General features: G+C 42.5%; 1 pseudogene; it reads left to right on the top strand.

The window, feature by feature from the left end:
- The first annotated feature begins 63,416 nt into the window (after positions 1-63,416).
- Positions 63,417-63,534, top strand: LOC124790365 (annotated as a pseudogene).
- Positions 63,535-72,089: the final 8,555 nt, after the last annotated feature.

The raw sequence follows: 72,089 nt of genomic DNA, 5'->3' as shown, positions 1-72,089 counted from the left end.
GTACTGCGTCTACATCCTTAACGTCTCCATACTTATTTGGCAGGGTAGTCATCCTGGCTGTTAACACATTCCTCACAATAAGAGACCAGTTTCTTGACACACTCGGTGTAGACTTCGTTTGATTTCGTTGATGGAGGTGCAATCTCGCCTCTGCTTGCAGTGCTTCATCACTATCAAAGTAAAGTCCAAGAAGGTGTCTTCAAATTTTGGAAACAGATGAAAATCGAATGGGGCAAAGTCGTCACTGTATGAAAGCTGATCGATGGAAGTGAACCCAGAGCGTCGAAATGTCGTTAGTATCACACCGCTCAGCTGTTCTCTAACATTTTCATGCTGAAGGAGAACACGTTCCATGCGTGGATGAACTCTTCGAATTCTAAACTCAATTACATCACGCTGTTTCTTATGCACCGACGTAGTTACGTTCCACTCCATCATGTTTTACGCTAAAATTTGAGCCCTCTAGCGACAGAAATCTGCAAATGTGTTGACAGGAAGACGAAAGACGTAGAATTTTTATAACGTTTGTGTTATTTAAAAAGCTTTAAGAGTTCTCACAAAAAATAGTTTGGAGGAATTCCTTTGCAGCACACCCTTGTATTCATTGGGAACACAGGACAAGGCGAAAGTTTGTCGTAATGTTAAACAAATACGACGTTCAAGCGATTCGCAATGAATCCATTAGCCGAAAGCTTCTTACAGAGAAACCTGTACACTTCAATGTAAAGGTAAACAGCACCACCGACCTCTGAACAAGGAACACTCAACTTCAGCAATGCCAGCCAGTATTCAGAAAAGACTGTAGAATAACTACTGCTGCCGTATTTTCGAAGGAATCACTGAAAGTAGATGAAACAAACAATAAACAAACGCCAAGCGATTTAGGTTTCTAAGGAGAATTCTACTTGTGAGATATGTTTCTCCTTGTATAATTCACAGCAGTTAATACTTCTGTGACTAATTTATAGTTGTTCCGTTCGTATTTTACATCGTGCCTGCACTGCATAATGTGACCAACAAACCGGAATTAATGAAGTGATACAGTGCGAGAATACTAGCGGTATAAGTGCTGGATACTTTTCTCTATAAGCTATTTTTCACTAACAGGCCAACCGTTCTCTCACAATGCAAGCGTTAGTTATCCACTGACGACTTATTTAAGGATTAATACATGGTAAATTGATCTTATAACATCCGTCCTGCATATGTGTTATACGCCTATGAATCTCGACTGATCACAAGGAAGAACAAGCTGATTCACTCGTACAAGAATTAAGAGCCTTATGTTTCGATTATCTGATAAGTTTATAATCCTGAAAGGTGCGAGAATTACTTCTACTCTGTAAGACAAAGACTTTGGCGACATATCTGTACCAGACACCGAAAATAATTTCGAAAGTCTGTGTTATCGTCTTTCAACACATCACATAAATGTGTAGCTAGGTAAGAAAGATGTTCACATATCTACTAGTACCCCAAGATATTCAATAATATTGAAACTGTTTTTGATTTTTCATTTGAGATTCCATTCTATCTGGTTGTGAAAGATTGCGTGGAAACCTTCTGTGAATATCATCCGTCGACCTCAGTACGTACACAATTTCCTTGGCTATGTTGAGAGGAACGTAAATATTTTACTACTATCTTTTTGATCTGTTTTGTGCTGTGCCGCAGCAAACGGCGGGGCTGGAAAGTGGCAGAGAGTTGTAGTGGCGAAAATCCTCAACAAATTTGGCATACAACCATTAATATAACTCCTGAAATCCGGGCTCGGCCGAAAGAAGATTATTAGGAATAATGCAGCGCTAAATTTACAGATATCAGTTCACCGCCTACCACATTGAAACATATAATATTCTGTCCTTTAAAGTATCTTCAGCATCACAATAATACGGGATAAAACGATAAAACATCAACAAGAGAGAAAATGTAAAAGGACAACAAGAAAAACCACAAGAATATAAACTTAGTTCCAGAAACAATAACTTAATATGTTACCCACCAAACGCCGAATCTATTATACTACACAACCTTAACAAGAGAACAGAGAATAATAAATGAAACGCAGCAAAAGGGATACCCATTGCTGACCACAGGCCACAAATTGTGAGAGAGAAATTCATTCTATTCAAGCAGTTAAAGAGATCAAACAGTCACAAAACACAATAAGCAAAAAAGACAAATTCTGGAAATTTAACAATTTAGGACCTACAGCTGTCTCACCGTTCTGACGATGTGTGCTCTTACCAAATTTAAAATGGCCCAAGTAACACAGTCATCTACACAACACAGGTTTACACTGAAAGGAACTGCCACAACCTTCTGTAACTCTTGTAGCCGAAGAATTGTGATCTAGGGCGCCGGCAGTGTAGCTCAGCGCGTTTGGTTAGAGAGGGGCTGACCCTCTGTAGTAAGAAAACTGAGTAAAAGAATCAACGATCAACTTGAACGGATGTCGTATGACGTCTGGCCAGACAAAACGCAACGAACATTATGGAACAAAAAAAAAAAATAGAAAAAGGGTAGCGCCTTTCATTAATAATCAAGACGTCCTCGGACCCGTGTTTAAGCCCCGTCAGAGCTTAAATTTTGACTAAACACCATGTGCAATGGTGACAGAAGACTTCCGGCAGAAGAAGTTACCTTCATTCTGCCAACGGCTTTGTCAAAGAGGGTGGAGTTGTCGACAGGTGGGAAACTGCCCCGTCAGGCGAAAGAATCAGCTGTGAACAACGGCAAGAGGATGCCGAAGGTAAAATAAACAACTGCACTAAAGACACGACATGTGGCCTGTAGCTGAAAAAGTGCCATGATGACCTCTCCATTGGCAAAAGATGCAGACTACGCCCCATTCAGATCTGCGGGAAGGGATTGCCAAGAAGGAGGTGCCCATGAAAACAGGACTGAATATCCAACGAAGTATTAACTTTCTACGACTCGAGGGGTGGTATATCAGAAGTTTAAACGTGATAGGGAAGCGAGGAATTCCGCATAGGGAAATGGTGAGGCTCAGTCTAGATATAGTGGGTGTCAGTGAAGTGAAATGGAGTATGGTGGAGATTTCTGGTCAGATGAGTATAAGTTAATACCAACAGTAGCAGAATATGTTACAATGGGTGTAGGCGTGGTTATGAATAAGAAGGTAGGACAGAGAATGAGTTACTGTGAACAGTTCAGTTTTGGGGTTGTTGTCATCAGAATCGACAGCAAACCAATACTGACAACGGTAGTTTATGTACGTATCCCGAAGTAGCAAGCTGAAGATAAAGGAAGAGAGAAAGTAAGTGAGAATATTGAATGAGAAATGTAGTACGAGGAAGGGAAATTAAAATCTAATAGTAATGGAGCACTCTAACGTGGTTGTAATGGAAAGAGTAGAGGAAAGGGATATTGGAGAATAGGGGCTTGGTACTAGGAACGGGAGAGGAGAAAAACTACTTGAGTTCTGCATTAAATATCAGCTGGAAATAGAGAACACCCTGTTCAAGAATGAGAAGAGGCATAGGTACGCCTTGAAAAGGCTCCTTGAAAAGGCCGAAATCAAATACTGGGTTCCGAGGTGCACCCAGGAGTAGATGTAGAATCAGATTACAATTTAGATAAGATGAACAGGCTGTAGTTTAAAAGACTAGTCAGAAAGAATCAATCTGCAAAGAAGTGGGATATGGAAGCACTAAGGAATGAAGAGTTATGCTTGAAGCTCTCTACGGCGTTAGATCCTGTGATTAGAAAAAGCTCAGCGTGCAGTTCAGTTAAAGGGGAATGGAAATCTCTACAAAGAGCAATCACAGAAGTTGAGAAGAAAGCGATAGTAGAAAGAAGATAACTGCAAAAAAAAAATATGGGTAACAGAGGAAGTACTTAAGTTGATCTATGAAATAAGGAAGTAAAAAGTTTTCAGAATACTCATAAATAAAGAAATTAAAGTCACTGAAGAATAAATTTGAATACTAAGAGCGCGGAAGCTAAATCGAAATGACATGATGAAAAATGTAAAGCAGGGACGGATAACAGTTCATCAGTATTTCTAAAATCATTGGGGGAAGTGCAGCAAAACGAATATTCACGCTGGTGTATAGAATGTGTGAGCCTGGCGATATGTCATCGTACTTATAGGAAAATGTCATCCACATGATTCCTGAGACTGTAAAGGTTGACAAGTGTGAGAACTGTAACACAATCAGCTTAATAGCTCATACACCCAAATTGCTGACAAAAGAAATGTACAGAAGAATGGAAAATGGAGTTGTGATCGATGCGCATCAGTTTGGCTTAAAGGAAAAGTAAAGTCACCCGACATTCAGTTTTGAATATGTGGTTGATGGTGGAATCAATGCTAAAGAAATATGAAGAGATGTTCATAGGATTTGTCGACCCGGAAAAAGTTTGTTGAAAGGTGGGGGTAAACTGCAGGGAAAGATGGGTAATATACAATACATACAATAGTCAAGGAGGAACAGTAAGAGTAGGAGACTTAAGAACGAAGTGCTCAGATTAACAAGGGTGTAAGACAGAGTAGTAGTCTTTCACCATGCTGTTGAATGTGTAGATCGAAGTAGTAATGACGCAAATACGAGTAAAACAAAGATTCAGAAATGGAATTTGAATTCAGGGATGAAAGGATAACATTCGCTAAACACATTGCTATTCTGAGTGAAAGTGAAGAAGAATTACGTGATATGCTGAATGGAATGAACAGTCTAATTACTACAGAATATGGGTTGAGAGTGAATCGAAAAAAAGTGAAAGTGATGAGAGGTTGCAGAAAAGAGAACAGCGAAAGACGTAACATCAAAGTTGGTGATCGTGAAGTAGATCAGGTTAAGGAATTCTGCTACCCAGGCAGCAAAATAACGCACGACGGTCGGAGCTAGGAGCGTATCTAACGCAGACTAACACTTGCAAAGCGGACATTTGGACCAAAAAAAGTCAACTAGTATCAGACATAGGCCTTAATATTAGCAGTAAATGTCTGAGAATGTACGTTTTGAGCACAGCACAGCATTGCATGGTAGTGAAACAGGGACTGTTCGACAACCAGAAATGATGAGAATGGAAGCAGTTGAGATGTAGTGTTACAGAGGAGTGTTGAAAATTAGGTGGACTGATACGGTGAGGAAAGGAATGTATGGAAAACACCGTCAAGAAGAAGTGGCCGGAGGGTAGGACATCCGTTAAGACGACTAAATAACTTCCATAGTGCTAGAGAAAGCTGTAGGGGGTAAAAGCTGTAGAGGAAGACAGTGACTGGAATATATCGAGCAAACAATTGAAACACAGTTTGTAATTCCTACTCTGGGATGAAGAGGTTGGCACAGTAGAGGAATCTGTCGTGAGCTGAATCGGACCAGTCAGGCGCCTGATGCCTCATAAATAAATGAAAAAAAGGAGCCAAAGCCACTCTTCACCTGATACTAACTTGTATCCTGGCGGTTGCATGCTGCTTGTATCCACAGAGCCAAGAACCATCCACTCGTCCAGACTAGAACCAACGCCCTGTGTTGACCACAAGTCACCACAGTTCGAGATCCCAGTCTCCACGAGGCTGACTCCCCTGCTTTCCTACATGAACTCCTACTCTGGCCCATACAGCTGGCCACTCTCTTTGATAACTGTCAGTTGATGGATCTTTTTGCAGTCGTCTCCAAACCGCGCGACCGCTACGGTCGCAGGTTCGAATCCTGCCTCGGGCATGGATGTGTGTGATGTCCTTAGGTTAGTTAGGTTTAAGTAGTTCTAAGTTCTAGGGGACTGATGACCTCAGATGTTAAGTCCCATAGTGCTCAGATCCATTTGAACCTTCTTATTTGTCGTCTCCATACTGGCACATCTTTCCTAAGGCTCCACTCTGCTTATGAAAGCAGCCATCCCATCCACCTGTAACGATACAACATGCTGCTATCGCCACGAGCCATCCCACCCACCAGCCGGCGCCACAAGTGAAGTTTTGTGCAGTGCGCTCACCCGCCAACCCCCCCCTTCCCCCCCCTCCCACGCCACCACTGAGCACTAGCTGCCATCTCATGTTGCTGGTCGACTGCCGTACACCACATAGCTCCTCAATGTGTCCCCACGCTGCCACGCACCTCGCTTTGGCGCTGAAAGTGGCTGTTTTGCTGCTGGTGGCGGGCGATCTCTGTCATGGTGGACCGGAGTATCAGTACTGGCGGCAACTGTCAGGCAGGGTGGGAATCCGATGGTGTGTTGAATCTCTTGAACTCTTCACTTTTTAGTTTTTTCTTGTGCCTCGAGGGACAAGTTTTATTTTAAGCGACGTAACAAATATATCAATAACCCGAATGTAGGTTTGAACACAACATTGCTTCGCTATCGATGATCTTGTGTTATTTTGTATGCTGTTGCCTTCTCAGACCTTTGTACAGGTTAACTCAGCCAGTAATAATGGGTACATACAGTTAATGTAGACCCAGAACACCAAGGTACCACGGCATTATTCACGTCGGAAAACATTCCCAAAGGTGGTAAGTGATACGTTAAAATCCCTGGACGAAAGGGGATCGAACGCGAGATATTTGGATCCGTAGTCTGGTTCGCTACCAGCACACTAAAGAAATAATTTTTGCCATCAAAAGGCTTGGTGAAAATAGCTTTAATTTAGCGGAGCAGTCCGTAGCTCAATGGCCAGCGCACCTGACTTTTATGTGGGAAACCCTGTTTCGAATCCCGGGAGTGCCACGGATTTTTCCTTGAGGGGAAGTCTGGGATTGCGTCCAGCTATTTCCGTGGTGCTAGATACTTGATCGAGCAGTAGCGGCTCCAGGTCACGAAAACTGACAATGACCGGAGAGTGCTGTGCTAACTGCACGCACCTCCACGCTGCAACCAACGACGCCGTTGACGAAGGATGACACGGGGGTCTGTAAGTGGGATGGACCCGCCAGGGTATGTGGGCGAAGTTCACGGTTTTAACTAGCGTTGATGAAGTCCATTTATGGGGATGGTAAGGTGAGGTACAGGTGGAGAAAGGAGAACCATTAAAGGCACGCAGTAAAAATGAAGATAGCTCAGCGAAAATCAATGTTCTACGAGGTGCATTCAAGTTCTAAGGCTTCCGATTTTTTTTCTCCGGACTGAAAAGAGATAGAAACATGCGCATTGGTTTAAAATGAGGCCGCGTTCATTGTGGCGAGAATGTTTTAAATACTTAAAATGTCGACGTTTTCCTTACTTGAACAGCGTGCAATCATTCGTTTTCTGAATTTGCGTGGTGTGAAACCAATTGAAATTCATCGACAGTTGAAGGAGACATGTGGTGATGGAGTTATGGATGTGTCGAAAGTGCGTTGGTGGGTGCGACGGTTTAATGAAGACAGAACACCGTGTGACAACAAACCGAAACAACGTCGGGGTCGCACAAGCCGGTGTGACGACATGATCGAGAAAGTGGAGAGAATTGTTTTGGGGGATCGCCGAATGACTGTTGAACAGATCGCCTCCAGAGTTGCCATTTCTGTGGGTTCTGTGCACACAATCCTGCATGACGACCTGAAAATGCGAAAAGTGTCATCCAGGTGGGTGCCACGAATGCTGACGGACGACCACATGGCTGCCCGTGTGGCATGTTGCCAAGCAATGTTGACGCACAACGACAGCATGATGGGACTTTCTTTTCGTCGGTTGTGACAATGGATGAGACATGGATGCCATTTTTCAATCCAGAAACAAAGCGCTAGTCAGCTCAATGGAAGCACACAGATTCACCGCCACAAAAAAAATTTCGGGTAACCGCCAGTGCTGAAAAAATGATGGTATCCATATTCTGGGACAGCGAGGGCGTAATCCTTACCCATTGCGTTCCAAAGGGCACTACGGTAACAGGTACATCCTACGAAAATGTTTTGAAGAACAAATTCCTTCCTGCACTGTAACAAATACGTCCGGAAAGGGCAGCGCGTGTGCTGTTTCACCAAGACAACGCACCCGCACATCGAGCTAACGTTACGCAACAGTTTCTTCGTGATAACAACTCATGCTCCCTACTCACCTGATATGGCTCCTAGTGACTTTTGGCTTTTTCCAACAATGAAAGACACTCTCCATGGCCGCACATTCACCAACCGTGCTGCTATTGCCTCAGCGATTTTCCAGTGGTCAAAACAGACTCCTAAAGAAGCCTTTGCCGCTGCCATGGGTTCATGGCGTCAGCGTTGCGAAAAATGTGTGCGTCTGCAGGGCGATTACATCGAGAAGTAACGCCAGTTTCATCGATTTCGGGTGAGTAGTCAACTAGAAAAAAAATCGGAGGCCTTAGAACTTGAATGCACCTCGTAGATTCTGGCTCCGGCATGACAACAGTGTTAATCTGCCAGGAAGATTAAAAATAAAGTACACTCCAGCTCATTGTGAAATTACGTTTAGATGATATTTTTCTGGTTGATCTTTTCTTTTCGCTGGCCTCAAAAGCATACCATTTTAGCATAATGAAATGATGATGAGAGCGACTAACAGAGCTAACATCTCTTTAAACAGGTTTTGATGTTGATGAGCAAGAGTGAGCACACCGTCATTGTTGTTTATTTAATTACAACATTTATGCCATATTCAAGTGACTGACTTTATGACACAAACTCAATAACATGAAAACGACACAAAAGGCGGAAACCTAGGTCGCAATTAGGTAAACAATACAGTAAATTTCGGTGTGTTCATTTAAAAATTATGTCTCTAGGATTAGTAACTGGAAGTAAATTTGTACCAAGTTCGGGAGCAGTCTAAATGATCGTTTCTACCATTACTAGCTTCGGAGCCTAGAGTTCACTCCCATCGAGGTCGTTGATAACTGCGACACAAGCCGCACTACATATGTAACATTTCTGTACTGTCTACTGAGAATAATCGCAGCTGTGTGTACACTTTGAGAGTATTCGAGAATTTAGTTCACGGGTTTTAGTTTTCGTTAACACTACAAGCATTATCAGGGAGATCCCGTCATAAAAAGACTTTTGCTGACGGGTAATGCTACAGATTTTTTTTTTTTTTTTTTTTGCCACGAATTCCTTTCCTGTGCTAACCTCTTCATCTCAGAGTAGCACTTGCAACCTACGTCCTCAATTATTTGCTTGACGTATTCCAATCTCTGTCTTCCTCTACAGTTTTTGCCCTCTACAGCTCCCTCTAGTACCATGGAAGTCATTCCCTCACGTCTTGGCTGATGTCCTATCATCCTGCCCTTCTCCTTATCAGTGTTTTCCACATATTCCTTTCCTCTCCGATTCTGCGTAGAACCTCCTCATTCCGTACCTTATCAGTCCACCTAATTTTCAACATTCGTCTATAGCACCACATCTCAAATGCTTCGATTCTCTTCTGTTCCGGTTTTCCCACAGTCCATGTTTCACTACCATACAATGCTGTACTCCAGACGTACATCCTCAGAATTTTCTTCCTCAAATTAAGGTCGGTATTTGATATTAGTAGACTTCTCTTGGCCAGAAATGCCTTTTTTGCCATAGCGAGTCTGCTTTTGATGTCTTCCTTGCTCCGTCCGTCATTGGTTATTTTACTGCCTAGGTAGCAGAATTCCTTAACTTCTTTGACTTCGTGACCATCAATCCTGATGTTAAGTTTCTCGTTGTTCTCATTTCTACTACTTCTCATTACCTTCGTCTTTCTCCGATTTACTCTCAAGCCATACTATGTACTCATTAGACTGTTCACTCCGTTCAGCAGATCATTTAATTCTTCTTCACTTTCACTCAGGATAGCAATGTCATCAGCGAATCGTATCATTGATATCCTTTCACCTTGTAAGTTAACTCCACTCCTGAACATTTCTTTTATTTCCATCATTGTTCCTCGATGTACAGCTTGAAGAGTAGGGGCGAAAAGCTACAGCCTTGTCTTACACCCTTCTTAATACGAGCACTTTGTTCTTGATCGTCCACTCTTATTATTCCCTCTTGGTTGTTGTACATATTGTATATGATCAGTCTCTCCTTATAGCTTACCCCTACTTTTTTCAGAATCTCTAACAGCTTGCACCATTTTATATTGTCGAACGCTTTTTCCAGGTCGACAAATCCTATGAAAGTGTCTTGATTTTTCTTTAGCCTTGCTTCCATTATTAGCCGTAACGTCAGAATTGCCTCTCTCGTCCCTTTACTTTTCCTAAAGCCAAACTGATCGTCACCTAGCGCATTCTCAATTTTCTTTTCCATTAATCTGTATAGTATTCTTGTAAGCAGCTTCGATGCATGAGCTGTTAAGCTGATTGTGCGATAATTCTCGCACTTGTCAGCTCTTGCCGTCTTCGGAAATGTGTGCATGATGCTTTTCCGAAAGTCAGATGGTATATCGCCAGACTCATATATTCTACACACCAACGTGAATAGTCGTTTTGTTGCCACTTCCCCCAATGATTTTAGAAATTCTGATGGAATGTTATCTATCCCTTCTGCCTTATTTGACCGTAAGTCCTCCAAAGCTCTTTTAAATTCCGATTCTAATACTGGATCCCCTATCTCTTCTAAATCGACTCCTGTTTCTTCTTCTATCACATCAGACAAATCTTCACCCTCATAGAGGCTTTCAATGTATTTTTTCAACCTATCTGCTCTCTCCTCTGCATTTAGCAGTGGAATTCCCGTTGCACTCTTAATGTTACCACCGTTGCTTTTAATGTCACCAAAGGTTGTTTTGACTTTCCTGTATGCTGAGTCTGTCCTTCCGACAATTATATCTTTTTCGATGTTTTCACATTTTTCCTGCAGCCATTTCGTCTTAGCTTCCCTGCACTTCCTATTTATTTCATTCCTCAGCAACTTGTATTTCTGTATTCCTGATTTTCCTGGAACATGTTTGTACTTCCTCCTTTCATCAATCAACTGAAGTATTTCTTCTGTTACCCATGGTTTCTTCGCAGCTACCTTGTTTGTACCTATGTTTTCCTTCCCAACTTCCGCGATGGCCCTTTTTAGAGATGTCCATTCCTCTTCAACTGTACTGCCTACTGCGCTATTCCTTATTGCTGTATCTATAGCGTTAGAGAACTTCAAACGTATTCGTCATTCCTTAGTACTTCCGTATCCCACTTCTTTGCGTATTGATTCTTCCTGACTAATGTCTTGAACTTCAGCCTACTCTTCATCACTACTATATTGTGATCTGAGTCTATATCAGCTCCTGGGTACGCCTTACAATCCAGTATCTGATTTCGGAATCTCTGTCTGACCATGATGTAATCTAATTGAAATCTTCCCGTATCTCCCGGCCTTTTCCACGTATACCTCCTCCTCTTGTGATTCTTGAAGAGGGTATTCGCTATTACTAGCTGAAAGTTGTTACAGAACTCAATTAGTCTTTCTCCTCTTTCATTCCTTGTCCCAAGCCCATATTCTCTTGTATCCTTTTCTTCTACTCCTTCCGCTACAACTGCATTCCAGTCGCCCATGACTATTAGATTTTCGTCCCCCTTTACATACTGCATTACACTTTCAATATCCTCATACACTTTCTCTTTCTGTTCATCTTCAGCTTGCGACGTCGGCATGTATACCTGAACTATCGTTGTCGGTGTTGGTCTGCTGTCGATTCTGATTAGAACAACCAGGTCACTGAACTGTTCACAGTAACACACCCTGTGCCCTACCGTCCTATTCATAACGAATCCTACACCTGTTACACCATTTTCTGCTGCTGTTGATATTACCCGATACTCATCTTACCAGAAATCCTTGTCTTCCTTCCACTTCACTTCACTGAACCCTACTATATCTAGATTGATCCTTTGCATTTCCCTTTTCAGATTTTCTAGTTTCCCTACCACGTTCAAGCTTCTGACATTCCAGGGTCCGACTCGTAGAAACTTATCCTTTAGTTGATTATTCAATTTTTTTCTCATGGGAACCTCCCCCTTGGCAGTCCCCTCCCTGAGATCCGAATGGGGGACTATTCCGGAATCTTTTGCCAATGGAGAGATCATCATGACACTTCTTCAATTACAGGCCACATGTCCTGTGGATACACGTTACGTGTCTTTAATGCAGTGGTTTCCATTGCCTTCTGCATCCTCATGTCGTTGATCATTGCTGATTCTTACGCCTTTAGGGGCAATTTCCCACTCCTAGGACAAGAGAGTGCCCAGAACCTCTATCCGTTCCTCCGCCCTCTTTGACAATGCCGTTGGCAGAATGACGCTGACTTCTTATGCCGGAAGTCTTCGGCCGGCAATGCTGATTATTTATCAAATTTTAGGCAGTGGCGGGAATCGAACCCGGGACAGAAGAGATGAACGCTGTTAACGCCAAGACTAGTCGTAGAAAATACTATTTGAGTGGAGGAAAGCCTCATATGGATCGCAGACCATAGATAGAATCCTGGGTGAAAAGATTCTGCGTGACGCCTTCGTTAGGCCTGAAGAAGTTTTTGCTGGATTTAACCTAAAGTGTCGTCGGTCACGAGACACTAACCTTTTCATGGCGTGTGACATTTATGTCAGTGGTGATATTCCCACCCTTGTCCTTTTCTGTAATCACTATGAAAACACTTTGTAGATATCTCTTTGTACAATAGTCAAAACGAACAGAAACTGCTAGCTGAACGGTGGCAGTTTCTCAGTTTTTCCATTAGCTCAGAGAATATTTCAACTTTTTTGTGAACTCACATTGTTTTGTCATGTTTTATGAGCCCTCGTTCAGGCCAGTTTGAATATAATGGTACAAACTCTTTCGTAACGCCTTTTTTAAGTCACTGTTCTCAGTATGAAGTTTTGGGCGAGTTGGTTTGCAAGAACGGTTGGCTGGTGCAAAGCCTTGTGGCTTCCTTGTTTCGAGAGAGTGAGTCATTACTACTATGAATCTTTTCTTGTTCCGGTTCTGAACTGGATAGTTGGAGAGACAAGGACGTCATATTTGTCTGGCAGAGCTCCACGCTGTTGACGAAACGTTACAATGTTCAAGGATTAATGTAGCATCAATCCAATTTACTTTCAGTAACGAAATATAGCTTTGCCTGTGAGGTTAGCTGGTAATGTGTGTTGGTGTCATTCCGCATGTAGGTAATCGAAAGCGTATGTCCGCGAGGTATAATTGATGCTGATAGGTCGCTAATTGGGAATTGCTGAATATAGCATTACATGTTATTATTTTCTCTTCTTGATATTTCAAAATTGAAAGGTGTCACCAGTCCTGAAGTGTTGAGATTAATTTTCTCAATGATCTGTAATAACATATTACATGAATGATGTCACATCTGGTTATCAGCCCCGTACTTTGGATTGTAGGCTGAAAAATCGTTACGGGATTGTTAAGTAACTTTTGAACGCTTGTGGTGAAATTCAGAACCCAATATTTTATATTACCGAGAAACTCGTCAGTCTTTGCCTAAAGTTAGTATGAATATCTCATTCTGGTTGGCAGCTATCTTGTTCTATCTCATATATAGTAATTTCCAGAGTCGTAGTTACATAGCCATAGCGTGGGCTTTTCACTGCTTTAAATACAGTTTTAGAGTGTGATCGCGTTGCTGACTTTATCCTCTTGTACATTATGTACTTTAATACTCATATCTTCAGAGTTTCATGCTTCATTTGTCACTATCCCGTAGTTTTAGAGTGTGATCGCGTTGCTGACTTTATCCTCTTGTACATTATGTACTTTAATACTCATATCTTCAGAGTTTCATGCTTCATTTGTCACTATCCCGTAGCTTAGTCTATGTTGCTTTTCAAACACACACACAAACACACACACACACACACACACACACTTGTCAGCGTGATTGTTTCCACTTTCGAATGTATTCCCCTGGCGTCTTGGCCTGTGTATGGAACATCAGGAGATGGCTGAACAATTTCTAAATAGCGCTATTGCTTGTGCATATACGGCAGACCGCCGTGCATTAGTTGGGCATCTATACTTTGGCATGGCGTACCTGACAGTCTATTTTGTTAATCCGTTTCTAATCCAGAGTGAAAAAAATTACTGTCTGTCCGCCTCTACACTTTCTTTGGCGCGATTTCGGCGACACCGGTACAAATCCACCAAGTTTGTTCTCATTGTAGACCCTGAATGAGAACTGACGAATTCTGATAGCTTGTAAGCGCGAGATGTACAAAACCTTTCTTCGACTGTCTAGTACGTAAAAAGCTCGGAACTCGACCAAGAGTGTGACAGTTCTGGAGGGGACGCTGACAGCCCGGCTGGAAGGATCTATTGATTTGTTACGATGCAGACCGATGGCCAGTGTGGCGCAGTTAGACTCAATAAAATATTATTCAAGATTACTCCATTTATTGCTAAGCATATAAGTCGTTGCAGCGTCTTCTCCTAGGTCTGCGACGCTGAATCCAACAGCGGACGCAGGGCTGCCAAGGGCGCTGCGTCAGCTCGGGGTGGCATCTTGGTGCGGTGGTTAGCCACTCGCCGGCGAGGTGGGAGCGCCCCGTCGGTAGCCATGCTCGGAGATGTCGGTCACTACGATGTGCATGTTTGATTCACACGATCTTTCAGGGAGTACTCAATCGCTCCTAGATCAGAGCCCGTGTCATCCCACCAGCCAATTAAATTCCCCATAGGAATATCACTTAATATCCCACTACACCATTACAGCCTCCTTGTCCGTACTGTTCACTGTGCAGTCTCACTTCCCTATAAAACTGGACTCCAGACATATAGTCATTCTGGAAATACAAACACTTCCAAGCCACTTGACGTTCTACAGCGACGAGCTAAAATATTATACAACCGTAAAAGACTTTCTAACACTTAAATCTATATATGTTAACAAGTTTGTCTTCGTCAGGTATGCTTTCCTTTCCATTGCCAACCTGCAATTTATGCCCTCTCTAATTAGGCCATTATCGTGTATAGGTAAACTCATGTACTCCTTCAAAGGCCTCGTTCCTTAAGCTGAATCCTTCAGCATCACTTCATTTAATTCATCTCTATTCCATCATCATTATCTTCATTTGCTGATAGTCACCCTCTCTCTTCTTTTCTAGACACTGCCAATTCCATTCAACTGCTCTTTCAAGTCCTTCCCTGTCTCTGAAAGAATTACAAACCTCAAGGTTTTTTTCTTCTCCTTGAACTATAATTCTTACCTCAAATTTTCCCTTGGTTTACTTTATAGCTTGCTCAATGTATAAATTGAATAACATCAGGCATAAGCTACAATCCTGAGTCACTACCTTCTCAATCACTGCTTCCCTTTACGCCCCTCTATTATTATAGCTGGCGTCTGATTTCTTTTCAAGTTGTAAATAGCCATTCGCTCCGTTTAATTTACCTATGTTACTTTCTGAATTTCCAAGAGAGTATTCCACTAAGTATTGTAAAAAGCATTCTGAATGTCTGCAGATGCTATAAACGTAAGTTTCTCTATCCTTAACCTATCTTCTAAGAGAAGAGGTAGAGTCAGTGTAGCATCGTGTGTTCCCACATATCTCCTTAATCCAAATTTATCTTCCCAAAGGTAGGCTTTTATCAGTTTTTTCCCTCTTCTGTGAGATATTCCTGTTATTATTTTCAGCCACTACTTATTAAACTGATAGTTCTCTAATTTTCATATTTGGAAGCACCAGTTTCATTTGGAATTTCAGTTACTACATTCTTCTCGGTGTCTGACGGTTTTTCGTTTGTCCCACACAACTTGCACACCAGATGCGATAGTTTTGGCATGACTGGCTCTCCCAAGTCTATCAGCAGTTCTGTTGAAAATATTTCTACTCCATGCGCTTTGTTTCAACTTAGATCATTCACTGTCATGTCAGATTCTTCTCGCACTAACATATCTCGCACCTCATCCTCATCTCCGTGCTCTTCCTTTTCTATTGTAACCCTCGCCTTCTTTGTATGGACCCTCTATTTAATCCTTCTACCTTTCAGCTTTCCCTTTTGTGTTTGTAATACTTGATATTCATATTGATGTGTCGACAGAAGTGCCGACACAGTGTGGTTTGAGGAGACCGAAATACACGCTATAAGCTCTCGCAGGATGGCGTGAGGTCTGAAACAGGACACGTAATGAATGCTATAAAGAAAAGTACGTAGCTTCTAGAATACTTAACTTTAATCCATCCTTGGTACATCGCTATTGACGATACAAGTGAGACTCTACAGTTTCAGACAATATACTGCTAATGGCACCTTTCTAGGTCGTAGCCATTGACTTAGCTGATGGCTATTATAACTATCTGCTCTGCAAATGAGCGAGGCTTCGTCGGTGTGCATCGCTAGCTACGTCGTCCGTACAACTGGGCGAGTGCTAGTACGTCTCTCTAGACCTGCCGTGTGGTGGCGCTCGGTCTGCTATCACTGAAAGTGGCGACACGCGGGTCCGACATGCACTAATGGACCGCGGCCGATTTAAAGCTACCACCTAGCAAGTGTGGTGTCTGGCGGTGACACCACATATATAGCTACTTCTCTTTTCTCAACAGGCAACCTTTCGTGTAACCAGTGTCTCTCCTTCCCCTAGTTATATGTGCGTCTAAATCCTTACTTTTGAGCTTTAGACGTTTCTGCATTCCATCTCTCACCTTCGGTCAATGTGATTTCCTATACGTTTATATTTCTTTTCCTGCTTCAATGGCCGCAATTTAATATTATCTCCTTTCATTAGTTAATTTCTACTAGGTCTTGTCTTTATACCCATTTGAATCTGTGTTGCTTCCACTATTTCACTTCTCGAGAATACCCATTGGTCTTTTTCTGTATTCCTTGCTCTAATTGTACTCACTCGTTGCCTAATGCTCCCTCTGAAATTCTGCACAACCTCTGGTGATTTTAACTTTGCCATGTCCCATCTTCTAAATTTCCTAAATTTTTGCAATTTCTTCAGCTTTAATCTACGGTTCATAACAACTCAATTCTCCTCAGAATCCACATCTGATTGTGTTATACAATATAAAATGTGGTGTCGTATATAATCAATGTGAAACCTTCTGGTGCCTCCAGGTATTTTCCTAGTATACCATCGACTATCATGATTCTTAAACTAAATATTAGCGATGATTAAATTACGGTGTGTGAGAAATTCACGCAGGCGGTTTCGCTTTTCATTCATTTCCCAAGTACATATTCACCCACCATTTTTTTCTTCTCGTCATATTCCTACTATCGAATTCCATCTCCCTATCACAATTAAGTTTTCATCTCCGTTAACTATCCGAATAATTTATTTTATCTCATCATATATTTTTTCATACTTTTCATGATCTGCAGAGCTAGATGAGATATACATTTGATTTTATATTTGTAACCCTGCGTTCACCTGATCATAATTCCTGTTCCGCCTGCCAACGAACTTCTCTAATTACCACTATAACTTCAACCTATCCTTTTCCCTTTTTAAATATTCTAATCCATATGCAGTGGTCGGAATACATCCAGCAATTAAGTACGTAGGTTGCAAGTGCTACTTTGAAGTAAAGAGTTTGGTATAGGAGAGGAATTCATGGCGAACCATATGAAACCAACCATAAGATAAATTACTTAAAAAAGAAAAAGAATCTGGCAATTAAGGGATCTAACGCTCCACGCTGTACGACGCCTAGTTTTTTTGTCCTGAAATCCTTCTGAGTGGTCCCTTCCCAGAGATCGGAAGAAGGGACTAATTTAACCGTACAGTAGAGTTACATCCCATCGACAACAATATCGGTTGTAGTTTCCACTTACTTGCAGCCGCTCACAGTACAAGCACAGCAATTCCATTTTAATTGATGTTACAAGGACGGATCAGTCACTCATCCGGAGTGTCGCCCCTTCAACTACTGGAAAGCCTGCTGTGAGAAACGTGCATGTGCAGCCTGAAAACAGATATCCCTCAGTAGTGGTTGCACCTATGATACTGCTGTCTGTATCACTGAGGCACCCAACAACGGCTAGGTCCGTGGTTCATGGGGAATAATGTGTGCAAATGGAATGGATTTTAAATCGACCGCTGTAAGGGATGGGCGACCAGAAGCCATATCCTTCATAATATTCACAAACTTCTTAGTATTCACCATATGAATGTAGTAACTGAATGCCACTATCAATTTAGCACAAACATCCGAGGTAACAGAAAACTGTCTCTCGGGTATGGTTTCGTAATGGTGTCTCATTTGCACGACTGTATGTAAACAGTATTTCAAACGGCCGGCGCTATTTTACAAAGACCTAGCATCACAATAAGAAATAAAAAATAATATTCATTAAGGGTATGTTACAAGATGGTACTTAACTTCAGTACAGTTTGAGGCTCTACAGCATCCAAAACACTATTTCGAACATAACATAAAGTCCAACAGCTCGTAATACATTCCTGAGATACTGACATGATGGGTTCTCTAAACATACTGATCTGAAATCAACATGATAGTAGAATTCTGGGAATGATGACGAAGTTCTCAATACGATTACTGACATCCAAGTATATTTAATTTCATTCTACTTCGTTTATACCTTCAAATTCGAAGAACTGCTACAACAAGTGTATAGCGTGCTGAATACTGAGCATTATGTCGAGTGCCGAAACAGTCTTGTATTTTGGGCTATTGAATGTTGATTACTGCTGCCTTACTTCTACCAGACGATGACGTGATTATATTACGAACTTCTATATGTAGCCTGTTTTTTCTGTTTCGTCCTAATAAAAGCCAGGGCGAAATCTGTAACCTGCTTGTCTTAAATGGAAATTTATAAAACAGATTCGTTTCCATCTGTAACCTGCTTGTCTTAAATGGAAATTTATAAAACAGGCTCGTTTCCGATCCCGAAAATCACTTCGGAAATCTTCATTTGAAACACCAAAATAACAGTATTGTTCCTCGGCACTCTGCAAAAACGATATCTCTATGATGTTTCTGGCAATGAGATATTTCCATAATGCACGACGACGATGTAACAGCTGGATATGAAATTTAAGGTAGCGAGATTTCGTCACAGTAAAACCAAAGGAACATCCTCCAGCAAGAGTGGGCTGACGGGGAACTGCACGTCCAGAAAGCAGGGTAGTTGTACTGAAGGAGAATAGTGAGACACCACAAAACAAATCTCAGTTAATGTAGGCTCATCGTAAGTTCTCTCCGGAAGAGCTATGTGTTATCTCACAGAATAAGGTCCACTGAAATAACATTTCTTAACTCTCCAGATCACGACCACTATCAGCTCTGAACACGGTCACAAGCTTCTTTTTCTAGCATCCGTTGCTAAAACCAGTTCCGTATAAAATTATAAAGTTAACGCAGATAATATCATTTCAATCAACATCAAGTAAAAGTTACACACATGAGCACAAGCCCTGGGGTATTAGAAACCCTACACGTTTGTTGTTATACTGTTCTTACACAAGGGTGCTAATGAAATAGTGGTAACCGATTCCTGTGAATGATTCCGCACATTTAAGGTATTAAAAATTCATTATCTGATTGTCATGTTTAAGCAGGAAATAAGCACCATACGTGTTCAATGAGGGCTGCTGATCGCTAATCCGCCACAGTCAAATGAAATACTGTTCACCAGCTGTGTAAGAGGAAAGTTTCAGATGCCTAGCGGCGCGAGTCTCGCCGCCATTACACTAAACTTGCAGAGTAAACTCTTTCGGAAGCGCTTCACATATGATTTTGAGAATTTCTGGAGAAACACTAGTACCATCGGATTTCGAGCCCCCTACAAACCCCGTCCCAACAAATATTACACATCTCCAGTCTTTCCCCCATTTTGGGGAGTTAATTTTGTTTTAACAGGTAGGCACTGTGATGGTAAGTTATTTGGTTTCCAAACATTAAGCATAGTCGTGCTAGATACTTACGTTCACCACCAGGACGAGTTGCATCCCCACCAAGACATGGAAAACATACAACATATACTGAAAATTGTTATTGACAGTCGTCCCGTATTTCTGCCTATACGTACTACGTTTTGCAGTCATGAAATGAGTGAACCGGCATGAGACTTTGACGAGAGCTAATTCTTATTGACACAGATATAGAGACCATGAATTATTTGACAGATTGTTGTCACTCTGTCTCATTCGTGTGACATCAGAGCAAACTTTCATTTGTTGATCACTCCATCTGTATCGAGCGTAAATCAAACGCGAGGAATATATTGATATGTTACGAAATAGCAAGCAAAAAGGTGCATAAAAGAAATGTGATTACGTTATCGTTTTCGGCCACGTAAAGCCCTTCTGTAGAATGTAATACCTATCGTATTATTTGCAAGTGTCAGTAATAAGATGCCGTGGTCATGCGTTCACAGTGTTATTAGTTGATTAGCTCTTGCTCTGGCTTTGTGTCTGCACTTGTTGTTTCGCTCCGTTATACTATTTTTGTACAGACGTTAAGAACCACATGACCGCTGCAATTTGCTGTATGCATCTTATTTATCTCAGTGGCAAATAATGCGATTGGAATAACCTTCTTAAGGAGGCTACCAAGTGCCAGAAACCGGTAAAGAAATTAAATTCATTTTATGCAGCAGGTTACTTATTATTTCGTTACATACAACACAATTGTTGATTTTGGATAAATTACTAAATAGTATGGTCTGTCGGAGATCTACAAAAGATGGAGCGACAACACGTCGTGTATTTTACTGCGAAGCTCCTAGCAGTGTTACTATATATGAGAGACAATCAGGCGACTTCTAGTTAGCAGGACTGTCAAGCCTCTCCACCAGTACATAGTGAGAAGCTGTGTTGTGTGCCTTTCGTTTTCATCATCAGAGCAGACTTATTTTTGTTGTTAATAAACTTGTTGAGACTTGATCACTGTTTCCCTGTGTCCCCGTGAGGGACACGTCATAATACACTCCTGGAAATTGAAATAAGAACACCGTGAATTCATTGTCCCAGGAAGGGGAAACTTTATTGACACATTCCTGGGGTCAGATACATCACATGATCACACTGACAGAACCACAGGCACATAGACACAGGCAACAGAGCATGCACAATGTCGGCACTAGTACAGTGTATATCCACCTTTCGCAGCAATGCAGGCTGCTATTCTCCCATGGAGACGATCGTAGAGATGCTGGATGTAGTCCTGTGGAACGGCTTGCCATGCCATTTCCACCTGGCGCCGCAGTTGAACCAGCGTTCGTGCTGGACGTGCAGACCGCGTGAGACGACGCTTCATCCAGTCCCAAACATGCTCAATGGGGGACAGATCCGGAGATCTTGCTGGCCAGGGTAGTTGACTTACACCTTCTAGAGCACGTTGGGTGGCACGGGATACATGCGGACGTGCATTGTCCTGTTGGAACAGCAAGTTCCCTTTCCGGTCTAGGAATGGTAGAACGATGGGTTCGATGACGGTTTGGATGTACCGTGCACTATTCAGTGTTCCCTCGACGATCACCAGTGGTGTACGGCCAGTGTAGGAGATCGCTCCCCACACCATGATGCCGGGTGTTGGCCCTGTGTGCCTCGGTCGTATGCAGTCCTGATTGTGGCGCTCACCTGCACGGCGCCAAACACGCATACGACCATCATTGGCACCAAGGCAGAAGTGACTCTCATCGCTGAAGACGACACGTCTCCATTCGTCCCTCCATTCACGCCTGTCGCGACACCACTGGAGGCGGGCTGCACGATGTTGGGGCGTGAGCGGAAGACGGCCTAACGGTGTGCGGGACCGTAGCCCAGCTTCATGGAGACGGTTGCGAATGGTCCTCGCCGACACCCCAGGAGCAACAGTGTCCCTAATTTGCTGGGAAGTGGCGGTGCGGTCCCCTACGGCACTGCGTAGGATCCTACGGTCTTGGCGTGCATCCGTGCGTCGCTGCGGTCCGGTCCCAGGTCGACGCACGTGCACCTTCCGGCGACCACTGGCGACAACATCGATGTACTGTGGAGACCTCACGCCCCACGTGTTGAGCAATTCGGCGGTACGTCCACCCGGCCTCCCGCATGCCCACTATACGCCCTCGCTCAAAGTCCGTCAACTGCACATACGGTTCACGTCCACGCTGTCGCGGCATGCTACCAGTGTTAAAGACTGCGATGGAGCTCCGTATGCCACGGCAAACTGGTTGACACTGACGGCGGCGGTGCACAAATGCTGCGCAGCTAGCGCCATTCGACGGGCAACACCGCGGTTCCTGGTGTGTCCGCTGTGCCGTGCGTGTGATCATTTCTTGTACAGCCCTCTCGCAGTGTCCGGAGCAAGTATGGTGGGTCTGACACACCGGTGTCAATGTGTTCTTTTTTCCATTTCCAGGAGTGTACTTCTGAAGCCATTACGTGACGTCACAGTGAAGTAAAGTTTTTTAATCTTTCCTCTGACAAAAGTAGGTCCACTTCCAGTCCATTGGATTCTGTGGAGTCCATAACTCTCAGAATAGCAAGAAATGGATCCAGCTCTTCTAATGGCGATGACCATTTTGCAACTTCCAACGCTTTGTCGTCCTCTGTTTCAGTGCTTTTTGAATATGTTTGAGAACATATTTGTTAATAAGCAAGTGCCAAGCATCATGTAGAAAATCACTCATGAAACGTAATTACACATGTGGATAAAGATCAGAATTTCCTGGAGATAATTTAGATTTCCGCTCGGGCTAAGAGTCACAGTATTAGTACCATGTACTTCCTACTTGGTCCATCGTGAGCTTCAATCTCTGTATCGAGATTCAAATTGCTCAGAGATGATTTCTTTTTATAATTTACGACACCTTTTAGAACGTGCGTGGCTCAGTATTGCATCATTTAGCTGTTCTCGTAACTATACTCTATTCTTCACTGTTACCTTGAAACATATCAACCGCAGCAGCTCATGTTGTAAAAATACAAACCATTATGGCAGACTCATCTGTGCAACTTATTATACTCAGGTGACGACATGCTGGCCATTTGGGTCAAGTGGTACATACTGACAAGTGAAATGATGTTATTCATGAAAGTAATGCAGCTGCTATGTAAATTGGGAAAACAAAGGTATACAGTTCCGAAAACATTTTATTTCTTACTCCTTCCACTAACATGTATAAATGAAGATTCAACAGTATCTTTATTGTTGCTCTACGAGTCATCCGATCTCCCTCCTGTACATAGTATTCCAACACAATCACAATCGGTTGTAATACGTCTTCATACTATTCTTAAAATTCAACTTCCTAGTTGTCATTTATCAACGCAAACGTGTGCTCATCGCTGAGATCCTGACAACGAGGGTTGACGCACTACTTCACAGCTCCTGTATGTCGTATTTATATGACGTTTCATCACAACAAACACGATGCACTTATAGCTTTGGATCCGCTTTGCAGCAGCAGACCCGACACAGGCTGCCAGCAAAGTGTAGTAGTCGGCACTGCTTAGATTATAGTATAGGACGTAAATGTCACGTTGTTGGTTCTAGTTATGTCTCCTTATATTTTCAAAAACTAGGCTTTGACATTTAATTCAAAATGAACTAAGTTAATAAATATTAAAAACCATGAATCCTTTCCCGCCTCCTAAAACAGTTTGGGGAAAATTGCAATATACAGACAACTGTACAGCAGCTAATGAACAAATGACAGATTACAGTATTGCACTAAATATTTGCCAGTAATTATCCTCCAGTTCAGTTCGCTGACTGTTCTTGGGGACAAGGGACCAGGTCATCAGATAAGATTATTGAACCATTTCAGTGCTTTTTATAATCACAAATGTGGTTGTCTAATGAATACATGGTGTAGGGGTATCACACCTAGGTCTGGAAAAATTTAGCTTCATTTCGATCACGTCTTATACTGCGAATGTTATCAGTCGTGCCCTGCATAGTCATGCATGTGAAGTGTCTTTTTCTGAACCAAGAGCACAAGAATCTTATTTTTCTCAGTGCTTTTCCGTCCATAATGGGGGTCTCTGAGCACTATGGGACTTAACTTCTAAGGTCATCAGTCTCCTAGGTCTTAGAACTACTTAAACCTAACTATTCTAAGGACATCACTCACATCCATGCCCGAGGCAGGATTCGAATCTGCGACCGTAGCGTTCCCGATGTTCCGGACTGTAGCACCTAGAACCGCTCGGTCACCCCGGCCGGCTTCGTCCATAATCGACTTAATCGTCACATACTTACCCAGCGTCATATAAACCGTACGTTGGTCCACTTTCACCACATTCATATTAAATGTTGTTTATCGGTTTTGTAAGGAAGGATGCTAACGACTTGCATACCTGTTTTGTAGAGCACGAAATATCTCCTTCTCAAGTATCTCCTTTTCCCTCTAATGGTCGCAGTTTGAATGACATCGTAAATCATGATCAGTAATTCCTTCAGGAAAGTTTCGATATTTCCAGGTCTGTAGCCACAATGTCCAATCCATGCTTCGGGTACATACGAGCGACGAACGATAATTGGTGTGTAAAACGAAATGACCAAATTAACTACGGCGTGATGTGTCACTGTCAAGTAACATAGTCAGATAAAACTTGGACCATAGAAAGAAAGCACTACTACAGTATGCAGATACGTAGATGACTTAGCGAAATAGGCAATAAGATGAGCAGAAACGACACTTTTGTTGAAATACCATAATTACACGGAAATCGCCGCGATTTATGATGGTCCCCTGGACATCAGAAAAGGTGGGATATAGTTCTTAATATGGTAAGTGATTACCAGGAACGGTAAAGCATGATCTGCAACGTGATCACTGGCTGGTCACGCGCGTGCTAAGGAGTTCTTATGTTAGAGATTGCTATTGCTCTTCCAGAGCAGTTGACAACTGCTGGACGTTCATTGGAGGACGTAGACGTGCTGCAATGCGTCTCCCGAAAGCGCCCCACACGTGCCAAACTGGATTTAGGACGGGCTAATGGTCAGGCCACTTGATTCGCCGAATAGTCTCTCGTTTCCAGAGCTGCTCCACCTGAGATGTTCGATGTGGTCACAGATATTGATTCACAAAAAATGGAGTTAGCACTGAAAGCACTCCTGGAAAGTGGCACATGAGAAACGATCACAACATCTCAATCATGATACTCGCTTAGTGTTCAAAAATTTGGAAGTCAATACAACCACACAGTATTTAGCTTGAACACGCCGTAACCCTGGACCAGCAAAACGATGACGTTCGATAAAGTTCCTATGCCTTTTACGCATCATGAAATGAGGGTACGTCCTGAATCACTATTCAGTCCGAGTCTGCCCACGTGTGACAGGTGCAGCTGACCCAGCTCCTCGCTGGTCCAGTTCTCATCTCCAGTCACCATTGCAAATAGTGCTGCCTATGTGCGGTTGTCAACGGTACACAATGATCTGCCCTTTGGGCATAGAGACCAACACCTTGCAGTGCCGTGCCGTTGCGGAGCATGAGGTTCAATATCTTGACTTTGCACCTTCTGTTTTACGAGGATCCTTCTCACCTGTTCCACAAATGTAGCGGTAGTCTGCTGCTGTCCGAGGTCGACCATCTCCGCTCCTCTGGACAGCTGTGCCTGTCATTAGGAATGCCCCCCTTGCTCGAGAACCAGTGCTGAGATCAATACCAACCACCTGGGCTCCACTCCTTCTTCCACTACCGCGATGATTCTTCATCCATATGTCCGTGAACCATATTGTAATGAACACCACCGTAGAGCAACTCAACTGCTCGCTGATTAACACACACTGTCATTTCCTGTACTGAATGGGTTTTACCAGGAGGAGGTGTAGGAGAGCACATCGGCTGTGGTGTGGAGAGGGTAAAGAAGAGTAGCACGAAAGCAACACTATTCACAGTTAAAAATTTTAACAGAAAATTTATTTAACAATTTTCTAGCTTACTTTCATGTAGCAACCTCTAGTATATGCATGTACGAGGATTTATGATAGTGAAATATTGAGTGGGAAAAAAAGAAACTATTTCAGATGTCATTCAGCTTGAAAAATCTCAGATATATTTAAAATAATTATCTCGACAAAAAAGGGCAAAATAATTATCTTAAAGAAGGTAAATATTTTCTTAAATAATCTGTATCATACATAGTTTTAACAAATCCCAATAAAATATTCAGAGTAACGGTATTTAAAGCTTGATGAGGATGTTTGCTTTACGTATCTTGCAACTATTATTGCAATCAACATGTTGAACATCTAGCAACTCACTGAATTCGTGCCAAAACTTAAGGCTAACAAATACTGACGTTAAGAAAATAACTGATTATATTTATGACATCAAGAATTCCAACACAAATATGACCGTAATTTTAGAAACAATCATTTCTCAGGATTCAAAGCTCGCTCAAGTCGTAAAACCAACATTCACTAACTGCCTAGTAAAATTTTCAGAGATTACTATGGTATTAACTGAATTTCGTGCACTCGCATTGAACGTAGGAAAATACTTCTAGCCCCACATTCAAATAAAATTCAATTTCGAAGTGGCAAGCAAATTAAGCGAGGCACTTTAAAAGAACCCTTTAAATATAATAAGTTTAAGAGAACTGTTATGTCCATACCTTAATCCAGAATGATCCAAGACCAAGACGCCAACCCATTCTCCATTGTCACAGCAGTATTACAAATATGGTTATTGAATTGGCCAGTTCCCTTCCTCTATCAACTGATCGGCCGAGAGCATTTGGACTGTCATAAACAACTTGTATTTCTCGGCCAACAAAATGGAGGAAAATGTGACCAATCACAGAATCCCAGGATTAATGCACTGAAACAGACATTACTAATAAGCAGTAGTTGCCCGCACCGAAGATATATATTGTTTAAAAGGGTGCTTGGCATATCAGCATTGACAAAAGGATAAACCCCGTTATCAGAAATGTACCAAGTTACTGCCAGTTTGCACTAATACGGTTCAGTGTATGTAATTACAGCAAGCACGACAAGGCAAGAGAGCGTTTGCAGTTGTCAACCATATCAGTTTATTCCTGAAATTCAGTTGACCAAGCTGTACCACAAAGTCGCATGCAAACTTCTGATTGAGCCTTCTGCACTTGTGACACGTCTAACCAGCGCAAACAGTTCCAAGCATTAGGCCCGATTCATGAGAAACATTCACACCCAGCTTGTCACCCAACTCATCACAACAAACATTCGTTACACTCAGATTTGTCCGAAGAGCAGCAAAGGTCGCCATTTCCAATAACCGGAAGTAGTGTCATTAGGCTGGATACACACAAGCCCACTTCTTCACAGCTTCATGGACCACCTCAGCGAGTCACAATCCTAGCCGAACAAGGCAGCAGCAACCGTTTACGGGCCAGTCTCCACACCCCATGCGGGCCCAAAGCACTCCAACAAACACCCAACTGCTATGCCGTCCATACGTGTCTCTTCGTTTGCCCTCAACTCTTACCTCTCGCGTTTGGTTTCTCTACTCGACCTCTGGCAACACTCGCAAAGATCTTCTTGCGGAAGGAAAGCGGCCTCCCGCATTGAGCGCCACTGCTCACATACTTTCAAATGCGTTGTGCTCCTGGACAGCGCCATTTGGCGCTATAGTCACGCTGACATCACGCCATGCGAGTCCCCCTTTGTGAGCCCAACTGGGTGATTCCTGGCAACATGCTCTTGCAGTTTCATTCATTTCCTTCCAATTGTTAATATCTTATGTTACTTTGTATCATCCTTACGTTTTGCAGATGAGAGTAGTTGCTCTACTTAGTTATCGGGGACAGTGTTCAAATCCACTTCCCATCGATAGTAATTCTCTCAGCCTTTACTCGTGCGGTGTTTCGGTATGAAGAGTGCGTGTAATCTCTCCATCGCTGCCGATTTAATGGCGATCATGAACTTGCTCTCTGTCATTTACCACAGATAACTGGTGGATAGCCTTCAAAGGACAAGTGCTGTCAGTCATGTGACATGAAGTTGCTACGAGCAGTTGCCGCTGCTGAATGTGACTTGGAACGGATGTGGGATTCTCTGTTCTACTAACTGATATACCCGGAAAACATGTTGCTCAGGTTTGCAGAAACACGGCCTTGGAACTTTGTCTGGTACCTTTTTCTGAAGTATTCAAGGACAAGAGAGGCATTAGTGAGCTGCAGCCATTGGCACTTGTTGGGCTACGTTCCACACTAGTGTGTAGACTGAACATACTGTTCCTGTGTGCAAACCGCTGTGCCGTTGGGTTCATTAAACTAGGTGTATTATATATTTTTTTGCTTTGAGTCAACAATATTTCATTTAAAGAATTCTTTTATGACATAGTCGTTCGTGTTGGATTTTCCAGTTCCTGATTATCCTTTTAGAACACTGTTAGTAAATTATGAGTATTACATACACTCTTTAAGCGTAATTTATCTTCTACGAATTCTTTCTAATTCCACGTTTGGCAATTTGGTCCTATCTCAAGCTCTTTAATTTTATAAGAGTTGAAATAATGTTCCTCTGGTTTTCAGAAAGACTGTAATTCACATTGATTTTATAGTAGCTCATTTGCTGTTGCATTTTGGAACGCATACGGGTTTTAACCGACGCGTTCGCTTAATGTTTATTGATATTTGATGTATTATTCCGGAACACTTGTTAATTTACTGAACTTATTTTGTGACATACATGTGACTGACGGGAAGCTAATTTGAAACATCAAATCAATGTTGATCAAATATGAAATACTAACTATTTGCTGCTCAATTTGTTGGATAGTTCTAAATAATTTAGTTAATTTGAGATTGTATAATTTTTCTTTTCTGGTTAACGTGTGATGTTTTTCATGCGCTGCCAGATTAAGACTTTCAGCTCGAAGCAGGCTACCACTTTCAACTTGGCAGGTGAAAAATTTCCTACAACTACTGTTACACGATCGAGGTATTTAAGTGCAACTGTTGCAGAAAAATCTAACAGCCTTTACAGGCATTGTTGATATTACACACAGAAACGTTCGCAGTCAAAATATATTTCGTCAATATTAACCAAAAAACTTGTCTTTATTGCCTTTAATATATCCCCACCCGGATAAACTTCGGCATATTTCATATTTCGCGTTGAATATTCAGAATATCGCTCGTTGTGTCGCTCCCAGCTCTCAGTTATCCCACTTAGCAGAGAATATGGGGCCTTTGCTAGATACAGCTAGAGACCTCAACTTCACATGTACCATTGGCGCCGGTTTTTGCCAAAGACCTGCACAGCACCTACACTCAAGCGTTTGTGTATGGTTTTTTTTTATTGAGTTTGTTCAGATGGTGCGGGGGAGGGGGGGGGGAATATGGTTTGAGTTTTAAAGTGTTGACCATGAATATAACAGCTGTTAGAGAGTCATTGAAGGCCTCGGCTACAGGCGATTTGGCTTTTAGTTTCAATGTCCTGAGGAGGGATCCATAGACGAGTGAGTGAAAAGGTGTTCGGTGGTATTATTATTATATTGGCGGTATTTTTATTATTATTATTATGTTAATCCCCTTTGGGAGCGTTATTCCACTATTTTATCTATTAGCGTAATCAATGAATTGTTTGACATCATTCAACTGGTGTTTTCTTTTGCTTTGGTTTTCTGTATGTGGTAATTTTCTTCAGGGTTAGGAGGTTCTTTTTATTGTTGATTCTAATTATTCTCATATCTTCTCCTCTAGTGGTCGGTTTGTGGTTATGTTCTCTTAGATGTTCTGCAAATGTGGAGGCTTGTTCCATACCAAAGCAGAAAGAAAAACCTTGTTGAATGATGAAGTATACATGTCAAACTATTAATCGTTTGCACTAATAGATAAAATAATGGAATATCGTGCCCAAAGAGAATTAATATATTGATAATAATAATAATAATATTAATAATGCCACACAATATAATAGTAATAACACCCATCACCTTTCCACTCCCTCATCCATAAACCCCTCCAACGGTCATTAAAACCAAAGTCAAATCTGTGGTGTCACCGTCAGACACCACACTTGCTAGGTGGTAGCCTTTAAATCGGCCGCGGTCCGTTAGTATACGGCGGACCCGCGTGTCGCCACTGTCAGTGATAGCAAACCGAGCGCCACCACACGGCAGGTCTAGAGGGACGTACTGGCACTCGCCCCAGTTGTACAGCCGACTTTGCTAGGAAAGGTTCACTGAAACCTACGCTCTCATTTGCCGAGACGATAGTTAGCATAGCCTTCAGGTACGTCATTTGCTACGACCTAGGGAGGCGGCGTATTCAATTGATATTTATTATGTGAAGCATGTATCATCAAGAGAGATGTTCTGCAATTGTGGATCAAAGTTAAGTATTACATCATCTACGTACTTTATTTGCAATTCTCAAGATATTGTCCTGTTCCAGACCTCACGCCAGTCAGCGTGTAATTAAACGCGTCGGCCGCGGTGGTCTAGCGGTTCTAGGCGCTCAGTCCAGAACCGCGAGACTGCTACGGTCGCAGGTTCGAATCCTGCCTCGGGCATGGATGTGTGTGATGTCCTTAGGTTAGTTAGGTTTAAGTAGTTCTATGTTCCAGGGGACTGATGACCACAGATGTTAAGTCCAATAGTGCTCAGAGCCATTTGAACCATAAGTAAACGCGTGCATTTCGGCCTCCTCTAGAAAAACTGTGTTGACTCTTCTGCCAACACTACAAATTGGCGACTCAGATACAAACGGTCTCCTTTATCTATAACTAATTTACTTATGTCATGGCTACGCCACAATCTCCAGACATACTGTCCGAATTTTATCGCTTGCAGAATCAGCAGACGCAGGCCTTATTGGATGCCCTTGGACAGCTCGTCCAGGGTCAACGTGCGATGCAAAACGATGCGGTCGCCGCCGCTCCGCCGCTACCGCAGCCACAGCATGCAGTTGCACCACCTTTTCGTCAGTTTGATGCGGCACTGGAAAGCTGGACGGAGTGGTCACGCCAATTTGGATTCCATCTCGCCGCCTACAGAATTCAAGGTAACGAGCGGCAGCCTTTTTTGTTGGCGTGTGTAGGCGTCCAAACGTACCGTTTGATAGTGAAATTGTTTCCCCGACGCGACGTAGCAACTCTGTCCTACGAAGAAATTTTGTCTGCATTAGATGCATATTTCAAGGAATCGGTCAATGTAGTTGCAAAAAGGTATACATTCTTTCGTACAAAACGTACAGCTGGTCAAACTAATCGGGAGTGGGTTGCAACCTTGCAAGGCGTTACTAGGGATTGTGATTTTGAGTGTGAATGTGGACTCCCTTATTCAGATACTATGGTACGTGATGCAATTGCACAGAACGTTTCTGATGTTCGTATACGGGAGCAAATTTTGAAACTAGTCAATCCCTCCCTTCAACAAGTGATAGACATATTGGATAGGCAAGACACACTTGACTTTGCTCAGGAATCATTTGAAACTTCGCCAGCTGTGTATCACGTTAACCGGCCCGCCGGGAGAGCTGCACGGAACAGTAAACAGCCCTCGCGCTCGTCCGCGCAGCTGCCGCTAAGCTCTCAACCACATGTCCCGCGGCAGCAAGCAAATGCAGTGCTAAAATCACGCCCGCGGTGTGCAACCAGACATTCGCGTGAGAATTGCTCGTCACGCCAAGCTATTTGCTTTTTCTGTAATAAAAAAGGACATGTTTAGAGTGTTTGCCAGAAAAAGCTTAGATCGGACACTAAAAACCAATCCAGGCCCTTTGCTTCGCGCTGGAGTTGGAATCGAACCAAGAATACTGAGGCTCGTGAACCTTCGCCCATGGAAATTCATGTAGTTACTTCCACTCCGCCCAGTGCCACTCTTTCTAGCAGTGACTGTGTTCGTCCCACAAATAGTGTGCGTCGACGGAAATCTCGTCAAGTCGCAAGTGCTTCTGTACCAGTGTCAGTTCACGTTGCACGAGACAGTCGCTCTTGTCATCAGCAGGACAATAAACTTTTTGTCGATTTGGATATTCAAGGCAAAGTGATACCATTCCAGGTCGATACCGGGGCTGCAGTTTCATTGATCAATCACGACACGTACCAACAGCTGGGCAAACCTCCGTTGCGTGCCGCAAACGTTAAGCTAACTACATATTCAGGTCAGGATATCCCTGTGTTAGGACAGTGCAGCCTTCTTGCAACATACAAGGGACAAACAAAACCTGTGTCATTTTATGTTCTTCGTTCTTCTTCTGCAGTGAACTTGTTTGGTTTAGATTTATTTCAGTTGTTTAACTTGTCTATAGTCAAACAGGTCCTATCAGTGAACCAGACTGTGCCTTCCGCCAGTGTTTCTCGTCTATGTGAAGAATTTGCAGAGATTTTTGCACCGGGCCTTGGTTGCACTAAGAACTATAAAGCACATTTGGAACTGAAAGTAAATGCGCAACCAAAATTTTTCAGAGCACGCAATGTTCCCCACGCATTGCGTGATGAGGTCACAAGAACATTACACGAATTGGAATCACAAGGTGTGATTGAACGTGTGCAGGCTTCTCTCTGGGCATCACCCTTAATCATTTTGCCGAAACCTTCCGGAAAACTGAGACTTCGTGTGGACTTCAAAGCTACAGTGAATCCACAACTAGTGTTTGCAACTTTTCCTTTACCCCACCTGGAAGATCCTTTTGACAAACTGTGCCCAAGTAAATATTTTTCTATGTTGGACCTAGCAGATGCGTACTTGCAAATACCGGTGGACGAAGAATCCCAGCGAGTTTTGGTGGTTAACACGCATCTTGGTTTGTACCGATTCAAAAGACTCCCATTCGTGTGTGCATCCGCCCCTGCATTGTTTCAGCACTATCTGCAAACTGTTTGTACGTCGGTCCCTACTGCAGCAAGCTATCTGGACGATATTGTGATCTCCGGAAAGACGGAAGAAGAACATTTAGCCAATCTCAGAACATGTCTTGCGACAAAATGGTCTTCGCTTGCGGAAGGACAAATGTGTGTTTTTTGCACGTGACTTACCATATCTGGGCCATGTACTCAATTCCCAAGGCATACTTCCCAGTCCCGAGCACCTCCGTGCCTTACAAGACTTGCCATCGCCGCAGAATTTGAAGCAGCTACAGAGTGTGCTGGGTAAAATAAATTACTACCATCGCTATGTGCGCAATGTCTCTTCCATTTCAGCTCCGCTTCATCACTTACGCCGTAAAGGTGTTCCGTTTGTCTGGACGACGGAATGCGAACGCGCCTTTCGCCAGTTGAAATCGGCGTTGCTTTGAAATACTTGCCTTACGCCATTCGATCCCCAGAAACCCCTTTTGTTGATGGTAAATGCATCGGATTCCGGAATCGGTGCTGTGCTTGCGCACAAAGATGGATCGCATGATCGCCCTATTGCCTTTGCGTCCAAATTGCTCTCGTCTGCGCAAAGAAATTATTCACAGATAGAGAAAGAAGCCTTGGCTCTCATATTTGGTGTTACTAAGTTCCATGATTTCTTGTGTGGTCGTCACTTTACCATCATCACAGACCACAAACCTTTGACGTCGCTTTTTCGTCCAAACAGGCCTGTACCTCCACGTACAGCGCAGAAATTCATTCGCTGGTCAATTTTCCTCTCGCAGTACCGCTACGATATCTTGTATCGGTCCACTGCTAATCACGGAAACGCCGATGCGTTGTCCCGTTTGCCTGTTGCTGAGGATAGAGCTTTCGATTCTTCCGAACTTGCTTGCATGTTCATTGATGCCGAAACCGATGACGTAGTCGAATCGTTTCCGATTGATTTTCGTCGTGTAGCTACAGCCACAGCTGCTGACCCTGTCCTTGCTACCGTTTCGCGTTTTGTTGCTACACAATGGCCCTTGTCAAATTCACGGGTCGAGGATCCGTTGGTTCGCCGCTTTTTTGCTCACAAGGAGAGACTTTTTGTTCGACGTGGTGTTTTGCTGTTGCGTTCTGATAATGATCAGTCTCGGGTCGTGGTCCCACGTTCGTTACAGTCCTGTCTTACGGCTTCTCCACCAAGGACATTGGGGTATAGTGCGCACGAAACAACTTGCTCGTCAGCACTGTACTTGGTTCGGAATCGATGCTGCGATTACGAAAATGTGCTCTTCTTGCATGACATGTGCCGAACAACAATCCGCACCACCGCGGAAATTCTTTGCATGGCTGAAGGCTACTTCCCCTTGGCAACGCTTGCATATACACTCCTGGAAATTGAAATAAGAACACCGTGAATTCATTGTCCCAGGAAGGGGAAACTTTATTGACACATTTCTGGGGTCAGATACATCACATGATCACACTGACAGAACCACAGGCACATAGACACAGGCAACAGAGCATGCACAATGTCGGCACTAGTACAGTGTATATCCACCTTTCGCAGCAATGCAGGCTGCTATTCTCCCATGGAGACGATCGTAGAGATGCTGGATGTAGTCCTGTGGAATGGCTTGCCATGCCATTTCCACCTGGCGCCTCAGTTGGACCAGCGTTCGTGCTGGACGTGCAGACCGCGTGAGACGACGCTTCATCCAGTCCCAAACATGCTCAATGGGGGACAGATCCGGAGATCTTGCTGGCCAGGGTAGTTGACTTACACCTTCTAGAGCACGTTGGGTGGCACGGGATACATGCGGACGTGCATTGTCCTGTTGGAACAGCAAGTTCCCTTGCCGGTCTAGGAATGGTAGAACGAAGGGTTCGATGACGGTTTGGATGTACCGTGCACTATTCAGTGTCCCCTCGACGATCACCAGTGGTGTACGGCCAGTGTAGGAGATCGCTCCCCACACCATGATGCCGGGTGTTGGCCCTGTGTGCCTCGGTCGTATGCAGTCCTGATTGTGGCGCTCACCTGCACGGCGCCAAACACGCATACGACCATCATTGGGACCAAGGCAGAAGCGACTCTCATCGCTGAAGACGACACGTCTCCATTCGTCCCTCCATTCACGCCTGTCGCGACACCACTGGAGGCGGGCTGCACGATGTTGGGGCGTGAGCGGAAGACGGCCTAACGGTGTGCGGGACCGTAGCCCAGCTTCATGGAGACGGTTGCGAAAGGTCCTCGCCGATACCCCAGGAGCAACAGTGTCCCTAATATGCTGGGAAGTGGCGGTGCGGTACCCTACGGCACTGCGTAGGATCCTACGGTCTTGGCGTGCATCCGTGCGTCGCTGCGATCCGGTCCCAGGTCGACGGGCACGTGCACCTTCCGCCGACCACTGGCGACAACATCGATGTACAGTGGAGACCTCACGCCCCACGTGGTGAGCAATTCGGCGGTACGCCCACCCGGCCTCCCGCATGCCCACTATACGCCCTCGCTCAAAGTCCGTCAACTGCACATACGGTTCACGTCCACGCTGTCGCGGCATGCTACCAGTGTTAAAGACTGCGATGGAGCTCCGTATGCCACGGCAAACTGGCTGACACTGACGGCGGCGGTGCACAAATGCTGCGCAGCTAGCGCCATTCGACGGCCAACACCGCGGTTCCTGGTGTGTCCGCTGTACCGTGCGTGTGATCATTGCTTGTACAGCCCTCTCGCAGTGTCCGGAGCAAGTATGGTGGGTCTGACACACCGGTGTCAATGTGTTCTTTTTTCCATTTCCAGGAGTGTAGATTTTGTTGGTCCATTCTGGAATGCTCGATGGTTGGTTGTGGTCGATTCATTCAGTAATTTTCCTTTTGTTCTACGGATGTCTTCCACGACGTCATCTGCCACCATCCAAGCGTTATCCGCTATCTTTTGCATTGAAGGTCTTCCACAGACTATTGTTTCCGACAATGGCCCACAATTCACGTCCGCAGCATTTCAGTCATTCTGCAGGGCCAATGGTATTCAACATCTGACATCCGCACCGTTTTCGCCTCAGTCAATCGGTGCCGCTGAACGATTGGTCCGGACTTTCAAGTCACAGATGTTGAAGTTGACGGAGTCGCATTCTCGGGAGGACGCGCTGTTGCTCTTCTTGTCTTCGTATCGCTCTCAGCTCCGAGATGGTCGCTCGCAGGCTGAGTTGCTCCACGGTCGTCCTCATCGAATCTTGATGTCTTTGCTGCATCCGCCGCATCAGGTTCCTGTGCAGCGGCAGACACCTGCTTTTGTTCCAAGCGACGTTGTATACTATCGCAACTATCGCGGTTCACAGCGTTGGCTCGCAGGGCGCATTCTTCGCTGGCTCGGCCGCGCTATGTATTTGGTTTTGGGGCCCTCTGGTGAGGTACGTCGGCATCTCAATTAGTCTGCTTTCAGCGACGGTGCCGTCCGGTCAGCGCCCTGGGGACCCATCTACTGGCTCGCCTCATCCCCAGGTGTTATCGACGCTGCCTTCCATTTTGCCCCGTGGCGACGCGCCGCCGCCGCCGCCGCCGCCGCCTCCGCCTGTTCTCCCGCCGACGACGCCCGCAGTGGACGCTTCGCCGCAGCCGCCAGGCGCCTCCCTGGGTCACGCGCCGCCGATCGCTTCCCGTGACCAGCTGTCCTCCAAATTGGAACTCTTGCCGGCTCCGGACCAGATGTCGTCTTCGCCCGTCGGCTGCCCCGCCCCGATAGAGGTCGAATCTTCGGCCCCTCCTGTCTCTTTAAGGGCGCATACACCGCATGTTTACGTGCACCCTGGACTAGGTTTTCAGGCGTTTCCTAGCTCCCCTCGGACCGAATGGCCGGGTGCGGGTGGCACAGCCTCGCCTGTTGTTAGGCTCCCCACCTCGTCGCATACGTGAACATGGGTCCTCCCCACGGCGGGCGGAAGCCTTATAACACAACCGTACGCCAATTTGCGGGGGAGGAATGTGGTGTCACCGTCAGACACACACTTGCTAGGTGGTAGCCTTTAAATCGGCCGCGGTCCGTTAGTATACGGCGGACCCGCGTGTCGCCACTGTCAGTGATAGCAGACCGAGCGCCACCACACGGCAGGTCTAGAGAGACGTACTGGCACTCGCACCAGATGTACAGCCGACTTTGCTAGGAAAGGTTCACTGACAACTACGCTCTCATCTGCCGAGACGATAGCTAGCATAGCCTTAAGCTACGTCATTTGCTACGACCTAGCAAGGCGCCGTATTCAATTGATATTTATTATGTGAAGCATGTATCATCAAGAGAGATGTTCTACAATTGTGGGTTAAAGTTAAGTATTACATCAGCTACGTACTTTATTTGCAATTCTCAAGATATTGTCCTGTTCCAGACCTCACGCCAGTCAGCGTGTAATGAAACGCGTGCATTTCGGCCTCCTCTAGAAAAACTGTTTTGGCTCTTCTGCCAACACTACAAAATCAGCTGTCACCAAGGCATTCAACCACTTTGTAACAGCTATTACGTTCATATTCAGCACTCTACAATTCAAACCACCAACACCCTCTCCCCTCCACCCCACCAATACACACACAAACACACAACGGAAAAAAGATGTGAAAAGAAAACCATATACAGAGTCTTTTCTCTTTCCGAAGAGGCGGAAACACATCAAGGAGCTACAATATTTACGTTGTTAAAAGCACAGTGTTCGAGCAAATACCAATTACCAATATCTAGCGTTAAAAGAATAATAACACACCTCAAAAAAGTAGAAGAAAAATGATGAACAGTGTGAAAAAGATTGGAATACAAAATTGTGCTAATGTGTGTGAAATAAAAGTGGTAGTGCGATTCCAATGCAGATGAGCGGAAACGCAGATCACAGCAACCGAAATGAACTGGTGATATAAAAATAACAAAACCGTCTCGCTATAGATCACACATAAAGCAAGGAAAAGGCGAAAAGCGTGTGGGAAAAATAAATTAAATTGCAGCAATAAAATACGGTTTTATTTACAAAACAAGTATATCTGCAATTCTTGAACCTCGAATAACTTACGGAAATTGATCGACGTTCAGTCTTAGAAAAATGACAAAAATATAAGATTGTTTTATACACAAATGTTGCCACGGGTTGTGGTGTGCGACACGAATGCAAGCGTATAAAACGAAATTCTTCGCGGCAAAATATGTATAAAGCGACATATGATGTTTCAAATTATCGAAATACTAAACCAAATAATGCTGATAGCTACACACAAACGGTATGACCGAAATCATTAAAAACAACAAGTTCATCTGATGAGGAAAGGGTTTCGAGAATTTATTGCTTGCTTAGTCTTAATGAAAAGGAGCAAAAGTGAGGCTAATCGAACGAAAAAAGATCAAATCTGTTTGATCTTTGATATGTGTGAGATCAGAGATTCAGTGCAGAACATCGTTTGTAGCTTATTGGGTGGATTTCATGTCATGGGGTGCAGGGGAAAGCCCAATTTTGTAGTGAACAAATGAGACACTCAGGAAAATAACTACCTATTTCTCAGGTTTAAGATTTATCGCTCAACTCCCGCACTTAACACGCAGCACTTAAGATTGGCAATTAATACACGTGCAATGTAAGCGAATAAAGAATATTTCTTTTTTCGCGTTGTTGCTCTAACTCTTGGTCTATCCAAACGACACTCTCTCTTCATGGGTGTTGCCGTGACGCGGAAGAGTGAAACAAATGAAAAGCATCCAACAGTATACGGCCGTCTCTTAGCAACAGACTGCTATTAGACGCTGACCGATTAGCTTGACCAAGCATGGCTATGTGTAAAGTGTGGCAGTTTGTGGCTATAGGGTTTGTTGTAGCAGTTGCTGTGGGCGTAGTCAGTGTTAGTAACTGTATAAGAGATAAGGCGCGCCTTACCAGGACATCCAAGGTAGGCACAGAATCGGAAATGTTTGTGCCCGCTCCTGGAAACAGCGGGACACTTGAGAACGAGCCGTCTGCTCTGGATACATTCGAGGAGCTTAAGGAGTGGTTAAAGGTTGTAACCTCCCCACCGAAATTTTAAAGATATTATTTTAAATGCTAATGGACATTGTGCTAAGTGTAAGCTCCCCAGGGAAATTTTGAAACACAATAGTTGAATGTTAACAAGAATACAACCTAACGTAAGCTCCCAGCAAATAAATTTAATGACAGTAAAATGAGAATCGAAATGTGACTCAAGGTGTAAGCTGTCACGAAAATGATGAAAAACAATTCAATGCTAATGAGATTTCAGTGACAATGTAAACTCAATTAAACCAAAATATCGGTCTTTGGCCCTGTGCAAAAATCAGAATTAATTTCTTACCACAGTATAACTGCATGTCAGAGTTCTGCTCTTATTGTTGGCCGCCGCTTGGAGGAAATTGATTGCAAAAATTTTGAATTTAAGGGAAACTTTTCTTTAAGGAATATCAAGGGAATATTTTTTTTCATTAAAGGATTCTTTGTTAAAAATTGCTTTGAAAACCAAAATTATTATTGGGGCGATTGTTGCACAAATTAGTTACAGTTAATTTACATTATTAGCTGAACGCATTTAAAAACAATATACCTCATCCTGAATCTTGAGCAGAGTGCCATGTCGACGCCCGCCGACTCCTCACACACAACTGTACTGGGCTGCTACTACCGACATACTGATCACTGACTACTGCTCGCTACTGTACTGCACGACTACTACTGACAGAGTACCGCTCGCAACTCTCGCGCGGTCAAGCGCAGACTAGCCACGATAAATGGCTCTCTGGTCAGAGACTCTGCAATACCTCGCCATCACCGCCACACAACATACGTGTTTCATAACCCTCCACTGGGGGGGCAAAGATTTGGCAGCGATGGTGAGTCATTTGGACTTGCCAAGTGCGGCAAAATTTTTCTTTAATTAATCAACTTCTAGAATTTACAGAATATTTAGATACATGAATTAAATGTTGTGCACATGCACCGAGTACAAAACATTTCAAACAAAGACAAAATGTGAGTACAAAACATATTCGCAGATCAGAAAACTGTATATACAAATTATTTGACAGATAACAAAGTGCACACGCACTGAAAAAATTCTTTAGCATTTTCAGAACAAATAAATAGAATGGCAAAAAATCATGTTGACAAGTGACATGAGTGCACATGCACTGCAGTTGAGAACATATCAGCAAATGACGAAATGTATATACAATGAGTAACAAATGACATAAGTGCATACGCACTGAAGTATTGAACATACAGAATGAGTACAAATCATATTGAAAAATGAGAAAAGTGCACAGGCACTGAAGTTCAGTAGAAAACATATTAACACATAACATAAGTGCACATGCACTGTAGTTCAGAACATATCATCAAAATAAAAATGTATATACAATATAAAAGACAAGAGTGCACATATACTGTACTTCAGAACAAATCGAAAAAATGTCTTTAGCATTTTCACAACAAATAAACATAATGGCAAAAAAAAATCATGTCGACAAGTGACATAAGTGTACTCGCACTGGAGTTCAGCAAATCGAAAAAAATGTGTAGCCCATGAACATAAATGACGTTAGCAAAAAATGATTTTCACTATGTGACAGGAATTAGGATAGGAAAGGGAAGGATTGCATCATGGTTGTAGTACTTTAGATTGCACACAGCTGTTCTGAAAGTCCATATCTTTCCACAGAAGTACAACACCAAGTGACACAATTTGTTCTTTTCCCATCAGAATTTATCAGCGTAGCCAAGACACTGAACTGTCGTAGTAATATTCCATGTTTTCATTTTGGCAGTACATTAGGTACACCAAACAGTGGGACCATAATAACGTCTCCATCGCTCACGGTGGTGGACAGCATGTTGTGTCTACACCCCGCTCTTACAAGGCACACCAACGTAGAATTAGTGCAAAACCAAATATAGTGCTCCATGATCACTAGGATAGACAGGACAAAATGGATATTGCAGTAATCCAGGGTAGTTAGCTCATAAGGTGAAGGACATTAAGTCACATAATAGGCTTCATTGAGAATTACAGTAGTAGTTTGCGGCATTCATAGCCAGTTATTGAACATTTCTGTACCAAGTATGTAGTATTACAGAATAATGTTCATAAAATTAAATTATTGGCATCATGGGTAATCGTATTACAATAAACAGTGGCAGTCCTTGGCCAGTTACAAAGCATATTTAGTATGACCGAATAATGTTCATCAGAAGACTTCATTGAAAAGGAGAGTCAATTATTGGCCTAGCATTAACATAATACATTGAGTGATACAAATTATTGGCACTCATTGGCCATTTACCAAACATGAAAAGTCAACATTGAAAACAAGAGTTAACGAATGGCATAATTAATAACATAATTCATTTAGTGACATTAATTATTGGCACTCAGTGGCCAGTTATAGAACATGAAAAGTCATAATTGAAAACAGGAGCTAATTAATGGCATAATTATTAACGTAATTCATTTAGTAACATTAATTATAGGCACTCAGTGGCCAGTAAGTATTGAGTAGTATAAAACATTGTTCATCATTCAGTATTATTCACAACTTTCTTAAATGAGTAGCATTAATAATCATGGGCATTATAAGTAGTCTCATTACAATAAACAGTGGCAGTTATTTGCCCGTTACAAAGCATTATTTTTTTTTTTTTGTATCATTAAGAAGTCATTACTGAAGTGACATACTATTCAGAGCTGATCAGTATTATTCAGATTTCTCTTAAACTAGTAACATTATTTGGGGCTGGTAATACATTTTTTTTGTTAGCAATGCATTGCTTAGGGTAATTATAGGGGAAAGCAAGAGAGAAGAATTTGCTTCTGGGTTATTGGTATAAATGAAAAATGTGTAACGTCATTTGTCATAAGTCAGCTGTGGCAAGATTATGAAACAAGTAGAGTATATGTAACCACATTCATAGATTTAATGAACAACTGCTTATAGCACATTAATCTCATAAATAATTTCTCCTGCAAAAAATATATAAAAATGGATTATTAAGCTGAAAAGAGAAATGCATATTATGCTGAAAAGTAGTGAACTTCGAATTAACAGGTAGTGAAATGTGTATAAAAATGTGTTCCATAGCTGTCCTTTCCAAAACCTTCAGTCATTATACTGTGCAATATAACACTTGCTGTCAAAACGAACTGCAACAAATACTTGAATAACTACATAGCCTAAATATAACTTCAACATTATCCTCATCTGCAAAGAAAACTTCATTATCCATATCATAAAAAACTCCATTATCATCATCACCTGTAAAGAAAAACTTCATTATTCAGCATTCATTATCATCTGCAAAAAATCACTTCATTACTCATTACACAACTATTCCTTATCTCTAGCATATTTCATCACTAAAACTAAGATGTGTAGTTCTGTCTGACAGCCTGCATCAATCACCTTGTATTCTGAAAGAAAAATTAGTTAAGACTGCTATTCTACGATGAGTATAGTATATTCTTGTTAATGCTTGTTAATCCTGATCCATTTACTCTTCCTCATAAAGTTATTGCATCTTCTTTCGTTTATTCCGTAGGTGAAATTCCCATTTCTGTTGAATTTATTTCTTACACGCATCATTTTTTTCTGAAATTGATGAACAGAGATTAATGCCTTGCATTTAAATCATATACCCATTAAATAATGACTGGTTAATGGTGACACAATTAAGCATACAGCATAACATGACAGAAAACGTAATGTGTCAAAAGCATAGACAGTGTTCAAAGACAAAATGTACAGAGAGTATCACAATGCAGCAGCAAAAAGAAAACTGTAAAACAGTCACGGTGTTGAGATATCATAGGGCAAAAAAAATGTCAAAGTCAACTGGTGTGTGTTATATCTTAACTATTTCACAGTGCATACAAACAAAACTGGAATACAATCATACACACAAAAATAATGGAAAATGTGCACGGTCTGATGTGTAACGACAAGAAAAGCGACCTGCTAACCTTACCTTGCCGGGCACTTGCCAAGAAAAAATACGATAATCATCATATAATTGCATAAATGGTCATAAAAAAAATTAGTAAATGGCATCATAGTGTGTTGAATCATAAAGTGTCTTCATTCAATAAAGGGTTTAATATTTGACCAATGGTGGTTGCCTTTCGATTTTCTGGTTCTCAAAGTTTCGACGTGTACCACATTGGGATAAGGAATGCTGCGAATCCGATATGGTCCTGCGTATAGAAGTTCAAATTTACTGCACTTACCTTTTATTCTGCTGGATAAATAGTGTGTACGCACTAATACCTTCTGTCCAATGTGAAAGTCGCGGCGTGTACAAACCTGCTTTTGCTGTCTTCTCCGGCGCTCTGCGGCACATTTGATGTTGTTCAGCGCAATGTTAATTATTTCATGGTGACGTAGGCGACGACATTTAGGGAAGTTTACTAATTCTTTAATTTTGTTTGGTGGTTCAACGTTTTTCAGAATAACAGACGGAGATAGCATAGTGGATTCATTTGGAATGGAATTAATTACATCTTGGAATGAGAATATGTGTGTGTCCCAATCAATATGTCTTTTGTGGCAGTATATTCTACACAGTTTACCAATTTCTTTCATTAATCTTTCACAGGGGTTCGAAGAAGCATGGTACTTGGATATGTAAATCGGAGAAATGTTTCTAGCTCGTAACATACGTGTCCATGTAGCAGAACGAAATTGTGATCCATTGTCAGAAATTACTTTCATCACATGCCCTACATGAAATAGAAAATGTTTTACAAATGCTTTCGAAACAGTTTTAGCAGTAGCTTTGCGTAACGGAGTGAAGGTAACAAATTTTGAAGTGAGCTCAACAGCGACAAATATGTAGCAAAAACCTCTGTTAGTTCTCGGAATAGGACCAAAAATGTCTACTGCGGCCATGTGCCTTAATTTAACAGGTACAATGGGATATAAAGGAGGAATATGTGAAGTGGTGTCTGACTAAGCTTTCTGGCAAATTTTACAAGACGCTAAAACTCGTCGTATACGTTTCTCCATGTTGGTAAAATAACAGTTCTGTCTCAGTATAAGAAAACATTTTCTTGCTCCGTAATGTGCGTAACTTAAGTGAATGTACCAGATTAATTTGTTAACCAGTTCGTCAGGAATGCATAATAACCAGTTGATGCTGTCAGGATGAGAGCGGCGAAACAGGATGTCATTGCGTACAGTGTAATGGTTTCTAATCGTAACATTATTCCTATCTTGCCAAAGGTGTTTAATTTCTTTCCACACGTTGTCTTTATTTTGTTCTAGTGCTATGTCCTGTAATGACGACGAAATAAAATTTTCAAATGCAACTTGTTGAATGTACATGACACTGAAATTTGCTTTGCAGAAGTTGGTTGCTACGTCTTGCTGATTGTTGCTCAGAGAACGCGATAGTGCGTCTGCTATAACATTTTGTGTGCCGGGAATGTGAACTATTGTAAAATTAAATTCCTGTAAATAAAGTTTCCATCTGCTTAATCTGTCGTGAGTGAATTTAGCCGAAAGTAAAAATTGTATCGCTCTGTGGTCTGTGTAAACGGTGGTGTGTCTGCCATAAAGAAAGTGCCGAAATCTCGTAAAAGCCCATACAACACATAATGTCTCCAGTTCTGTAACGGAATAATTTCGCTCAGCAGGTGACAGAATGCGGCTTGCAAATGCGATATTTTTAACTACTGTTGAACCATCTTCTTCAATTTCCTGGAAAATATGTACGCCTAAAGCGGTGTTAGAACTGTCGGTGGCAATGGAAAAATTTCTAGTAAGATCTGGGTGCGACAAAAGTGGAGCATTCAACAAAGCATGTTTCAGGTTCACAAATTCAGAATGTGCTTGCTTATCCCAAGACCAAATAGCGTTTTTACCTGTTAATTGGCATAATCTGTGTGTGTCTAAAGCAGAGTGATGAATAAATTTACGAAAAAAGTTAATTAAGCCCAAAAAACTGCGTAATTGTTTTTTTTTTTTTTTTTTTTTTTTTGTCGTAGGAATATTAATGTCACGTAGAGCTTGAAGTTTTTCCGGATCAGGCGCAATGCCTTCTGCTGAAATTACGTGTCCAAGAAATTTTATGGAAGTTTTGCCAAAGTGCGATTTACTGAGATTAACTGTGAGTCCTTGAGCACGAAAAGTTTGCAACAGTTGTTCAAGAATCATATTGCGTTCAGACCAGTTAGTTTTTGCAATGAGAATGTCGTCGACGTACGTCGTGATTCTGTCTTTAATGCAAACGTGTGTCGGATGGCGTCAAAATTAATAACATTTTCGTGAACAAGATTCTGCGTGTCTAAATTATTGCTTACGTTACTGGAATATGCAACCTTTACTGTGTCTGGTCAGATTCTGTCGTACGTGCTATTACGTAGGGGAGGATGCTGTGGCATTTCGACTATTTGAACTGCTCTGTTATTTCTTACTGACGTGTTACGCTATAGATGACACCTATTGCCTGGTTCATTCACCAGAATATGTTGTTGCTAATGTTGTTGCTGCTGATAAGATAGACTGTTATTAAATGTACTCTGATAATTGTGCTCATTATTTTTACGTCTGTCGTAATAGTCATTCCTATACGGTGCATTGCGATAGGAATTGAAATACTGTCTTTTCTGTACGTAGTTGTTCCTTTGCTGCCGTGCGTTACTATTTGTTGGAGCAGGGACTATACGTCCACGCGGCGAAACATTAAAGTTTGGTTGACCTTGTAGACTGCATTGTTGGTTAGCTATGCTAAGCGGCTGACTTTCATGCTATTGTAGTGAAAAACATCTATTGTTACATAAATGTGGTTCCGATTGCTCAAAATTTTATACATACTGATGATTACGATTTTATCTGTAATTAGAATTACGGCGGTAGTTGTCATTACTGGAGTGCCTACTGAAAATTGTCACATTCGGTAAAAGATTTGTCATATCGGGTTTTCATTACATATTCTTAGTTCTAGATAGAGCAATAGTTAAAGAGCAGTTTTGATAGATATAAAGGATAGTAGAAGAGAAGGCAGCAGTGCAGAAAACTAAAGATGAAATAGCACTACTACAGCTCGGGGCCCTATGCACGCTACGCCACATATTCATTAAAGCGTAATGAATCCCCTGAGGTCAATTACGCACTGCAAATAAATTTTAGCTTTTGCGTTACAGGCAAAAGCGGTATAAATTCAAAAGCAAATAGTTGTATCCAATTTCTGCATTATAGGCAATGCTGATGAAAATACAATAGCAAATTGTCGCATCAGGTTCAAAGCTAGTTTCTGCATTACAGGTAATAGCGGTGAAAGTACAAAAATAAATTGTCTTATACACTGCAAATCGTGTATCTGTGTTCTGCCATTATTAAATTCCTTACATTTTCTTACAAATGCAAATTACTTATAATCCATATTCTCGTCACTGAATTTGATAATGCGTTCAGGTTTGTGTGTGAATCTGTTCGTCTGTGTCATTTCGGATTTCAAGTTGCGTAGCTTTTCAGATTTTAAGTCGCGTGGCTTTTCGGATTTTAAGTCGCGTAGTTGCTGTAAATTGCTCAAATTATACGCACTGCGTAAGTCTGACAAATGTTCGTAAAGTGGCGCCTGCTGTGATGTGTTATTAACTGAAATATTTTTTATCCCTGTTACCTCTTGTTGTAAACTCGATAACTTTCTACGTAACGTGTTATTAGACGAATCGATCTCATTAATTGTCTGCTGTAAATTTTGAAATTCAGGTGTTTGATTAAATGAAACCGGTACAGTATCGTATGATTTATTATCATTATTACTTTCAATAGCATCAATACGACTGGCTAATTCATCATATTTTTCAGTCAGTATTTTTGCCTGATCATCGGTTTTAGAATCAGACGCATTAATCTGTTTTTGCAGCTTACGTGTAGTTTCGCTCAGATTTTTAACGTCAGCTTTGACGACATCGGAATCCTGTGTTAGTTCTAATTGTTCGAGTCTGTCGGTCACTGTTTGAAAATCTGTTGTGTATGTGTCTGTTTTCGATTTAAGGTCAGAAATCTCATCACGTAATTCAGTGTTCAACTGTTCGATGGTATTAATTTTGTCCGATACTGTAGCAATATTGTTGTCTACATATGCTTTTGCCTTCGCAAACATTTTACGTTTGTCTTCCTGTCTCTGTGCGGTGATTGTTTCCATTACCTGACGTGTTACTTTATTTTGATCCTGAATAAATTTACGGAAACGTGTATCACTGTTTTGTATGTGAACACTAAGACGTTCGTTAATTTGAGAGTTCTGTTGCTCGAATTTCGCGTCAGCTTTTTCATCCATTGTGCGCGAAAGTTGTGCTGTCATTGCTTTAAACTCGTCGCGTAATTGTGTAGCTCTTTCAGAGCATTGTTTAGCGACTGTACTAATTTCCGCTGTAAGTGTTTCTGTTGCGGCTGTTTGCATTTCCCTTAATTCCTGCGCAACAGACCTAACTTCTTCGCTACTTTTTTTTGAACAAGCCTCAATTTCCACGCGCAACTGTTCCTTAGTGTCATGACATTGTGCGGCAACGTCTCTAATTTGTTCACTAAGCTGTCTGGAACTGTTGTCTAATTTATCATTTAGCTGTTTGGAACTGTTGTCTAATTTATCATTTAGTTGTTTGGAGCTGTTGTCTAATTTTTCATTTAGCTGTTTGGAACTGTTGTCTAATTTTTCATTTAGCTGTTTGGAATTGTTGTCTAATTTTTCATTTAAGTGTTGTTTGAGATTTTCGTTATCTTGTTTGTTGTGTTCACTAAGTTGTTTGAATTTTTCATCAGTATTGTCTAGTTTTTTACTATTTTGTAGCAATATTGCCATAATTTGACCCAATGTAACATTATCTACTCTATTATCTGTGCTGTTTAGTGGTGGATCTGGAATTATCTCACTTTCTGTAACCATTTGGTCATTCTGTAATTTACAAAAAGATTTGCCAGTCGAATGTACACTATCAGTCATTGTTTCGGAATTAAATAGATCCATCCTACTTTGAGTATCCTGATCACTTTCATTAGAAAAATTTGTCTGTACATCACTTGAATTTTCCGAACCGGGTGTGTTAAGCTGGGCAGCGCTCATTACAATAGAGCGTCCCGCGTCATCAATTGTCGTCAAATTAACAGAAGAGACAATTGAGTTCGTTTGTTCATTATTAAGGTAAAAGTCATCATTATTGGTTGGAATGCACTGACTGTCAGTGAACGCAGGATTGTCATCATGACACTGCGTGTCACAAGTCCTATCGGTAAAGTTGTTTGAGTCGGTAATTTCATTCATAATACCTCGCGATACACTATTCAGTCTTTCGCGACATTTTTGCAATAGTCACAATTATTCACAAAACAAATAAGCACAAACGCAAAAAGGCAACAAACAAATACAACAGAGCAACGAATTGCCGTTGACCTGTAGAAAGAAAGTCACAATATTAGTAAAAGCGTTGCGCCAAATCCTAATTATATCTAAGCAAATAAGAGCAGATATCTGACTGTTTTTCAAAAGACTCTCAACGAAATACGATCCTGGACTGGGTGTCGCCAAGTGTAACCTCCCCACAAAAATTTAAAAGACAATATTTAATAGAAATGGAGCCAAGCGTAACCTCCCTAGCAATTAAATTTAATGACAATAAAAATGAGAATCGCAATCTGACTCAAGGTGTAAGCTGTCACGAAAATGATGAAAAACAATTCAATGCTAATGAGACTTCAGTGACAATGTAAACTCAATTAATCCAAAATATCGGTCTTTGGCCCTGTGCAAAAATCAGAATTAATTTCTTACCTCAGTATAACTGCATGTCAAAGTTCTGCTCTTATTGTTGGCCGCCGCTTGGAGGAAATTGATTGCAAAAACTTTGAATTTAAGGGAAACTTTTCCTTAAGGAATATCAAGGGAATATTTTTTTTCATTAAAGGATTCCTTGTTAAAAATAGCTTTGAAAACCAAAATTATTATTGGGGCGATTGTTGCACAAATTAGTTACAGTTAATTTACATTATTAGCTGAGCGCATTTAAAAATAATATACCTCATCCTGAATCTTGAGCAGAGTGCCATGTCGACGCCCGCCGACTCCTCACACACAACTGTACTGGGCTGCTACTACCGACATACTGCTCACTGACTACTGCTCGCAACTGTATTGCACGACTACCTCTGACAGAGTACCGCTCGCAACTCTCGCGCGGTCAAGCGCAGACTAGCCACGATAAATGGCCCTCTGGTCAGAGACTCTGCAATGCCTCGCCATCGCCGCCACACAACATATGTGTTTCAAGGTATTATGTAAATCTCTAACTGACAATAGTTACAATTATTTGCCGTTTCGATAATATTTAATGTAGTAATTATTATTTAATGTGCATTACATTTCATTCCAAGGAAAGATTTCATTTCGTGTCTCGTTATAGCGATAAGCGTTTTGTAGAGGTGGGACCGCAAGTAGAGATATAACTTGTTGTTCAGTATTCTACAGATGAATTAGTTACGGAGCCACAATTTATGCTGTTAGTTAAGGTCATTTACTACTGTATTGTTCTGGCAATTTTACAGGAAATGTCGGCTAATTGGGCTAGAAGCAGCGGCATACTTCAGGATGTGTTAGATACTTTCCAGAAGAATGGACTCTCTTTTCTCGATACGCTCATTGACCTCGTGAAGCAGAAGATGAAGGTTATATGAGAAACTGTATCCTACTTATGTTTTCAGACTTTTTTCGGTTGTAGTAGTAATTAATGCATTAATTGTTATTTAATACTTTTTAAGTTTTGATCCAAGCAATGATTCTCTTTAGTATTGCGTAATAGTAACAAAGTTCTGTAGAAGTGGGATCGCTATGTATTATCAGTTGTTCAGTTTATTGCAGCTAAACTAGTGACAGTCCCATTTTATACCTTCTTCAATAACATCTTCAACTACGGTATTAAATATTTCAGGAAGTGTCGGCGAAGGAGACTGGAAGTAGCAGAATTATTCACGACGAGAGAGAGACGACGCAGGAGAACGACCTGACCTCTCTGAATGTCTTCAAGGAATTTATGAAAGAGAAGATAAAGGTATTTTCAGAATTTCTGTCCTGCATCAGTTTTTGTACTATTTTCGGTTATGGTATTATTCAGTGCAATAATTATTATTTGTTGTGCTTTGTATTGTGTTCCAAACAATTATTTTAGCTGGTCACTCATAATAGCTGTAAATGTTCCAAAGGAAAGGAATCAGCCTGCTCTAGACGAACTTCCATGTAACGCTGTAAATTTTACAGGCTTTGTAGTCGTGTAACCACTCTTCTTCTTTAAAAAATTTGTCTTTGACCAGTGAATCTTGGTTATGAAACAAACCTTTTTTTATTCGTCTAATGTCTGCATCTTTTCTCATCTACATCCATACCACGCCTCGCAAGCCACTTAATGGTGTGTGGCGGAGGGTACTTCTGTCGCCACTGACTGATTCTCCATCCCTGTTGCACTTGTGGATGGTTCGTGGAAAGATTGACCGTCGCTAAGCCTCCATATTGGCTTTAATTTCTCGAACTTTCTTGTAGTGGTTGCTTAGTGAGATATATATGGGAGAAATTAATATGTAGTCCGACTCTTCCTGGAAAAAGGTCTGTCGAAATTTTAATAGTTAACCCTTGCACAATGCCCCTGCGCCTGCCACGAGTGTTTGCTTATCTTCTCAGCAATCGCTCTCGTACCCACTACACCATCTCATGATGATATGCGCCGCTCCTCTTTGGATCTTCCCCGTCTCTTCAATCAGTCCTACCTGCGTCTCGTTATAGAATAATTATCTGATTATGATTTATGTGGTTTGTTATCGCAATCACACTTGTTTATATGAAAATACCTTCACAACAGTGATGAAGGCTGTAATGTTCAACTGCAAAAATGTGCACCACACAGCACAGAGTAATGCAGGAAACCTAATATCTAGAAATGACCTCTTTTTATGTAGGGCGCACTGAAGATCTCTTTTTTTCTGTTTGCGTCCACAGGGTCCTGTGAAAATGAGAGACGTGGGTCCCGATGAGTACGTATACCTCAGGAATACCATCATCCCAGCGATGTGAGAAGCTGTCCTGGCAGTCCGCCGAACAATGAAGGCTTATGATCGTGAAGTCGCTGCAAGATACAGTCGCGAGTGCATTGAAGAGAGTATAAAGTGGGTCAAGGAAAATCGTGACTTAATGGTTCAGCACTTGATCTGGTACTTAGTGCTGGTGTGGGCTGTCGCACACCATTCCATATTGGTGATGTGGGTGCATCGATGGTTCTTAAACGAGTGAGAAAGAAAACCACTCGCAACAAAAGCAGTTATTTCAGTTCTTTCAAGTTCGTTCATGTTTATTTTGAGTTCTGTTCCAGTTCGTGTTTTGTTTGTTTATTCGATTTCGCTGCATCGTTCATTTTTTGTTTCATTTAATGTTCTTTGAGTTCTTGAATAATAACTTATCAACCCAACAGTCTCTGCATTCATCATTCATATTTTTAACATGTTAAATCCATAACCTGAAGTATACGCTGAATCAGAATTCCAAAGAAAAAAATTCAGATATTTTTCAGAGATAACTCCTGATTATGTTAGTGTAATGGACCCACGATCTGAGGTGGATCGTTACAGCCTAATCATGTAACTGTGTTTAATACGGCTTTTAGTCTCGATGACACTTTTTTATTAAAATGGCTTCAAAATACTAAGTAAGCCTGCACTTTACAATAACGAAACTTACGCCACATAACCCACAACACAGAGTAATGCAGCGACTCTGAGATAAGACACTACTGTTCTGTGGTTACTTCTCTGCGGGGACAGCTGTGCATAAGGCAGTTATGCTTTTCCTCCGCTGCGTTTATGAACGCATACTCGAGACCAACTCTTCATTACCAGTAAGCCTGTCAATATAGAACGGAGGAGTAGCAGCGCCGGATAAACAAATACAAGACTAAACAAGTCGTACTGCTATTCCTCTCATTGTAACGAAGGTGCAAGAAGGCTGTCGTGCTGGTAATGTCCTCCTGATGTGTAAACAATATTCGCTTTTGGACAAGGAGTTGTATGTGGTTATTAAGACCAGTGGTATATCATATTTATATACAGGGTGAGTCACCTAACGTTACCGCTGGAAATATTTCGTAAACCACATCAAATACTGACGAACCGATTCCACAGACCGATCGTGAGGAGAGGGGCTAGTGTAATAGTTGAATACAAACCATACAAAAATGCACGGAAGTATTTTATGTTAACACAAACCTACGTTTGTTTAAATAGAACCACGTTAGTTTTGTTACCACATCTGATTATATAAACAAATACGTAATCATTGCCGTTTGTTGCATTGTAAAATGTTAGTTACATCCGGAAATATTGTAACCTAAAGTTGACGCTTGAAACCTCCGACGTTCAGTTGCATGTTGTAACAAACACGGGCCACGGTCGGCGAGCAGCATCTGCAGGGACATGTTTACGATGACGACCGTGTTTACGAGTGTGGCTGTAGTGCACTGTTGTGGTTTGGTCTAGCTGTCGCAGTGTCCGCATGCAGCGCTTGCTGCTATTGTTATTCTGCATTCGTCTCCGCACGCAGACCAACTGTAGTACACCGTGTTACCAGACGTCTGTGATAATGTAGTGTTTGTAGGAACTGTGATCATGGTGTATTCGAACTCTGAAAAGGCGGAGATGATACTCGTCTATGGCGAGTGTCGACGAAATGCAGCTGAAGCACGCAAACGGTTCCGTAACAGGCCCGTCACAGGAGAAGCGGGTGCAGTTGGTGGGTTAGCTGCTGTTGCCATGAAACCACACATGAGTACACGGGACATTGCGAGAGCTGGTGGACTGAGTCAAAGTAGTGTCATGCGCATACTGCATCGTCACCGCTTTCACCCGTTTCATGTATCGCTATATCAGCAATTACATGGTGATGACTTTGATCATCCAATGCAATTCTGTCAATGGGCATTAACAGAGAATGCGTTGCAGTTCTACCTGTTTACCGATGAAGTTGGTTTCACAAACCACGGGGCAGTGAATCTTCGGAACATGCATTACTGGTCCGTGGACAATCCTCGCTGGCTCAGACAGGTAGAGCGACAGCGACCGTGGACTGTAAATGTATGGTGCGGAATCATTAGCGACCACCTCATTGGTCCTCACTTCATTGCAGGGGCCCAAATAGTTGCAACATACATCGCGTTTCTACAGAATGCTCTGCCAACGTTGCTCGAAAATGTCCCACTGGAAACGCGTCGACGTATGTGGCATCAGCATGATGGTGCACCTGCACATTCCGCAAATAACACTAGGCTGACCCTTGACAGGATGTTCGACGGGCGTTTCATAGGACGTGGAGGACGCATAAATTGGTCAGCCCGTTCTCCTGATCTTATACCTCTGGACTTCTTTCTGTGGGGTACGTTAAAGGAGAATGTGTACCGTGATGTGCCTACAACCCCAGAGGATATGAAACAACTTATTGTGGCAGCCTACGGCGACATTACACCAGATGGACTGCGTCGTGTACGACGTTCATTACGCCAGAGATTGGAATTGTGTGCAGCAAAAGATGGCCACCACATTGAACATCTATTGGCCTGACATGTCGGGACACACTCTATTTAACTATTGAAAACGGAAACCACGTGTGTACGTGTACTTCACCCCTCATGGTAATGTACATGTGCGTCAGTGAAAAAGAACAATAAAAAAGTGTTAGCATGTGGACGTAATGTGCGGTTCCAGTCTCTTCTGTACCGAAGGTCCATCACCGTTCCCTTTGGATCCCTACGAAATTCGATGCTCTCCGATACACACGATCGAACAGCGGAGGAGTGGTACTCAAGCGTCAACTTTAGGTTACAATATCTCCGGATGTAATCAACATTTTACATTGCAACAAACAGCACTGATTACGTATTTGCTTATATGTTCCATTTAAAAAAACGTAGGTTTGTGTTAAAAATCATACTTCCGTGAATTTTTTTATGGTTTGTATTAACCAATTACACCAGCCCCTCTCCTCAAGTTCGGTCTGTGGAATCGATTCGTCAGTATTTGATGTGGTTTACGAAATATATCCAGTGGTAGTGATAGGTGACTCACCTTGTATATATAGTTGACAGTTGATGGTTGGTGTGCTGACACATTATCTGAGAATCCAGTACTGCAGGGCAAATGATGGGCTATGCATGGGGATCGTATCAACGTGTACCGCATCAAAACAGCCAGAAGATGACGCAATGAAGCGTCGAAGCTGGTAGCGACAAAATAAAATAAAATCATAAGAACGGCTGTAGGTGCTTTATTTTTTTGTCACCATAGTAAACGGCCGTCGTCCCAGAGATGTCCTGCTAAAAGGATGGACATACAAAAACTACACAACCGGCAGGCCTGAAAGGACAGAAGGACTTCTTCCAGCCAACCAACATCTGTCTTCCTCTGCCAACTGGAAAGGCTCGAAGAAGTCAAACATGGGCAAATGGTCTTCTCCTTCACCATCTCGATGAGCCTCTTCGACGTTGTCGCGTGATACCCTTTCCCGGCCCAGCTTTGTGTCACATGTGGACATCACTAACCGTGTTTGTGCCCTGGACTCTGCAGGCGGACAGAAGGAGAATACTGACGCCTCTGTAGACCTCACGGAGCAGCATCCCCCGGCCTCTGTGCCCTGTAGCAGCCAATGTTCGACGGCTGGCACTCAGCAGCCACCGATGAGGCACCCATCATCTTTTCCTCGTCATCACTCTCCTACAAAGGAACGTTCGCGGTCTCCGATCCAAACAAAGAGGATTTACGGCTTCTTTTAGTATCGCAGCATCCGCTTGTTCTCTGCCTCCGGGAAAAAAAATTGCTGCCTCATGACTGCTTTGACCTCCCGCATTTCTTCACAGTGCGTTTCACTTTCCCCCCGAGGACTGTATTGCAGCTCATGGGGTAGTGATGCTGCTGCTTATACGGGATGACCTTTTTTGTGGACTGGCAAGACAGCCAATCCACTAGGACGGGAGGCCGAAGGGCACGCGTTTAAGCTCACGCAGGATGGCGTGAGGTTTGGAAGAGTACAAGGTCTTTATAGTAGCAAAAATAGTACGTAGCTTCTGGAATACTTAACTTTAATCCATAATTGGTGAACATCGGTCTGACGGTACATGCATCACAAGATAAATAGCAATTGATAATGGCGCCTTGTTAGGTCGTAGCAAATGACGTAGGAGAAGGCTATGCTAACTATCGTCTCGACAAATAAGAGCGTAATTTGTCAGTGAACCATCGCTAGCAAAGTCGGCTGTACAACTGGGGCGATTGCTAGGAAGTCTCTCTAGACCTGCCGTGTGGCGGCGCTCGGTCTGCAATCACTGACATTGGCGACACGCGGGTCCGACGTATACTACCGGACCGCGGCCGATTTAAAGGCTATCACCTAGCCAGTGTGGTGTCTGGCGGTGACACCACAACCTTCATAGTGTAATGTAATAAAACAAAAATTATTTGTGATTCCTTTTCTTTGCTATGAGCGTAATGTAATAAAATGAATATGAGCCATGACTTACATGAAAAAGAAACACACATTAATGCAATGGCTCAGCATAAAAAAGAAATAACTGATGTAAGAATATTATTAACAGTGTAATATGTTGTTTAATTTAGCCCGACGTGAATGAGCACTCAGTAAACTAGCTCAATTCTCAGGGTAGTTACGCAATCGTCGATAGCTAATTGCCCTTTTCTTATTTAGCCAACACTAGAGATATTATTCCAGGGTCGTGAGAAGTCGTGTGCTTATTGTACCAGAGAATATTTGCCATGTCTGATCGATGTACACTACTGCAATACGTAACTTAACATCGTGATTTCGTCTCGATTCCCCTATATAAGATAACAAGAGTAGCATCTACAAATGAAATCCTACAATGGAACTGGAATCCTGTGGCCAGACCTGTTCTGCCTGGGGTGTTATCTCGTTATATAAAGAAAATCTGTAAGTAAAATTCTAAATTATTAGTAGCTGCCTCCGGTCTCGTGGCATCTGAAACAAGGTTTATTTTCCTAACCGACGGCACGTCTCTTGGATGAGGTAAAAGAAAAATAAAAAAGTTTCTAAGATGGCTCCTAAAAGTGAAAAGTCTTTGTTAAGGCCCATATCTACTTAGGACAATCCAGATGTCAGACTACCAATTGCTTGACCACATACACAAATTCTTTTGACGAAATAACCATTATATTTTTCGGGTTTTAAGTACAACTTACATTATCAGCTGGTACAGCAAGATGAGCTTTACACAAGAACGTCCTTTTAGGTCCGAATGCAAGCAGATAAGATAAGTGAAAGACAAAGGAAAGATAGTTCATGCATATAAGTGCAAGAGTCCATGGAATAACATGTCCATTGTAGTTCTATCTCTTCTTCTTTGGCGTACTTGTCGTTTATTTGTAAATTTGGCGTAATATTTAGCTCAAATTTTTTAAAACCCAAGTCCACCCAGGAGAAACAGTACAATAGTCAACACATCTCCGGGTCTACTCGCCTTAAAACTATTGCAGTTCGCCTTTTCCTTCCACACCTGACATTTTCCCTTCGTACTGTATCCTTCCATCATTCGATGTCGCCGGGGAAGACTTTCTCCAGCTTATTGGACAGTTACCTCACCCCTTTCTACTGCATCGTGACATTAATACGCACATTGCCCTTTGGGGTTCTCGCAGTACCTGGCCGAGAGGTGCCCTCTTGGCTGACTTTCTCTATCAACTTATTCTCGTCTGCCTTAACACAGGAACACCAACGTTCCTCTCAGACTCTACGCACACCTATTCCCATTTGGACTCCACCAATATGCACACCTAAACCGTGGCTTACTAAGGTAGACTGGGGGCTTTACTCCTCCCTGCCGAACTTCGACGAACAACATTCCCCCAGTTGTGATAACCAGACAGAAAATCTTACAAACGTTATTCTTACCGCCTCAGAACATTCCATTCCTCGCACTTCCTCTTTACAACGCCACGCCCCAGCCCCTTGGTGTACTGAGCGTGTGACGACGCATTTTGCGTCCGATGATATGCTCTCCACGTTTTTAACCATCATACATGTGTCGTGCGCCCGCATTTAATTTCGCGTAATTCCCGCGGATTTGGGATCCCACTGGCCGCAAGAGTACGTGGAGCGTTACTGTCGCCGGTAGGGGGCAGGTCGGAGGAGAAGGTAGTTACAGGCTGCGGCGACCTGGAGAAGAGGAGAGTGCGACACGGGCGGCGAGGAGCTCAAGTGAGGTGGCCTGTTGTGGCCACGTGTCTGCCGTGGCCCGTTGGCAAGAGCCTTTGCTCACTGTGAGTCTGGCGGTGCCGAGCGTTGGTCGCAACCGTGAACATCGCTCGTCGAAAGCTACTTTGGCAGTAAACACAATATTCGGCGTGTGCTCTTCTACTCAGGCTGCAAGCAGTTTGTGTCAATTGTGGTGTCGGGTTGGAGTCCGGTCAGACCTTTGCAAGTACTGGACGCGGTGGCGTCTGCTTGAAGATACCCGTGGGTTTCCGACTACGAGCAATCTTCGTTACATCCTTCTCCCGGCGCTCTCTAAAGTTACGTTGTGCAAGACGCGACAGTTGGCTGCGACTGCGACGCTGCCCCTTCCTCTTTTCCCACCCTGGCAGACTGCGACACGGCCGCAACACGACAGGAGTCGTCGCTGTTTCCCAAGCTCCGGTCGGCGGCGGCGGCCGATTCAAATACATAAGAAAAATAAGAATTCCGATTTTGTTGCTGTAAAAAATACTGTATGTTAATGCAACAAAGTTACATCGGCTCCCAGAGTTAGTTTTTCGATACAGATTCTCCTTTTACTTTAAAAAATTGAAAAGTATCTCTTCCGGTTTTGCGTGTTTTTTTCGCTGTATATTACTTCTCTATCAATTGTGAGGAAAGTAAAAGGCACAAAAAATTGATATTTGCGTATCTTACAGTTTCACATCACAGCTTGATAATGAGGTGTCTATTTTTCCGATATTCGTCACAATTATTCCGATACTTAATTTACAAGTAACCTACTGCATAAAATTTGAATTGTGTACAGTGAAAAATGTGGTCGCTGGCTACTTTACGTATGGTTCACGTTAGGTCATACATCGTTGCCGATCAAAAGAAGCTAACATATCGAAATTATTTTTAAAGTTGAGATCAGAACGATATCGATCTCCGTTTCCGAGATTTGGGCTCATATATCTCCGGGAGCGTCGCGACTAGCCGCCAGTTCTGTCGACGCGCAACGAGAATCGTGTGGTCATCACACGATAGAGAATGCATTTGTTTTGTTTTGCTGACACATTTGGACCTAATGAAACCATTTTATGTCATATTTCTCCGGTATTAGTTACTAATATTTCTCCATACGCTCTTGACAATTTCATTTAAAATACCACTAAATGTAGGTTTCTTAAAGCCAATTGATCAATCAGAACACATTTTCTTGGTTTTGCTGAGGTATCTGAACATGTTCCAAGCTTTCTTTCTCGTTTATTTCTCTGATACGAGTTCCGAATATTCCTCCATCTGTTTTTGCACATTTCACCTAAAATTCCAATGAAAGATAAGTTTATTAACAATAAGCGCACGCAAGCGTCATTGCATTGTTTCAAGTTCTTGACAACAAGATAGGGTTACACCTTAAACATCTCTAGAATTTTGATTCTGAACGTCTACAGTATACACTGGCAGAAATGTGGAAGAAATAATGTCCGTGCTTGTTCACAAAATTTCCCCAAATTATACTTGTCAGTTTCTCCCATGCAGAAACTTTTGGAACAAGCTAAGACAACTTTCATAGCCGACTGAATCTTTATTCCCATCCAAATGAACTTCCATATTCTTATATTCTCACAGCATACATCGTTATGGATGACATGAACATTTAACCTTGCCAAGCTGCACTCAAAAGATGACGCCAGGATTTACAAAAGACGAATTTCAATTGTGAACTGTGTCAGACCAGAAGGGCCTTGTAAAACAGTAGTGTACTTTTGGCACAAGTTTTTTGAGCAGCATCTTCTACCAATGAATTGAAGTGAATGAGACAAATTACTTATTGCAGCATACTGTTTGCGCAATCTGTTGAGAAACGCCTTCCTCAAAAACGAACACCTACTGATTACAGAAAGCTGTACAACAATATGGTGGTGGTTTTTCACAACTAGAAGGTATCATCAAGACACCAATCTACCGTTTACTTTCAAAGTGAAGGTATTGTAAAATGTAACTTTCTCGTTGTACTTTAGATTGTTCATTTTATAATGTACTTGCCGTTTTCAATTTTTATCGTCACAAAAAAGAGTAATGCGAAAATTGACCTTCAAGTTCATTTTCATCACTCTAATTCTACATCTGCATGGATTATACTGATTTTCATAACAGGCCTGAAAAATTTGCATTAATGGGAAAAGGTTATATATTTCACTCACCTGCCAGTTTTAACTGTGCACCAATTTCTTCCCAAATTCTGTCTCTGAACATAGTGTCTCTATATTTAGGGTTCTTCAAATCGTAAAGGCAAGGATGTTGCGAGACCAGCTCACAGAGCATCACATCCTGTGAGTGGCTCATTTCAGTTTTCCTTGACTGGCTCGACATCTTTCTGGCAGCCGTACGTCTTTGCGTCGTGCGACTTCCGTCGCAACACTGCTCACTGGTGCAGTGCTGCGGCAGCTGCCGCAACAGTCGCGCGTCGCATCCCAAACTCGAACTGCGCATGCGCCAGCAGGCAACTTCTGACGTCACGTAGCGACCCGTCGCAGTCGCTAGTGTGCGTCGCGTCTTGGACAACGTACCTTTAGCAAGAGTTTGTCAATGGGCTCTGCATTTTACGAGAAATTACGGTGAGCTTCCGATAGGTGTGCACGTCACTTGGTGTCGCGAGGTGGCTATTTTCAGTCCTTATCCTGGTCGCCCGTTGTTATATATATATCTATGTATTATCTATGAAGACTTTCCCTGATACTACTTGACTTCAGTTCTGAAAATGTGTGTGGGCTTGGAGCTGTCACCATTCCAAACTGATTTTACAATTCGTAGGGTATAGAATGCAGATGTAATTTTTCCGACTAGCGAATTGTACTTTGTAGTCAGAATTGTTTAATCTCTCTACCTTATTTCTGAGACATGTCTATAGTTACCTGTCGGCTAGTATCATGAGCTCGAGCTGTTTACTAAACTGTTTGCATCTACTAAAAAAAAACTCAGTAGCCAAGTCAAAGCTCCCTGCATAACGTTCGTACTTCCCTGCGATTGCAGATTGTTTAAATTTTGCTAAATAATTAACGAGTTGACTTTGTGTTACAGTCTGGGTGAATGTATCTCTTGTTAACTGTGGTCTAGTTAAAAATGCTTGTGTAACGCGACTATGTTAGTAGACAAGGAGAAATTATCGTTACTGGCGTTGCTTCTGCCAAAGCCTCTATCATCATAAATTTTAACCACATTTGGCAATCATTTTGGTTACTTAGAAGGCAATGGCGTTTTCATAATTACTGACAATAGCCGATGGTTGATATTTGTGATATATTTATTTGATGATATGTTTTGCTGTTTGTAATTTAAATGTATTTCTACTTCATTTAATATTCCTTACTAAAAAGAAGTAATTTTATACTGTTGCCGTTTTGAGGTGTTTGCTATCAGCTGTGTAATGGAAATTTAGCCTTTTCAGTTCTGGAGGCAGTTTGTTAATGTTATTCCTGGATTTTTTCTCTTTTAAAAATAGATTCATTAGTGTTGTTAGGATCGTTAATAAATTCATTATGGCTCAGTACCTTAGACTCAACACCAGCTGCCTACCGCATTTCAATCCTACCATGCAAACTGCGTTCATTATAAATACTTGCGTGCGCAGCGTCGACGCGTTCTTCAGGACAGCAAAAGACGCTAGCTCGATTTTGTTCACTAGTTCTCTTAATAGTCCCACCCCCTCTTCCGTCATGTGGGCCAACCTCCGACGGCTCTCTGGGGCCAAGATGCATTCCCCAATCTCCGGCCTGACAGTAGCAGACGATGTCATAGTGAACCGTATTGCTATCTCCAACACGTTGGGCGGCATTTTTGAGGAGATTTCGATCTCCTATCACTATCAACCTGACTTTCTCCATCGGAAAAGAGCAGAGGAGTCTCAGGAGAAAGCCTTCTCTTCTCAGAATCGTGAGTGTTGTACAATGCCATCTTTACTATGAGGGGGCAAGATCATGATTTCATTTCATCCTGATCCTTCGCCCCAGGGCCAGACGATGTTCACATGCAGATGTCGCAGCACCCTTCTCTTAGGGGAAAGCACTCTCTGCATCGTAAGTACAACTGCATCTGGCCAGAGGTCACGTTTTCAGTCGCTGGGATGAAGCCAGCTTCATACCCATACCTTCCTCCTAGCTACCGCCCCATTTCTCTCACCAGCTGTGTCTGCAAGACGATGCAACGTATGATTCATGACCAGCTGGTATGGTCGCTCAAGCCTTGCAATTTACTAACCACAGCATAGTGTGCACTCCGGCACCAGCCAGTTTGAATTACAGTGTAGTATGTCGATTTTACTTAAGTGCTAGCACTTAAGTAACAAAAGTAAAAATAATTTCAATTTCAGAATAACAACATTGAGCAACACGACAGCTGTCAGTTCCCTTAAAATTTAATACTTAAATTAGTGCTTTGAGTTTTGTCATTAAACGGAGTGATCTTCCAGTCTGAACAATACAACCCAGTTAAGCAATACGACAAACGCTTATTCATTTAAAACCTTACCACTTAACTTTGAGCTTTACGTACTTGTCATCCAAGAGAATAACCCACAAATTTACTATTGCAAATGGCGAAAAGAGAATAGGTAATCATTTGCAGTACCTCGAGCCGACAGTCATCTTTTCAGCACTCGGGAATCAACATTGATGGTACCTGCTCCGTTGCAGACGGTTTACCAGCGTGTTTTGCTGTCAGTATAGGAACAGGTTGTTGGTGAACTCAAGCCATCAGCTGATAACAGTAAGCAAGCACCACATACAGGACCCTTCCATGTTTACATATAAACCTTCCTGTTTCCGCAACAGATAACAGAAAGAACCGTTAATCCACACCAGAGCATGGAAGACAGGACACGCCACATTTCTCAAAGCACGAGCAAACCTATTTTTCAATATGTACTAACTGTGGTGCATCGAAGTAGAACTCAGACATTCGTGGTGGATTCCCAGTCGAACACAGGCACCCCACTGGCCCCCTTTCCCCGCTCACTGGAACATCAAAACAACTGCCGAATACCGACAGCCACGGCGCGGCCGCGTCCACGGCACGTGATTGCGTCAAACCTCCTTAGAGAGAGAACCTCTCCCGTTGACGGCTCACAGCTCGCTGTTCCAGCGCACGGGCAGAAAACTTTTTCTATGCTCGGACGAATACGGCCTCTGACTTTAGCTACATAGATACAACTACACAGTCGATTGACAGGACCTATCGATAAGCACATATCAAGAAGCGTGTTTGTCAATATTTGTCTCGCACGCCTTGGCTGCATCTTAATACGCAACGAGGCAAGGACATCAACACGACTTGACTGAAATGCAGAATGCGTACAATTCTTAACTGAACAAAATCATGATGTGTGTGAAGACGTATCACTATGAACCTACCACCAAACCACAAAGAGCAGATATTCAGGTCAAAGTCAACGCTTTGAGAACATAATCGACAATCTAGCCAATGTGACACAGGGGTTGAACAACATCGCAAAGAAAGACTTGCTTCTATGAACATTCGGTGCGTGTACTCCATTTACGGGACACGTTGTAGAGCTCGTGAAGCTTTAAAAGCAGCATATTAACTTCTCTTCATTGCAGGCAACAGTATCGGAATTGTGAGTCCGCCTTGATGCTAAAAATCTTATTTTCTGTTGTCTTATTCATCCCTCAAACTTGATTCAGCAACAAATATTACCATCATAAGTGGGTTTTTAAATCTAAAACATGCAGAAAATAGCATAGTTATACAAAAACAAAAAAGTGGTTCAAATGGCTCTGAGCACTATGGGGCTTAACATCTGAGGTCATCAGTCCCCTAGAACTTAGAACTACTTAAATCTCACTAACCTAAGGACATCGCACACATCCATGCCCGAGGCAAGATTCGAACCAGCGACCGTAGCGGTCGCGCGGTTCTAGACCGAAGCGCCTAGAATCGCTCGCCACACCAGCCGGCGTACAAAAATATACTTTTCTAAGGGTACCTTATACTACCCTAGCTATTGTGTTGGCGTGTTTTTATGAATTAATGTCACTGTTTGCAGCATATTTTTTGTGCTTTTACTATCGCGGTTTTTTCTCAGCATACATCATGTCATCTGCAACTGTGTAGGTGACTGTTAGTGAACAAATAATAAATGGTGACATACGTATGTCAATGCTATAATCTTGGGGTGGCGGTAGTGTTGTGGAATACGGTTTTGGTGTGTACCGGGCTGTTACTTAGTTATTCGTGTACTCACTTTAGTTGGACGCATGTAGCTGATTCGATACGCAGGAAAACAAAACTTTCGCACATTGTTTATGAATCAGAATATTACATCACCTTGCTGTTGCCGTGTATCGCGAGAGATGTGCGAGTAGGTTATGTTGCGAGTAGGCTATGATAACTGCAGCGAGAGTTACAATGACTTCTGTTGCTTACTTATGTTTCTGTATGTGATGGGAAGTGTTTCTTTTGCATGCATATACTCTCCGTTCTGCGTCCTCGGTCAGTTCTCCCAGAGAGGTAAAGAGTCAGTTGTTGCAAAGTGTTGTGTTTCATCTTTATTACATTTTTCCATTCCACTATGGTATTTAGTATGGAGTAATTTTCCTCTGTGCAACGGTCTTGCCGCAGTGGATACACCGGTTCCCATGAGATCACCGAAGTTAAACGCTGTCGGGTGTGGACGGCACTTGGATGGGTGACCATCTGGGCCGCCATCCGCTGTTGCCATTTTTCGGTATGCACTCAGCCTCGTGGTGCCAATTGAGGAGCTACTCGACCGAATTGTAGCGGCTCCGGTCAATGAAAACCATCGTAACGATCGGGAGAGCGGTGTGCTGACCACCCGCCCCTCCTATTTGCATCCTCAATGAGGATGACACGGCCGTCGGATGGTCCCGATGGGCCACTTGCGGCCTGAAGACGGAGTGCTTAATTTTCCTCTATTTTTAGTTGTTGGTATAGACTGTTGTTGTGTTTCCGAATATGTAGATGGCTTTCTACAAGCACTGTTATCCATAGCTCAACCAACCACATGACAGTGCTCCCTGCCGCCGTTGGATAAGCAGCTGCAGCAGCAAGTCGTATACTCCTAGCTCACTCATTTGTTACATAGTTTAATCCTTAATTTCTTTGCCTGTTTTTTTTTTACTTGCATTGTTTAATTCATAAATTTCGGGCGTATTATAGTATTTGAGAGTTGTAGCATTGCGTTTTAGTACCTGAATAGTGTAAATTCGCGTAGTCGTTGGTCTTCTGTTTTTGTTTTGAACGGCCAGTGTCGGTTGGTCACAGTCAGTGTGCTCCCTGCCGCCGTTGGATAAGCAGCTGCAGCACCAAGTCGTATACTCCTAGCTCACTCATTTGTTACATAGTTTAATTCTTAATGTCTTTGCGGGTTTTTGGCACTTGCATTGTTTAATTCATAAATTTCGGGCGTATTATAGTATTTGAGAGTTGTAGCATCGCGTTTTGGTACCTGAATAGTGTAAATTCGCGTAGTCTCCTTCCGCTGCCGAGCAGTGTCAGCAGTGCGCAAGTAGCAGCATTACTGCATTTACTAGGCAATATTGTATTTTAATAACCGTTTAAATTTTGTCGATTTGTTTGCGCTCTCTGTAGATTAGTTCAGACGTTCTTTGCAAAACAGTTTTTAGCATGGATGGGGACTACAACTGCTGTGTTCGGATGCAGGCTGAGTTGGCATCCCTTCGCTCCCAGCTTCAGGCAGTGTTGGCTTCGGTCACACAGCTTGAGGCTGTTGCCAATGGGCATCACTGTGGGGGTCCTAATGGGGGTTTGTCGGGGACGGCCAGCTCGTCCCACGCATCCCCCGATCGGACTACGACTGTGGTTGCCCGGGATACTGCCCGCATTGAGGCTGATCCCTCACCTGTGGTAGAGTTGGAGGTCGTCTCAAGGTGTGGCAGGGGGCGAAAGACATTCCGGAGGGCTGAACGGAAGGCCTCTCCAGTTTGTCTGACGAACCGGTTTCAGGCTCTGTCTCAGGCTGATACTGATCTTCGGCCTGACATGGCTGCTTGTCCTGTTCCAGAGGTTGCCCCTCAGTCTGCAAGATCCGGGCGGTCGCAGAGGGTGGGCTTACTGGTAGTTGGGAGCTCCAACATCAGGCGCGTAATGGGGCCCCTTAGGGAAATGGCAGCAATAGAGGGGAAGAAAACCAATGTGCACTCCGTGTGCATACCGGGGGAGTCATTCCAGATGTGGAAAGGGTCCTTCCGGATGCCATGAAGGGTACAGGGTGCACCCATCTGCAGGTGGTCGCTCATGTCGGCACCAATGATGTGTGTCGCTATGGATCGGAGGAAATCCTCTCTGGCTTCCGGCGGCTATCTGATTTGGTGAAGACTGCCAGTCTCGCTAGCGGGATGAAAGCAGAGCTCACCATCTGCAGCATCGTCGACAGGACTGACTGCGGACCTTTGGTACAGAGCCGAGGGGAGGGTCTGAATCAGAGGCTGAGACGGTTCTGCGACCGTGTGGGCTGCAGATTCCTCGACTTGCGCCATAGGGTGGTGGGGTTTCGGGTCCCGCTGGATAGGTCAGGAGTCCACTACACGCAACAAGCGGCTACACGGGTAGCAGGGGTTGTGTGGCGTGGGCTGGGCGGTTTTTTAGGTCAGATGGCCTTGGGCAAGTACAGAAAGGGCAACAGCCTCAACGGGTGCGGGGCAAAGTCAGGACATGCGGAGACCAAGCAGCAATCGGTATTGTAATTGTCAACTGTCGAAGCTGCGTTGGTGAAGTACTAGAACTTCAAGCGCTGATAGAAAGCACCGAAGCTGAAATCGTTATAGGTACAGAAAGCTGGCTTAAGCCAGAGATAAATTCTGCCGAAATTTTTATAAAGGTACAGACGGTGTTTAGAAAGGATAGATCGCATGCAACATGTGGTGGAGTGTTCGTCGCTGTTAGTAGTAGTTTATCCTGTAGTGAAGTAGAAGTGGATAGTTCCTGTGAATTATTATGGGTGGAGGTTACAACAACCGAGCTAGGTTAATAATTGGCTCCTTTTACCGACCTCCCGACTCTGCAGCATTAGTGGCAGAACAACTGAGAGAAAATTTGGAATACATTTCACATAAATTTTCTCAGCATGTTATAGTCTTAGGTGGAGATTTCAATTTACCAGATATAGACTGGGACACTCAGATGTTTAGGACGAGTGGTAGGGACAGAGCATCGAGTGACATTATACTGAGTGCACTATCCGAAAATTACCTCGAGCAATTAAACGGACCTACTGATAACAAACAGACCCGAACTTTTCGACTCTGTACGTACAGAACAGGGAATCAGTGATCATAAGGCCGTTGCAGCATCCGTGAATATGGAAGTTAGTAGGAATATAAAAAAAGGGAGGAAGGTTTATCTGTTTAGCAAGAGTAATAGAAGGCAGATTTCAGACTACCTAACAGATCAAAACGAAAATTTCTGTTCCGACACTGACAATGTTGAGTGTTTATGGAAAAAGTTCAAGGCAATCGTAAATTGCGTTTTAGACAGGTACGTGCCGAGTAAAACTGTGAGGGACGGGAAAAACTAACCGTGGTACAACAACAAAGTTAGGAAACTACTGCGAAAGCAAAGAGAGCTTCACTCCAAGTTTAAACGCAGCCAAAACCTCTCAGACAAACAGAAGCTAAACGATGTCAAAGTTAGCGTAAGGAGGGCTATGCGTGAAGCGTTCAGTGAATTCGAAAGTAAAATTCTATGTACCGACTTGACAGAAAATCCAAGGAAGTTCTGGTCTTACGTTAAATCAGTAAGTGGCTCGAAACAACATATCCAGACACTCCGGGATGATGATGGCATTGAAACAGAGGATGACATGCGTAAAGCTGAAATACTAAACACCTTTTTCCAAAGCTGTTTCACAGAGGAAGACCGCACTGCAGTTCCTTCTCTAAATCCTCGCACAAACGAAAAAATGGCTGACATTGAAATAAGTGTCCAAGGAATAGAAAAGCAACTGGAATCACTCAATAGAGGAAAGTCCACTGGACCTGACGGGATATCAATTCGATTCTACACAGAGTACGCGAAAGAACTTGCCCCCCTTCTAACAGCCGTGTACCGCAAGTCTCTAGAGGAACGGAGGGTTCCAAATGATTGGAAAAGAGCACAGGTAGTCCCAGTCCTCAAGAAGGGTCGTCGAGCAGATGCGCAAAAGTATAGACCTATATCTCTGACATCGATCTGTTGTAGAATTTTAGAACATGTTTTTTGATCGAGTATCATGTCGTTTTTGGAAACCCAGAATCTACTATGTGGGAATCAACATGGATTCCGGAAACAGCGATCGTGTGAGACCCAACTTGCTTTATTGTTCATGAGACCCAGAAGATATTAGATACAGGCCCCAGGTAGATGCTATTTTTCTTGACTTCCGGAAGGCGTTCGATACAGTTCCGCGCTGTCGCCTAATAAACAAAGTAAGAGCCTACGGAATATCAGATCAGCTGTGTGGCTGGGCTGAAGAGTTTTTAGCAAACAGAACACAGCATGTTTTTATCAATGGAGAGACGTCTACAGACGTTAAAGTAACATCTGGCGTGCCACAAGGGAGTGTTATGGGACCATTGCTTTTCACAATATATATAAATGACCTTGTAGATAGTGTCGGAAGTTCCATGCGGCTTTTCGCGGATGATGCTGTAGTATACAGAGAAGTTGCAGCATTAGAAAATTGTAGCGAAATGCAGGAAGATCTGCAGCGGATAGGCACTTGGTGCAGGGAGTGGCAACTGTCCCTTAACATAGCCAAATGTAATGTATTGCGAATACATAGAAAGAAGGATCCTTTATTGTATGATTATATGATAGCGGAACAAACACTGGTAGCAGTTACTTCTGTAAAATATCTGGGAGTATGCGTGCGGAACGATTTGAAGTGGAATGATCGTATAAAATTAATTGTTGGTAAGGCGGGTACCAGGTTGAGATTCATTGGGAGAGTGCTTAGAAAATGTAGTCCATCAACAAAGGAGGTGGCTTACAAAACACTCGTTCGACCTATACTTGAGTATTGCTCATCAGTGTGGGATCCGTACCAGATCGGTTTGACGGAGGAGATAGAGAAGATCCAAAGAAGAGCGGCGCGTTTCGTCACAGGGTTAATTGGTAACCGTGATAGCGTTACGGAGATGTTTAATAAACTCAAGTGGCAGACTCTGCAAGAGAGGCGCTCTGCATCGCGGTGTAGATTGCTCGCCAGGTTTCGAGAGGGTGCGTTTCTGGATGAGGAATCGAATATATTGCTTCCCCCTACTTATACCTCCCGAGGAGATCACGAATGTAAAATTAGAGAGATTAGAGCGCGCACGGAGGCTTTCAGACAGTCGTTCTTCCCGCGAACCATACGCGACTGGAACAGGAAAGGGAGGTAATGACAGTGGCACGTAAAGTGCCCTCCGCCACACACCGTTGGGTGGCTTGCGTAGTATAAATGTAGATATAGAATATGACAGTTTCACAAACATGCTCCACAGGATAAACAGAACACCTCTTAAACCAGAGAGCTACGCATCAGAACTACATATAATCAAACAAATTGCTGCTGAAAACGACTACAAAACAGACATCACAAACAAACTCTACAACAAACTAAAAATGAAACATAAAATTAGCGGCCACTCACTCAAGAGCACAACCAAAAGATCTGAAAACCAGAGACAGTACACACAGACAACACAGCAGAGCACACCACATCAGGAAAAAGAGAGAGATGGTACACTCTAACACACAATAACAAAATATCACATAGAACAGGAAACATCTTGAAAAAGCAAGGGATCCCAGTAACATTCTGAACAAGCAACACACTTCAGAAAAGGCTAAGACCAGAAATAATAACATCAGGAAAATTCAGCAACTCTGGAATATATCAGGTCACATGCAACCCCTGTCAGGCCCAGTACATAGGACAAACAAGCAGAAATTTCCGAACGAGGTACGCAGATCACACAGGAGCGCTAAAGAGTGCCAACACACATTCTACTTTCGCAGAACACCTAATCAACAAAAACCATAACCTCACAAAACGCCTTAGTGGAAGGGAATAAAGTAATAAACGATAACACAACGCTTTGCAACAACTCACTCTTTACCGCTCTGAGAGAAATAACTAAGAACACAGAAGAGAAATCACACACATGCAAAAAAAAACATTTACCCATGACACACAGAGACATAAATAAGGAACAGAAGTCCTCGTAACTCCCGCTACTGTTGTCGTAGCCTTCTTGCGCATGCGATTCATCTGTCGCTTTACACACGAAAAGCAAGATGGTGTAATGTACTGGATCATAAAAAAGTGCGAAAGTTTTCTTTTTCTGTGTATAGAGTCAGCTACATGCGCCCAGCGAACGTGAGCGCACGAATAACTAAATAGCAGCCCAGCATACACCAAAACTGTATTCCTTAACCCTACCGCAAACCCAAGTGTATAACGATGACATACGTATGTCACCTTTTAATACTTGTTTGCTAACAAAAAAGTGGTTCAAATGGCTCTGAGCACTATGGGACTTAACATTTATGGTCATCAGTCCCCTAGAACTTAGAACTACTTAAACCTAACTAACCTAAGGACATCACACAACACCCAGGCATCACGAGGCAGAGAAAATCCCTGCCCCGCCGGGAATCGAACTCGGGGACCCGGGCGCGGGAAGCGAGAACGCTACCGCACGACCACGAGCTGCGGCCGTTTGCTAACAGTCGCTCACACAGATGACATGATGTCCGCTGAGAAAAAACGGCGACAGAAAAAGCACAGAAAATACGCCGCAAACAGAGACAATAATTCTTAAAAACATGCCATAACATACAATCAATAAGATAGTACAAAGTATCTATAGAAAAGTACCGGGTGATCAAAAAGTCAGTATAAATTTGAAAATGTAATAAACTACGGAATAAGGTAGATTTATTCAGTTTTCAAATTTATACTGACTTTTTGCTCACCCAGTATATTTCAAAAAACGAACAGTAAAAATGTAATGATGTGTTGCTGTGTTTTTATAACTATCCTCTATGCTACTTGCTGCATGTTCTAGATTTTAAAAACCCACTGATGGTCGTGATATATGTCGCCGATACAAGTTTGTGATATAAAAAAATAAACAAATAACAAGGTGTTTTGCATATTCCGATATTGTTGTTTCTCTATGCAAATACAGATCAAATGGAAGACATCGAAGATAAGGTTATTCCCTGTATTTCTTATTAATCCATTCACGAAGATATTGAACAGTATTTTGGCTGGATGGATAAACTTTGGCTGCCACAGAAACAGAAGGGACCAGTATTACTATTTACAGAACTAATCAAATTGAAGCAATAAATCCCTTGATATGTGTAAATAGTCTAGAGATCGGTGAACATAAAATTTTAAAAACTACTCTTGGAATTCTTGTTTATTGCTGGATTTAAAATAGTCGATTAATTTGTGTGTGTGTGTGTGTGTGTGTGTGTGTGTGTGCCTGTGTATGTGCGTGGGTGTTTATTTTGCTTGTTTCGGAACCAATCTGAAAATATATGGTGGAGGGACTTCTTTTACACACTGCTTTTTTGTTGTCGTTAGCGCTAATGAAGTTCTGAATTACTTAGCAACGTGTTTATAGGCAGCTGCTCTGTATTCGAACTCCTATTACTAACCTGTCATCTCCAAATGAAATACAGTTGGCGTTATCCAGTCTAGAACTACATAGTGATAAGTCTGAACAATATTAAGCCCTACATGTAGAATACGGTAGGCATTTGCTGGCATAATTTTAAACACTGAGTAGTGTATTTGGTCCAGTGTAAGAGATAGCAAAACAGTCGTTTGACCATACAAAATGGATATCAAAAGAGAACACTAGAGAATGTTGTTCTTTAAGGTAATCAGTCAAGATATAAATCAGCACATACTAGTAAACGCGTCATTATAGACGAGACAGTCTATAACACGCGAAACTCAACTTTATCACAGTAAGTGACATTTCAAAAGCACCATCGCCACTCATTACGATTTGAGTTAACTCGGCAACGTAAGTCATTGCAGTAACTATTAGGCAAAATTAAATATTTTTATGACAAGAGATTTTGAAATATAATCTCTGAAGAGAAGTACTTCAGAAAAAAAGAACAAAAATTTGGGGTAGTAATCAGCGCATCTGCCTAGTGTGCTGTTCGAATGCCAGTCGGACATTAAAATTAAAAAAAGAAAAAGAAAATAAGAGGTAGAGTGCCTTAGTAGTTAAGGCGGCCAGTTAGTTCCCAATCTGCACAAAGAGAGTTCACATTCCGTCAGTTCTATAAATTTTAATTAGTGGTAAGTGTTACTGATTTAGGAGGACAACGAGAATTATTAAGCATTTATAATTTTAAAGAATCCAGAAGTGTACAACTGAGGACTTAGTGGACTCAAAAGCCCGACTTTTAAGTCTACAGCGACGGTCTTGCATTACTTTTTCTCTGTATGTTAATCTGGCAGCATTATGCTGTTCCCCCAACATTTCCTCATACCTTCGTTTCTCGTGGAGAGGACGTCGAATGGTTGAATTGCTCACACCTATCCGAGAGATGTTTCTAATTTGTGATGGCTGGGTGTTGTGTGCTGTCCTTAGGTTAGTTAGGTTTAAGTAGTTCTAAGTTCTAGGGGACTTATGCCCACAGCAGTTGAGTCCCATAGTGCTCAGAGCCATTTGAACCATTTTTTGTTTCTAATTTCTGTGCTTATGCTGAAAGGGTTTTCTCCTCTGCAGTGGAGTATGCTATCGTCTTGATCCGCTGTGGTAGTCAGTCAACGACCAGAGCGACGACGCTGGTGGACGAGATTTTTCTCGGTCATCGTCTTCACACAGAGATCTATAACACATTTTCTGTATTCCAGGGCACGAGAAAAGACGCTGATATAGTATCCGCATCCACAAGGCGCAAGAACGCGACCTTTATCAATTTCTTTGTGCTGTTATATTTCGTAGGTAAAAATATACTGACAAGGTAGGAGGAAGTCAAATTCATTCCCAATTACGCACAATGTACAAAGATATAATGAATTAGTTCCTTTTGAGAATTGTTTAGAGTATCGTGTAAATGTATTTTGTGTCTAAACATCACATGTAGCAATAATAACGAAACTGTTTTTAGAGATTATACATAAAATCTAGAATCACGTTGTAATGCCGGTCATGTTGTTCCGCCAGTCGTATTTTAGTCATCTGTGCCACACTACATGCCACACCGAAACCTGTAACAGTGCTTCACAGAAGTGGTAG

This window comes from Schistocerca piceifrons, chromosome 3, assembly GCF_021461385.2.
Source record: "Schistocerca piceifrons isolate TAMUIC-IGC-003096 chromosome 3, iqSchPice1.1, whole genome shotgun sequence".
Taxonomy (NCBI): Eukaryota; Metazoa; Arthropoda; class Insecta; order Orthoptera; family Acrididae; genus Schistocerca; species Schistocerca piceifrons.
Note: the sequence above shows the minus strand (reverse complement) of the source record. Positions and strands in the feature narration are given on the sequence as shown.